This window comes from Argopecten irradians, chromosome 10 (genome assembly GCF_041381155.1).
Source record: "Argopecten irradians isolate NY chromosome 10, Ai_NY, whole genome shotgun sequence".
Taxonomy (NCBI): Eukaryota; Metazoa; Mollusca; class Bivalvia; order Pectinida; family Pectinidae; genus Argopecten; species Argopecten irradians.
Genome location: NC_091143.1, coordinates 33,637,508 through 33,709,596, shown reverse-complemented (window position 1 = coordinate 33,709,596; position 72,089 = coordinate 33,637,508). Strand labels below are relative to the sequence as shown.

At 33.5% G+C, this 72,089-nt stretch overlaps 1 protein-coding gene and 1 long non-coding RNA gene across 2 annotated transcripts; both read right to left on the bottom strand.

The window, feature by feature from the left end:
* Positions 1-19,903: 19,903 nt before the first annotated feature.
* Positions 19,904-32,944, bottom strand: LOC138332665 (uncharacterized). Its single transcript, XM_069280659.1, has 9 exons — positions 32,932-32,944; positions 32,266-32,556; positions 30,631-30,867; positions 30,195-30,328; positions 29,586-29,917; positions 24,554-25,499; positions 24,110-24,146; positions 23,614-23,931; positions 19,904-22,966 (listed from the first exon to the last, which is right to left on the bottom strand). Exons 1-9 carry the CDS (start codon positions 32,942-32,944, stop codon positions 22,614-22,616), a joined length of 2,661 nt encoding a protein of 886 aa, XP_069136760.1. The 3' UTR covers positions 19,904-22,613.
* A 15,897-nt stretch (positions 32,945-48,841) lies between these two features.
* On the bottom strand, positions 48,842-54,547 carry LOC138332807 (uncharacterized). Its single transcript, XR_011209878.1, has 3 exons — positions 54,356-54,547; positions 53,862-53,930; positions 48,842-49,716 (listed from the first exon to the last, which is right to left on the bottom strand). It is a non-coding gene; the product is annotated as an uncharacterized lncRNA (long non-coding RNA).
* Between the last annotated feature and the right edge of the window lie 17,542 nt (positions 54,548-72,089).

Sequence of the window (72,089 nt, the reverse complement as noted above, 5' to 3'; positions counted from 1 at the left end):
TTCCCGAAATCATTTAAAAACTACCATTTATATACGTATTGATACAATGTACTAAGAAAACAAAAGGACGCGAGATTGAAACCACACAACTTTCTGAATCAGATATTTCTAAGGCAGATGGAGGAAGAAGCACCTTACATTAGACAGGCGACAACAATTTTGTCTGAATGTTCTTTCACTTGGAAGCACGATAAAAAAACGAATAAAATTCGCCGCAGATGTGTTACGTGACATGACATGAATTCCTGAGCGATGCGACAGATTACCCGTAGAAAATACCGTAATCAGGCAGGTGGCCCTTGACCGCTTTGACGTTCGCCAGGTGAAGGCCGATCTCCAACACACCACCGTAGTATTCCATTAAGGCCTTCTAAAATATTTTTTTCCATCGTCGTAAATTCAAAACAAATTTAAAGTAAAGTCACATATAGTTAAACCTGGCTCATTGACTACCCCTGTATAAAGACCATCTGTTTAATAAGACCACTTGCTAAGGGTACCAAATAACATATTTCAAGAAAGTGTAACTTTTGTTTAAAGACCGTGAAACTATATATACAATTTTTTCATTTGCCCCTTTGGTGGTATTTATAGACAGGCGTGACTATATGTGATAAGACAATGATAATAAACCAATACCCTACATATACAACTTCATGGTATAAAAATCATATTGACCAATACCTGTTTAAACAGTTGGTGATAGTCAGGCAATAAAAACGAAGAACAACAAAAAAGAAAGTTGAGCATGAAAACTTATTATTCAGATATAGCAATACCGCAAAAATATTTATTGATTGACATTAATTTGCAATAAACAAATATCTTTTGAAAAATGAATAGGTTTCAAAGACTTGATGCTAGATATAAAAATAAAATGATAAGATGATAAAAAACTTACCAGTATCACCGTGGCATCGTGCTGTCATCGAGAAATACAAATTGTCCTTTGTACCCAGGTATGATATATGGGCTTACTAGTTCGGTATTCTTCAAAGCTGAAATCGGAAATACAAAAACATATGGCATATCAAATAATACAAGAAATAAACAATAACGTTATTAAAAAAAAAAACTTGTAATGATTACAACACGACCTTAAATAATCAAATCAAATGTGTTTCTTATGGGATAAAAACTACAAAGTCTATGTTTTCATGTTAAACGCTCGAGATATTTATTATGAAAAATCTAAGATGTGAAACATCACTATAAGAAGTATATTCATTTTGACAGAACTATTCTGTTGTGGAAATCAGTTTTAGGATTAATAGCTTCGCAATTCACTCCATAGTAAAGTATGGCTTCCTGTTATAACATTATTAACGATATCTGAATGAAACAAGGATGCAGTTATAAGTCTAAACTCACCTCCCACCCCTGTGTTATTTAATCCTGTCTACGTGACCTGTTGGTGATTTTCAATTGGTAATTACACTATATACCTTAATACAGTATTATGTAACTTAAAATATCCATTATTAGAGTGTCAGATTATAATTCAGAAAACATTCTATTAATATTATTAATAATGTAAAAGTTGATATTTAAAAAAATTATTATGTTGCGAAAATATAAGTGATCTACGTAAATTAGCAAACTTTATATTTGAGGCCATGACAATACGATCCCGCCTCCAATAATTTCAGTACAGTTATTTTAATGTTGTATACGTAACCTGTAAGTTATGTAGCCTTTATATAATACACATTTTGATTTCAATGTATACTTGCATTTGTAACTTGTCTATGATATTGTACTTATTGATATGTGATTGTATATATATGTATATGTGCTATTTTGCACAATTCCAATAAGTTGTAAACTTAAGGAAAATAAAGAATTGAATTGAATATTAGTAAATTCTGTGTCAAGCTACATATAAACATTGGATATGTATAAGTATTATCTGTGTTAAATTATATATAAAAATTCGATGACTAATATACTGTAAGTATTCTCTAAATGAAAACAACAGGTATTATTATACCTCATCCATGTATTAATGCTTCGTTATGTCACCCTCGCGTGAGTTTCATCCGGGTAGTCTCTAGATGTAACGTACTACTGTTGATGTTTCTAGAGAGGTTCCGGGTAAAACAGATATTGCTGCTTCAGGACGAATCGTTTGCTCTGGTTTACGTAACATTTATATCATATTAACACCTGATTAAAGGTAATTATAAACCAGCATTAATTGAATGGTATTTCTTAATCATTACGTGTTACTCTTCCCGCAAGCTCAAAAAGCACAGGAAAACATAGTAGAACTCCAAAACAATAGTTACAATACATACTGTATGGTTAAAGTGTTTTGTTACACCTCTCTCGTTTTTAAACCAAATTGTATGTGTATCCTAGCTGCTACCTAGCTTTTTTTGTGCGAAGACCGATGTGAACCTGGTATGGGCATTATGAAACAGAATATTATAATATTTTCAATAAGTTCATTTTGGATGGAACTGAAATATTCGTATAATAAAACAATTGATGCCCCCGTGATGGAGCGACATGACTATTTGCCCACACTCGAGTCGTCATGTCATCCTCGGGCTACGCCCTCGAGTGACATAACAACTCTCGGGTGGTAAAATCGTCATGTCGCTCCATCACGGGGGCATCATATGTATATTAGATTATATATAATATCACGATATTAAGACCTAGCGCATGATCATTAAGGATACTAAAATTAAGTAAACCTTCGACAGCAACTCTATAAATATAGCGCGAACGCTTTCTTCAGCAAAGTTGACTTTCTGACTTATGTTTATTGTTGATTTCTGGGTAATAAGAAATGTTCCTTCCGTGAGGGTAGGAAAGATAAATATCTACCCTTGGAGGAGGATTATAAAAGACTAAGACTTGGCAAGGCTCGGGTTAGACAGTCATGAGTTTTCTCCCAGGGTAGAACAGAGTGTTTTTCTGTTCTACCCTCATGTTAGGGAAATATCCTCTTCATCTCGAAATAGATATATGGTAGATTTACTCCCTTGGTAGGAAAATAACTTTGTTCTGCACTTGTAGTTTCCAAATAATAATAATACATACAAAAATGTCAGGTAAACATCTAATAAGACGACAGGTTACATCAGAATGTGATAATCATAAGGTCATAATTCAGCACGCGCTGACAAGTTCAATATCAAATGGATATTGACTTTCCCATTGGACTGCACATGTTTCACAACTTCTGAGTCACCACGCGAGTATGTTCCGCACGTGCAGGTTGTCGTGCCCTTTGTAAGACTGAGAAATATTACCCTCACCGGAAGTGCTGATATATCTGAACAAGGGGGTAGAAACATTAATACTAATAAAAACAACGATAACAAATTTACCGTGGACGGTTTTTTTTCCAATCAAGTTAATTTTCCATATTTTGTTGAAATATCATTATTTCATTTCTAGACACTCCAGTGTCATAGTTGATATCACGTTTATCGGGGTTATACACAGTCATACGTTGTCTCTTCATATGATACATGCATGTGGGAGGTTCTACTTCCTATGACGATTTGAGATCTGATCAAAATATATATTATTCAGTGTTTCTGATAAATTTTCTTAACTATTCAAATGATATCAAAAGAAAAGAATTGCACGTTCCTTTTCTTTCATTTTAAATACCTTCTCTCATAACTATTAATAGCATCAGACACAATCAACGGATGAAACAAATACTGTTTGGAGGGATTAAAGTTTATAACTTGATGCCGTGTTACTCGAGCTTAGTTATATAAGTGAAAATAATGAAGAATATAATATACAGGACGTTACCTTAGTGATCATACAGGCAGGCTTGCTCTCCGTCAATGATGAGTCGCCATTCGACTGTACTCCCTCTCCCAAATCACTCCCTGGGACTGCATGCGTAACAAATGATAAATAGGTGTATTAAATTCCATCACTTACATATCAGAAAATAACTCAATTACGATATTAATCATAATAAACCTCACTGACAGTTGCATAATTGTACATACTTGTACATATTAACGTTTATATCAACGTAAGATGTGATGGACACGTATGATTATAATAACAAATCTATTCTTTGGAGGATGATAATGCCCCCATGACCATAGGTCCTACAATGTACGCATTGGGAATATTACACCGAAATAAAACATTTTTTCTTAAAATATGGTTTTAATAATTTTACTATTATACCAGTACCATCCATTGTAGTGCTAACAATACAAATCCTACCAACGTACCCGTATGTGAATGTTTCAATTCTATTCCTGATCCATATAGTACGGAGAAACGTGATGAAAAATTAGAAGATGATAGCGGCGTGGTATCTATGTGCGAAAAATACACATTGTCTTGTTAGCATATAATTAAGCTCTCTTAAAATATTGTTAATTCATCAAAACATATGTCATATTACTGTTTATCAGCTACCACACAGTTGTGTTATACTACTACGTTTTATCTTTGTTGTGAGCGGGTGACATCACAGTGAACGGTACATCGGCCATTGTTTTATATGCGATCTCCTGTTATCAATCGACGGTCCGTCTATGGTATATCCACGGGGTATCTATAGGCACACTTTTTGACTTTTCCCATTGTGGTTTCATATATATATATAGGATCTTAAATGGGTGTTCATTTCATGTGAGATTTTATGAAACGAGTCTAAGATTTGTTTTTTTATTTTTGCGAGCCTTGGCGAGTTTCATAACATCTCGTATGAAATGAACACAAATTTAAGATACTTTTTATCACATTTCTATAAATACCTACACAACAAAGACTTTCACGTCAAAATGTATTCCGAAAATGCAGCAGAAACCGCCATTTTGTTCCGCCGTCCACGTAATACTGACGTCACGTCATTTCTTCTGAAGTCATTTCATTGTTTCTGTCTGACGTCACAATGAATTTCCAGCCAATGAAAATCGCTCCAGGTCATATTACACTAATGACATATCCAAAATACTACACGGGCAAAATCAGTAGATAAAAGGCGGACTATGTGATAGATTTAGATATGCTGTTTATGGAAAACGAAACGTTGCTTATTTGAAGATATCTAAAAGTGAATTAATTAACAAGGATGACAAGGTTTATTACGAATGAGGTATCAAAAAGACCACAAAAGAACAGCAAATACATATCAGGACTAAATAATAAAATATATATATAGTGGTTTCTACGCAGGAAATGAAAAAAATCGGATTTTAAGCTCAAAATGGTAATTTTTTAGTAAATTTTTCATATTTCGCTTTACGCAGCAAAAATGTTTCCTAACAGCAACTTATTACTTCAGTTTTTTTAACCTCTTATTAATCAGTAAAAACAACAGCAACAGAAAAACCAATGTTAACATTGTCTAACTTCCGGTTTACAAAACACCCAGGTGCATATACAGGGCATATGATTGGTATGCTTTTTCAGACCGCTGGCACTACAGTTTCCTGGTTATTATGATTTCCTTAAATAGAACATTGACTTTCAACGATTTATAAGTAGAAAACATGAGTTTAAATTTGACAGAATATCTAGGTGGGACAGTTTCTTAACTTCAAAATTTCCTAACATAATCCATTTTCATGTTTGATGTTCATGTTTACACTGAAGTGACTCGGAATGACTGGTATCTGGTACATGCAGTCCGAATCAGAGTAATCGAAATATCAGTATCCAATACCAGTGCTGTTCTAGCCTATCATCTTTCACGACCCATCCATGGCCATATCAGGAACAACAGGTTCGGGGATGTGGGAGCTCCTTCAGGTTCTACCATATCTTATATGCTGTATAATGGAAATTACACTAGATCCACATTCTTCGAATGGTAGAATTGGTCCTCCTTAGCGCATAGCTCCATAATTCATATGAAGCACCATTCATCAACCCTGTGGACCCTTGTACGGCCATATATGGCACAGATGATATCCTCGAGGTAATTAATGAGGTCATAAGTGTTAAATGTTTTTCATTTGCCTGACTTTTCTCACTGCCTTGAAGGTGCTGGTTATGTCACAGCTGGTGTATGCGTGAAGAGACCATTGAAAACTCTCTAGAAAAAAAGTTCTCTACAGTGCTTTCCAGACTTTGCAAAGAGTGGAACTTCACTGCAGACCTCATTTATGATCTCAAAGTATTCACCTGTGCCATCTATGGTCACTGAGGATTCACTAGAATGAGGAATCGTGCTTCATGCGAATTAAGGAAAACCAACTCAGTCCTTCGCAAGATATGGATCTGGTATCTTTTCCATCATGCCCGGGAAGTCTTGAACATCATATACGATATTGGAATCACTAGGTTGGAAACAGGAAGAGCTTCCACATCCCTGAACCCGATGTTCCTGATGTTAACACTGGCCATGGACGGTTCACAAGTTAGAACCACGATGGTTAACGGGCAATGTAATGTCACATTAGCTCATCGACATCGAAGACGACATGGTATTAACGGAAATACAGGCTTAGCTCAGTTTTAATTTGATACCATATTAGTTGAACTTGTGCTGGGATAATTCATTTTGATACGCTGCTAGTCTACAAAATTTCGAACATGAAAATGGAATATGTTAGGAAATTTTGAAGTTAGGAAACTGTGACTTGTCCCACTTTGATATTCTGTCAAAATTTAACTCATGTTTTCTACTTATAAATCGTTAAAAGTCAACGTTTTTTTAAGGAAATCATAATACACCAGGCAAATATGAGATATTTTTTTTCAAAAAGTACCATTTTTGAGCTTAAAATCTTATTTTGTTTTCCTTTCCTGCGTACAAATCACTACATATATCGATAAATATGGTTCTGATATGTATTTGATGCCCTCTTGTGGTCATTTTGTTACTTTATTTGTCTATTTCTGTTGAAAAATGTCATTGTTATGATATTTTTTTTTCATTTTTCAGTGAAATTCGAGATGGTGGCCATTTTGATGACGTCATAACCGGAATTTATACAATGTTAACATTGTTTTTTTATTTTTGTTGTTGTTTTTACTGATTGATAAGAGGTCAGATAATTGGTTAGAAATAATGGTTTGCTATTTGGAAACATTTTAGCTGCGTGAAGCCAAATATGAGACAATTGCTAAAAATTACCATTTTTGAGCTTAAAATCCTATTTTTTTCATTTCCTGCGTAGAAACCAATGTATACATTGGATTATTTGGTCCTGATATGTATTTGCTGTTTTATTGTGATCATTTTGATACCTCATTTGTCTACCTCAGTTGAAAAATGTCAAGGTTATGACTATTTTTCAAGTTTTAGTAAAATTCGAGATGGCGGCCATCTTGATGACATCATAACTGTGGGACCCTCCTAGCCCATGACCTAATATGCTCTAATATAATTGTACGACAATTGATTGATCGCCCCAAACATACCAACATAGTAAGTTGATGGGCAAATGTATCTACGGAAATCGTTTGAATACCGCCATCCACAAAATTGGATGTGAGCATCCGAGTAACCTTGTACAGCTGCTAGGTGCAGCACATATGCGGACACTGCGTCCTTTGTATAGTGTACCATCATGGCCAAAGAATCGAGCGCATAATTGAAGTAATTCCTAACAACAAAATGATAACAAAATAATATTGACCATTCCTTATAAAACCGAGCAATTCTTGATCGTTAGGGTGAACATGGGCATTTTGTTGGACTGAATACACATGGAAACAACGCGGCCACATATAGTAATTACATAGTAAATCCGTTTATTGCATACTATAATGTAGTATTGAGAACTGTAGAGTACTCACGAGAAATAATAGCAATAACTGAAATAGAGTCAATTCTACAGAACGAAAGAAGGCGAATTAATAGAAAGTCATCTGATCTCTACTTTGGTACTTACCCAACGGGAGTTTACTTTAATTGGGTTATGTCCTGATCATAACCATTGACTACTTTATGTATTGATTGAAACAAGTGATTCATTTGTTTTGGTGTTTATGCAATGTTACACACGGTGTCTCAGAAGTCAGGGGGTCTGGTATTTCTGCCAATCTAATTAACTGCAATACTCTACGTAATGATCAAATACTAGATTTAACAACTCCCCGTTCGGGGTCACCCCTATGGTTAGCCAATCAGCATTTCGCCTATGAAATCTTCGATTATCTCGGAAGTATTAACAGCTACTAGCCATGTATATATATTATTAGATCTTGAAGCGAGTATTATAGTGGAGTGGGATTCAAGTTTTATTTTAATTAGATTGACGCATTATGGAGATTGTCTGATGGATCCTTGTTTTCTGATTATGGATATAGAGTATAACATGATTTAAGATAGGGTTCCAAATATTGATATTAAACAATTACTATACAACATGTGTAAAACAGGACAGACATGGTTTGCAGAATTTAAATATGTAAACATAACAGGTCCGGCTTCAAGTTATTCACACTGAACATTTTTTTTTTCTCTTTCAAATTTTTTATTCTCCAAAAACATCATTAGAAACAATACACAAATTTAACAGTGAAGAAAACATATGAATTGATGGAATGTACAAACAGTCATTCATAAAAGATATTATAATTATATATTTCTTTATGAAAAAAAACAAATTGTTGAGTTATAAAGGAGAAAATATAAAATCTGAATGTACAACATTCACTCACACTTCCACACATGAGCTGCATCGAATTAAAGTGCTATGATAGTCATGAAATAAGTAATTTTAAGTGTTCCCACCTTTTATTGAAAACATTTAGAGTTAGATTTTTTTTATTGGTATACTCATCTAACCTGAAATAATATTCAAGATCTCTTTTAAAACTTATGACAGATGGGGGATCATTAGTATATTTGAGCTTATATATATGAAATTTGGCTAAAAGAACTAAAAAATTTACATTTGTAAATTTGTGACTTTGAAAACCCAATATTATTCCGATATTGGTAAGTCCTAAAGCAATTCCTGTCTTGGTCTCAACCCACAAGGAAAAGTCTTCCCAAAAGTTTGAGACAATACGGCATTCACAAAAAAGATGCATTAAAGTTTCAGAAATTCCTTTGCAGAAGGAACAAAGAGGAGAGTTTATTATTTTTATTGTATATAAATATTTATTTGTAGATATTATTCTATGTACAATTCGGTATTGAAACCACCGAAGTTTAGAATCAGAGGAAGATTTAAGTAAAATGGAGCATGCCTTCTTCCACCAGGAATGATCCGCCTGAAGATCAAGATCATATGACCATTTTTCTTGATAATTCTTTTTAACAGCTAACTTTTTAATAAAAATGTCATACACTGAAATACCATGTGTTTTATTTGTTAAAACCTTATGCATATGAGGGGGACAGTGTGGAAGAGTTATATCAGTTCTATGATTCTTAAGAAAAAACCATTTTGACAAAATAGCATTTCTTACACCATAGAAATTGGTGATCATTGGTTGAAAAGAGAATTTATCACAAAATTCCTCGTAATTTTGTATCAACTCTCCTTGCTCATTACACATGTCATAAACAAAATTTATTCCATTTTTTGACCATTGATCGAAAAAAACTGACTTGTTCTGAATTTTTATATTTGGATTGAACCACAAGGGCTCATAAAAAGGATTTTCTTCTCTATTTAGATTATAGAATGAAAGAAGGTCAGCCAATACTTCTTTCCAAAACAAATTACTTATATTATTTGATTTAATTTTTAGAAAATCAGAACCAAATATGAATAGTGATGTTTTACTTTTATCCAGAATTGTTTCAAAAATAATATTGCAAGTGTTATTGTTGGTTATCAATCTCTTTATCCAGGCTATTTTCATAGACTTGATAAATATATCAACATTTATCATCTTAAGACCACCTTCACTATAGTTTTGAACAATTTGGTTTCTAGAGACTCTGTCTCTTTTACCATTCCATATAAAATTGTACAAAAGCTGTTCTAAGGACTTTACAATTTCCTTGTTTGGTTTAGGAAGGCTGATAAATAAATGAGTTAGCTTTGATAGTATAATTGTTTTGACAACAGTAATTCTACCAATAGTACTAAGATGTCTTCTTGACCAACAATGAATAATTGCTTTGATTTCTTTCATTTTACTCTCAAAGTTAATTTTAGTAATATCACTTATGTTGAGACTGAATTTAACTCCCAGGAAAGTAAAAGGTTTATCAGTCCAATTAAGTGACCTCTCAATGCACAACCTCTCAACACTATGCCTCTTACTACCAAACCATATACATTTAGTTTTTTCGATATTGGGTTTTAGTCCAGAGTACTTGGCATATTGATCAAGAAGATCAAGCGTCTTCTTTAAACTCTTTTCTGAACCATCAAGGGTAAGACTTGTATCATCTGCATATTGAGATAATTTTAATTCCTTCGACCCGATTGAAAAGCCCTTGATCTCATTATTATTTCTAATCAGTATCCCCAAAATTTCAACACAGATTATGAAAAGATAGGGCGATATTGGATCTCCCTGTCTGCAGCCTCGGCCGATATGGAAAAATTCAGAAAAAAAGCCATGTTGAGTAACAGTCAGAGAGGCATTGTTTGTTAGTGTAAATATTGCTTTTTTGATAAAATCACCAAAATTAAAAAAAGTAAGGACCTTGTCAAGGAAGCTCCAAGATATAGAATCGAAGGCCTTTTCAAAGTCAACCAGCAGAAGAAGACCAGGAGTATTTTTCTCCTCTGCAAATTGCAACAAGTCATACAGCTGTCTGATATTTTCGCCGATAAAACGGCCTTTTAAAAAACCCTTTTGATTTTCGTGAATTATGTTGTCAAGAACAGATTTAATACGTTTCGCAAGCACATTAGATAATATTTTATAACAGACATTCAAAAGTGAAATTGGTCTCCAGTTTTTGATAAATTCTCTAGGTCTGTCACCTTTAGGAAGAATGGATATGACACCTTGTTTCTGAGTGTGAGACAATTCACCTCTTTGTATTCCTAATAATAAGGATTTTGTTATAAAAAAGCGAAGGTCTGGCCAGAAAAATTTGAAGAATTCAACAGTGTAGCCGTCAGGACCTGGACTTTTTCCATTTTTAAGACTTTTAACAGATTTTGCAATCTCATCAAGTGTAATTTCCTGATCCAATATATTTTTACAATTATTACTTAGTTTAGGGACATCGTAAGATTTTAGTAATTCACCTAGATCAACATCTTCAATAACATCATCTTTATTCTGATAAAGATTCTGATAAAAGACCTTTATTTCATTTAATATCTCTTTTTGATCATCAATGAGCGAACCGTCCGCTTTAACAATCTTAGTAACATTCTTGTTAATATAATTTCTTTTTTCTAAGTTACAAAAATACTTTGTTGGTTTTTCGCCTAACTCTACCCATTGGGCCCTAGATCGAGTTATTAAACCATTCATGTATTCACTTCTAAGTTCCTCTAACTCGGACTTCAAATCAGACAGAACTTCTTCAAATACATTATTGGACTCGGAGCAATCCATAGCTACCTCACTTGCAGCTTTTATAAGATTTTCAAGTTCGACATACCTGTCTTTTTTCCTTCTTTTTCTATCTGCACAGTAGGATATTGTCACAGATCGTATTTTTAAAAGTATCATTTCCAAAAATAACTGGTCATCAACTATTGGTTGAAACATATCAAAATCAATGGTATAGATAGTATCAAGATTATAAACAGGGACAGCATATTCCTTCATAGTTGTAATAATAGCATCTTTAACCTTTTCAACATATGATTTATCTTTAAGTAGTGAGTTATTGAACTTCCAAAAGCCTCTACCCTGCTTAAAATCTGATAAGGCAATCTCTAATGATATCATTGAATGATCAGTCTTGTACCCAGGTGAGATTTCCACTTTGTTTAATATGGACATCATTTCATTTGAAATAAGGAAAAAATCTAGTCTAGATTTTTTGGTAGGGTTTCTTTTGAACCAAGTATATGTTCTTTTGTTAGGATTTTTAACTCGCCAAGGGTCTACAAGACCCAGCTCATTCACAATATTCCGAAGTTCTTCACTGGCTTTTACATTATTTCTAGAAACATAGTTTAGACAATCAAGTTCGAAATCTTGAACCATGTTAAAATCACCACATAAGATAGTGAACTCCTCTTCTTTTTCACTAATTTTTCTTTTTAAATTTTTATAAAAGTCAGGGTTGTCCCTGTTTGGACCGTAAATATTTACTATGGTAATTTTAAACTTGCTTGGAATCTCTAAGTTAACAATAATATAATTACCATCATCATCTATACATACTGATAATAGTTTGAAATCAAAATTATTGTTAAAAAGTATACATACACCTCTAGAGTCGCGATTCCCATTACTAAAAACACAGTCATAACCCCATTGTGCTCTAATCACGTTAATATCATTGTTAACAAAATGAGTGTCCTGCAAACAGTAAATAGAGCATTTCTTTTGCCTGAGGTAATTAAAAACGTCTTTACGTTTGTTAGAATCTCTGAGACCTCTACAGTTTAGGCTTAAAATCTTTAAGTTTTCAGCCATAATGAAAGCAATATTATATGCAACATTTTTAGTAGGAAGCAGCAGCAATTTTCACACATCTCACACACTAATAAACAAACAAACATATAAATTGATAGTCCTATTCCGTTCATGGACAGATCATGAAAGAAACCCTGGAAAAAGCCCGTCAAAAATACAGGTAAGCATTAATATTTATAGGGGTAAATATATATGGTCATTTCAAAGTAGGTGATTATCTTCTAAGGGAAATATCAGACACTATATATTAAACTCCAAGTGGCAAAGGTAACTTGACCTGAAATTATGGTATATTAGTATCATATCAACATGATTTCAAAACAAAAAATATTGATCGACATAGCAAGAGTACAAGTCTGTCTAAACAATACATTGTACACCAATAGTCAGGGGAGACTACTGAGAATGTACGTAACCTGGGCGGAATGCAGACATGTTGCCTGGTATGCAATTTAAACAAATAAAAATAAACATGACTAGAAAAACTTATATTTCTAAATTGCTATCTGCAATAAAGATTTAAGATTCACAAACGCGTCAAACGATACACTTTTTCGACCAAAAGCTAAAAACTAAGGTATTTGCTCCCTCAAGCAGAATGCTTGATACATAAATAATATAAATCAAATTCAATGTGTGAAAAAGTCTGATATTTGTATCATAGAAATTGAAGTAAAAATTGTATTTGGCGAATGTCTAGCGAGATTTGAACACTTCCCATCTAGAGTTTTTGTCCTTTCGAAATTCAAGTCGAACACCCTTTGGAGATTCCCTTATCGCTGTTTGGAGACCATCATCCTTTCTCATCTTGTATGCGACTTTGGCAAGCTCAGAGCGCTCCTTCTTCAAGGTGGCGGGTAGATCAGTGCGTACTGACATTCTGGAGGATCTATCGATATTTTTCGCAGCAGCCAAAACCAAGTTCCTGATTTTTATCCGAGTGAATTTGACAATTAATGCATTGGGTCGTGATTTGTCAGCCTCGTTAGTATCATCATGGATGAGTTTTGGAATTCTATGCGCGTTAGCGACCGACAGTAAAATAGATTTAACTAGATCAGCGTCAAGTTTAAGAGACGATTTCATGAAATCACACAGGGTATCTTCAACCACTTCATTACTTGGCTCATTGACACCGTAGATTAACAAATTATATTTCCTGCTACGGAATTCCTGATAGATTAGTTCGTTTTCAAGAAGAGATATACGCTCTTCGAGCTCACTGATATGTGTTTTCTTCACGCTTACTGTTTTGAGTGATTCGATTTCTTGATTTACGAAACTCAGACCCGACTCAAGTTCTTTCACCTTTCCTTCGATTGTAGCGACTTTTTCAAAAACACAATCAATTCTACTGGTGAGTTTATTTGTAGATGAGACAATAAGTTCTTTCAAATCTTTGTTTGTTACCTCAGTGTTGTGTACATTTGTGCCTTTCTCCTTTTCTCGGCTACTGTTGCCTCTCGCACACGTGTTTTGCCTGGAGTCCGCCATTTTGTTTTCTGTCAGAGTACTATCCTCTCCAGGAGTGCTCTCGGGAGTAGTGTCTTCGCTTCTTAGAAAGTATTTTGCGATCTGATGATTCGGTCTTCCCTTAGAATTACCCTTTGACCCCTTTCCGTGTCCATGGGGCATCTCCCGGGTTTAAGTTTCTCAGCCCATGTGAAGGCACGCCATTTTGCCTCAAACCGGAAACCGGAAGTCCTATTCACACTATTTTAATCCGACAGAAAAAACGATTGATTACTGATATGACTTCAATGTTAATAATTAGTCATGTGTTTGTTTGAAAACAAATTAATATAAATATGTTTGATAACTTACCAATAGTGTGCATACATTTTGTACGCCATACGCAGACATCACACATCATGTGTGAAACAGATCACATATAAGATTTGTTCAATTTGTATCCATATCCCATGAACAAATGTACCTGTACATATGTGCATGTGTAGTGGAACGTTGTGTGGTTTTTCTCCGGGTACTCCGAGTTGCCTTGAACATCTAATCATATATAAACCTGGCGCGTCAAAATGTGTAAAATGTAAGATGTGCAGTAACTTGACAGATAAAAGTTGCAAACATTGAATAAAACCCCAACAAAGACAAGAGACTTTTAAATTCTACATGTAATGTCGAATGTAGAGATATAAGGCATATGTACAATGTAGTATGCACAAGACGTTTTTGTTTATACTTGGCATAAAGTTTATGAACGTTTTAAAACTAAAAGTGAATTGCATTTAACATGGTTTTTTTTAATCTCTTTCATTAAGAAACATGTACACTAGGTAATTTGAAAAAAAAAAATCTTCATCAATATTTAACCTATAGGGTAGTTTATAGATAAAGTAATTGAAAAGTATCAAAAATGTAATAATTTTCTGATTTTAGAACCTGGACTAGCCTTTCATACAATGATTTCACAAACTCACAAAGTAAGCCATGTAGCATAAGATCAAATTTTGAAACATATACAATGTATCTAAATATATATATATATATATAAAGCTACAAGTAGATCACTGCTATACAAACATACATTGTAGTTGCACATCAATTTTGATTAACGTAAATTTTGACCTCAAATGTCTCATTTAGCTATATTCTGAAAACAAATATCATCATTATTTGAAGATTAAGTTCTGGCTGGTGCTCAAAATCTCCTGTAATTATGGATGTATCTCCCCTACTGCCAAATTGTATATATGAACATGTTTGTAAATGCATTCACTTACCAGATTATTGTTTTTACAAAAGTTCTATGTAATTTGTTACATATATAAGATATAATACATGTACATGAAACCCTTTGAAATATGAAGTTTGATAATGACATGATTTCATCATAAAGCAATTTAATGTTTTACTGAAGTTTAACTGAACTTAAAAGATAGACTTAAAAGGCTGTAACATTGCACAAGACACATTCTTCAAATATCAGTACTGTAAATGCAGTTCTAAAGTTGGCCCTAGACAATATGATTAAATGAAATGATTTACTGGGATTCAATAAAGGGAGGTAATTTGGCATTTTTGCTTATTTTAGATGAATGCAGTAATCCCCATAGCAAAATGTGCCCCATATAAGATTTTGTGTCCTGCTGTCCTATTATAGTTGTCTTTCTGACAAATCCAGTTTTGGATTGAGATTGAAGTGAAGTGAGGTACTGACATAGAAAGAAATATACAAAAGAGCGGCCTTCACTAGGTGATATTTGTATTCAATGGGTAGCTCCTGTTTTGAACTTTGCATTAAATAAAAATTAATATTTTCAATCATTGGTTCATTTAATTGGTATATTTTTTAAAATTAAAATAACTGGTCAGATATTACAATTTTTGGCTCATCCGAAACTGGAAATACTTAGGCAGCTTGATTCACTTGAAAAAATGTCAATGGAACAAGTTCAGGCAAATTTATTGAGAAATATTGGTCGAATATATTTTTTTTATTTGAATGACAATATTTGGATTTCGAAGTCATGTGCTTTATTTTCATAAATTGTCCAAATATGCTGTGTTCTGCCACCTGTATGTAATGGAAAATAGATTTTGGAAGGATGTGGGATACGCTCAATTTAATGGTATGTATGCAAGATTAATGTAAAATTATTTATTTGAAATTCATTTTTTATCCGAAAAGTCATGCGATAATAACTTATTGGGTGTCATACAATCCATATGACATGAACTCTGGTTATTTTAACTAAAGACTGATTAATTAATCGATTGTCCGCTATACATGGACACTTATAGCAATAGTATTATTTTTATGATTTTTCTTCAAAAAACTATGTATTTGTAAAAGATTGAGTGTTCGATCAAGTATATATTATCTATTATAATCAATTTCTTATTAATATATACATTTTTTTCTATAGATGAAATATGCGTAGCAGAGACTATAACACGAGTTCTATGTTCCACTGTTCAGCTAACTACTGTACCATAGGCCTGTCCAGATTGAACCCCCAAATCAAGGCAGACACAAAAATGGAAGATTATACCTCTGGTCTATCATGAAAACTACACTGGCAGTATATGTGCGATAATGTAATACTACCAGGGACAGGATGGCGCTCCCTAGTCAACAAGAGAAGGAAACTCTCAATCAGCTGGCCAGAGGCCATGACCGGGTCAATCTTTCTGCCGATACACCACTCACGGATGATCTTTTATCGTGACTGATAGACGGCAGAAGAGGAAGACCTAATTGATCGGGCGATGCGAGTTGACATATCCGAAAAAAAGCCTTTCTGAGAGAGGACTCCTGAAAAAACTTCATTCGTGAAAGTAGAGAATCTCAGGACGTTAATGTAACGTATCGGGCCGAGGCTAGCGCAGGAGAATGGTTCTAGGTGGGAAAACCAGAGAACATCTACCAGAAACGACAAGAGCTCCGGAAACCAGAGTTGTCTCGGACACAGTGGCGCTATCGGAAGGAGGGATAATGATGCTTTCGAATTTCTGTAGAACCCTGTCCACCAAGTTGAATGACGGAAATGCATAAGCATGCAATGACGGGAATGCATAAGCATGCATTGACGGGAATACTTAAGCATGCATTTCCTACCAATTCAGAGATAGTGCGTCCACAGCCCAAGCCATTTGCTTTGTCATAGAGAGACAAAGGTTGGCAACTGGTTATTCAGGAAAGTAGCAAAAAGGTCTATCTGAGGCATTTTCCAAGCATGACAAATGCCCTCGAAGATAGAAGGATTTAGCTGCCGTTCTGTTGAAACCGGCTAGTTGCGCCTTGAGAGATCATTCAACCTTCCTTGAAGATGCTTGTCTAAAATAGTCACAATAGTGAATTTCCTGACAGATGGGAAGAATACGGAAATACGGATAGCGAGGGCACAAAGGACATGATATCGTATCTCCCTTTCTCTATATACGCGACATCTGTTGAGTTGTCCGTAGTCACACAAACAAACCCCCTTGGAATGTAGAATCCTCTGTTAAGCATGCAGACCAATCAGAAAAGCCATCATCTCCAGCACGCCGATGTGCTCTGTCAAGGTAAGCTCCCAACCCTTAAATGAACGCATCCATGAACATGGTCATGGTTGGAGCTGGCCTAGACAACTGGAGGATATTTTAAATTGCCTTTCAGGGTACACCACCGAGAAACCCCATGCGTTGAAATAACACAAACCACCGAAACAAACGAATATGGACATTGGACCAGCCGAAATGAAAGTCAGAGGCCTTTTCGAATTTTTCTAAAGGTGGAAGGACAATACCCTGAACCGTGTTGAAACGGTTACGGAAGAAGACAAAGTCCTGGAAGGGTACATTTCGGTGTTTTGAAGGAATGAAGCCGACTTTGAGCGAACGATTCAGGACCAGACGGGTGTTTCACTCCCAAGAATAGATGTGAACATGTCTTCCCCAGAGTGCAGAAATCCCGTAACAACTAGCAGCTTCTGATGGGACGCCAAGCTCCCAATCTCTTGCGAATAAAAACATTCTGGAATAGAAGCCGGGTGTATAGTCTACCATAAGTACATTCTCGACCGCGCCCTTTAAAAGCATGGTCCTTACTTCCTCCCGAATGGCAAGTGCTTTCTCCGGATTCCCCGATGGATGAAAGATGATAAACCTTGACGCAAAGGGCGGATCTCGTGTGTGATTTCCTTCCAATGACTTTGGGAGGAAGGCGAACAGACGATCTGCTACAACAAGTATAATTTTTATTATATGGTATAATCTGAAATGGATCTGGGACCTGGGTTTCTTCTCCGTTTAAAGAAATCGACGATATATTGAATTTTACTGTTATTACATGTTCTTGAAGGTACAGAAGACGATTCCTGTAAAAAAAAACACTAAAAAACTGACACATCAGAAAAGGCCCGCTCAATGTACATCACAATTAGAAAAAGTAATACCTTGAAAATGGAAAATACAATTGAAGCTATCACTCGAAAATGATTGATGACAGTACAGTACAAAAGATCCCAGAGAATTATTGGCGCCTATCAAAGTATTATATATTTCTGACAATGGAGAGAGAGATCTTTTCTCTCTGTTTTTTTTTTAACTGTAAATATCAAAATACAAGATGGCTGCCTCTTGGCCATCTTGTTGAATTTGTTTGAACAACTTTTATGGCCCATCGACAACTAATGTCCTTCAGAGCCATTGTTTTAATAGATCTATCCAAATATGCCATATGCACAACAACATCCTAAGGGAATTATACCTATAAAATTTGATACCGATCCCTTTGGTACTTTCTAAGATATAAAGGTAACAATTTTCAACTATCAAAATCCAAAATATATGCCTATTAGCTACATGTATCATGTTGACCAAGTGCGATTATATTCATCAGGATATTCAGTCTTTAACAGCAATCTCTACGCCAGCATCGGCTTAAACGGAACTCAAGTCTGGTTCCTAGACTGTTCATTAAAAAAATCCTTAATCGTAACTCGGAACTGGTTCCGAGTTCTGTTTTACTTAAACGGAACTCGGAAATAGGAGTTGATCGAAAACTAAATTAAAGTTGATTTACCAATATTAATCCATTAAAAAGCCAACAAGCAACATTTCTCATATGTCTTAGGCATATATAATGATTACATCTTAAATAATAGAAAATTTCCTTAAACGGAACTCGGAACTGGTTCCGAGAAATGGGAGTTGATCGAAAACTAAATGAAAGTGAATTTACCAATATTAATCCATTAAAAAGGCCAACAGGCAACATTTCTCATATGTCTTAGGCATATATAATGATTACATCTTGAATAATAGAAAATTTCCTTAAACGGAACTTTGAACTGGTTCCGAGAAATGGGAGTTGATCGAAAACTAAATGAAAGTGGATTTACCAATATTAATCCATTAAAAAGGCCAACAGGCAACATTTCTAATATGTGCAAAGCACATTGACAACTTTTATCTAAAATGATAGAGAATTACCTTAAACGGAACTCGTTCCGTCCGTTTTCGAGTTCCGAGTTCCGTTTTACTTAAATGGAGGACTTTAAAACTATTTACATAATCATTACTTTTCGCTTTCGTATTCCAGATCGTGCGTTCATAAGAACAAAGAGGATGCGACGTGGCGTGCTGGTATCAAAATCATATTTACATAATTCAACGTATCTTTTATAATCCATTTCAAAATCCATCCCCAGTCAAATTGCGGTTAAAATGGACCATTTTGTACTGAAGTATAATGCAAATAAATTTTAACATTGTTTTTATCATTCGGACAAGGTTATATGCAAACTCCTTAATTTAATTTAAATTCACTTATGGTTCCGATTTTGAAAATCTATGAGTATGTTTTGAATGCCTTCTTTAATAAAAATTCTGTCAAATTAAGGATTTCTTGCTAAGAAATAACAAAAGAAAAGAAAAGAAACGAAAGAGAAAAATTATAAATTTTATGATTATTTTATTTTATTATCTTCATTCCAAATTATCACAGCACATCGATTCATAAGGATCAACTAGATAAGGTTAGCTTAAGAAGTAATGCTTGTGTTGCTTTATTTAACACATCCATGTATTTAAACTTAAAATATAAATAATTCATGCTTTTTAATAGATAATGAATACATTTTTTTTAATCGCAGTCAATTGAACATGACGTAGCAATATAAATCGAAAAAAATCCGAACATATACTTACTAAATATACATATCAAGAAATAAAGCTACATAAGCTAAGATAAATATTCTCTGATTATTGCTGAAATTTTACATATTCTCTGGATATATCTGTGTCTTTACTAAAATTAAAATGATTTAAATGCAGTAACGAATATAGTCGTTGCATAGCAATATCATCTCAAACAATATAAGTAATTGAGTGACAATTCCTTATTATTCAATGATATCAAAATGACAATATCTTAAAATTATTTCTTAAAAATAGATGTGTTTCACCAAAGAAAAATGTGTGAATTTGGTCTTAAAATAGAAATTCAGATTATGTTTTTGAATTATGCATGAAGATAATTAGACTATTAATTTAGTTTTTTCCTAAGCGATAAGAATCGAAATACAAATTTAAAAACTCACTTCTATTTCTACATTGGCAAACTTAAGCAAATATATGCATACACAATATACGCAAACAGATATAAACAATGATAAAAGTTTCATATAAATCAACCGTCATATTGTAAGCAGTATGTTTTTTCAAGTAAGTAATTTTTTTTTCTTTTTTTTTAAATCTTAATTAAAATCAGAAAGATTAGAATGCCTTTCTTATTTGATGGCAAATTATACACAGTACTGAGAGCTATCCTTAATGTTTACAATAAAACTTGTTAAAATGACTAAAAGTGATGTAAAAATTGTATTCGAATACATATTCAAATTATATCACTTGAAATAAAGGTGCATGTCAACTAGTAAGCCAGAATAATTTACTGAGGATTGGAATATGTACATGTATGTTGTTTCCATTCATTGAAGAATTAATTAATGTAACAACCATTAAGCTAGATTTAAAAAAAAGAATTCACTCATTAATCAAAACCTCTTAGACATCTGAATGTACGCATTTAAAACAGTTATATGGACAATATAGCACTCTGCTTAATATAGTTAAATACATTGTACATATGATGAAATAAGTAAGATTTGATACAGATCGCATTTAAGACATAAAACCGTAAAGACATTTCCTGATCCTGTTATGTCAGAATGATATACATGTATATGTCTATGTAGGCTGTATCATATTACATTTCTATAAACTTTTTTTCAATGAAATTTAAACAAATAAAAGAACACCAGATGTTGTGATCTATGAGTTTAGGCCGCGAAATAAAATATTGCATCAGCCTAATATCAATAGATAAACAGAAAAAAAACCAATCCAGCAAAAAAAATATATGAAACAAATCATAAACATGATGTGCATGTACATCTGATTCATACAGCTTTTGTGAATGGTATATCTGATTTATTATGAAAAAGTTATCTACACCAACACTTACACGCGAAATAATTATAATTATTAAACATGTTTATGAAGGTGATACACTATACTATGAAGCAAGATCATAGTTCAATTGTTTGATTACTTACATCCTATTACATAAACAATGTATCCCTATTGATGAGATAATCCAAAAAACACCCTCCAACCTAAAACTCAGACTACACAACTAAAACTGTAGCTTCTCGGGAGTTACTCGTATGTCCATTATAGTAATATGATTGTTATATAGATTGCTCTCTACCCTTTAAAGTTACCAATCAACTACCAGGGAAAAACTAATCTGGTGTCATGGCGTAATAACATTCCATGTTAAATGCGATTCGATGAAAGTTTATCTACTAGGGTAGGAGAATCTTATACCATGTCAATGTTCCTATACCAGTGGAGGACCTAGCCGATATCAAGCTAAATCTGGTTTAATTGAGAGATGTATTATATAGGTATACTTTATTTCAAGGGTAACCTGATCTACCTGGGTAAATATCCCGCGTATCTATTTATCTAAACTATCTTTTATATCATTAATTTCAAAGGTCGTCGTGTTACTCAAATTGTAGCAAAACAATCATTAGCATGTTTCAAAACAATATTTACAATAGCTTATAAGCAAACTAAAGGTTCATACCATAACACCACGCAAAACAACAAAAAAATATGATTTCAGGTGCAGTTAATTGGGATGCTAAATTCTAAAGCAACAACAAAACAACTGACAACATGCATAATTAGTTTGCGAAGTTTTCCATCTACAATTCATAGAGTGCATCCTTTAACAAACTCTATGTCTCCTAAACATTCTTTCGAGTATACATTAAATTTATTTGCGATTTCCCTCCCTTGTTTCTGGTACAAACACGATCACAAAGTTGGCAGAAATGGAGAAAACATGTCAAAAGTGCATATTTTAGATGGCAACTAAATATTACATTGCAAATGAATCCTGAATGAACTTAATATTTACAAATACAGCAACGTAATTTTCTTACATGCAGTTTTTCCTCTTCGTCTATGTTATCGACCGTATACAACCGAATATCTTTGTATCGATAGATCCATATCTTAGCTACAGTAACAATGTTATTGATCCTCCCAATAATTTAAGGCTTCCCTAGCTAACAGTTCTTCATCATAACTTTTACTGGATCATGCCTTAAAAAGCCAAGCGTTCATCATAGAATACCACATTTGAACCAGCTTGCATGGTCTTCACTTGCTTCACTTGCATCACTTTCCTGTGACAAAATCTGCGCTGTAGTGTACCAGTCAATTCGACATACCTTCATCGCTGTCAATAGCTTACCAATAGTCGCATCAGTCTGGAACTCGTCTACCCAACATTGAAGGAGGGCACACATTCTCGACTGGAAAGTGATTGGATGGCCAATCTCGTGCTGTTCTATGATTGGAGGAGACAACCCGAGTTCGAGACAGAGATTGTAGAATGTGTTTCCAATATTTGGAACGATTCTCCTGATTTCTTTATCAGAGGGAGCTCGTGTCCAGATGTCGATCGGGACAATATCTGCAACGAGATTAAAATACTGATTATTCATAAACACATTTTCGTTGTATGCCTTACATGTGATTGTTTACGGTATTACTTCAACGTCTTAATAAAAAAGTTTTGTGGTTTTATGATCCTCAAATGGATATCGCGTATATTAAACCAATGTTTATCAATACTAACATTAACTTGAATCTCATTTAAATGCATATTGTTCATAAAGTAAAAATTTGCTTAAGCCGTTTCGTTTCCGAAAACATGTTATTCTGGTTTTGAATAGAAGACGTCTCTTTGATAACGATCGCATATAAATCGGAATCAAATAAATAATGATTAATAAACCAACAGAGGGCATTGTCAAAGGAATACTTGATGTCATATTGACATATGGGTCGATTCAAATGTTCATCGTTGAGCATGTTGGTAAAACATATCATCAGATATGCCTATTACGATTTCCTTCTCATTTAGCTTAATGTTGCATTTGGGGTAACATTAGCTTTGGATATATATGTATTTGCTAAGCTTACATGTGAAATAACACATGCATCTTTGATGGTCGTAAAGTTCAAAACACACCAGGATCATCAAGCGTTAGTTGATAAAAAAATCGTTCATTCTCTGAGGTCAAGGTAATCTGCTAGAAATTATGATTATTTCTCTACCTTGGTCAGCCAAGTCCTCGTCCATTTCCAAGACTTCATTGATACGATCTGTCGCCATGTCAACAGCTTCCATTGCCTCCTTGATATCCAAGAGTGTCTGATTTGGGTAGGTATTCGTCCATTTCAGAAACATTTTGGTGATAGCTGTGATTCCAGCAAGACTCCGTGCTTCACACTTGGCTTGTTCAACTTCTGGTAAAGGTAGGCCAAGTTCCACAAACAGAATATCACATCTAGAGGCCTCAATCAGACGCGAGAGACGACCAAGTTCTTGTGGCATCGGCCGCCGGTTAAATATGGTAGAATCTATTCCTATTCCTAAAAAGTTTTGGAATATTGCAACAACGTTCTAAGTAAAAAGGATGAAAGTGACTATTTGTATATCATATTATTAGAAGCTAAGTTGTGGTCATTATCACAATTCACAAAACAAACCAAAGGAAAGTGATCAACATCTGGATGAATGCCCGTCATCATTTTATAATAAAATACTTACTTGATGTATTATCATCCTCGTGTGAATTTCCAGAGCCCTTTAAATAATAAAACATCAAAATAAATAACTATTAGTTTCTAACTGTATAAGTACCACTAAAATTTCCTTCGGGTCTAATTAATAAATTCACTAAGATAATAGAAGTATGTGTGGACGGCTTAGGTATTCCATGCTGTTTTGTTTAACCATTGCCACTCTTTATGATCAATTTCTGATTATATTATTTTTACGTGAAAAGTAAAAATTAAAAACATTTATTTGAGTATTTATAAATAAATGCATATTTAATATATTTACTTTGTGGACGGGTTAGATATTCCTTGCTGTTTTGTTTTTGTCTTTGCCATGCTTATGATCAGTTTATGAAAACAATATGCTTTCAAGTAAAAGTAAAAATTAAAACATTTATCTAAATATGTGTTTATAAATGCATAGTCCTTTTACCTCTTTGATGCCCCAGTAGATTGCATCATTCTTTGCCAAACGATGTTTTCCGTGACATTCTCCATCTTTGCATGGTACACCCCTCTCTGAATTGATGACGCCATACAGATGTACAGGAGTATCGTAAGATCCTAGGTAAGAGCTGCAATGCAGATGGTGCGTGAATTGGAAGTGCTGTTGACTGCTCATTTTCAAAGTTTCGTTGATGATATGTTCCACTGATAGTCGCACGTGTCGTCCGGAATCCGAGGGAAGTCTTGATTCCGTGGTACTGAAGACGGTCAAGGCTATCGTGGATCGCTCTACATGCATGGACAAAATCATTTCGCAAAGGTCATTGACTTTTAAACAGCCAAAACCATTGTACAGACAATTCAAACTGTCAGTTGTATTCTCGCAAGTTCTTTCTTGTTCATATCTTATTGGCAGTGATCCCGGCTTGTACTTTCTCAGAACGCTTGCAAAGATTCGTTGGAACAGCTCATCAGGCATATAACAACCGAACACCATGCATAATGTTTTGGAGACTGGGTATTGTTTTTGCTTGAGACTGATCATTCTATCTTTGATGTCATTGATGTCCTGTAGCTCCATAAGTTTGCTCGGAATGGTGTATGAATATGTGCAGTGTGGTTGTCCTGTCAACGATCCCGATAGCTCCAACTTCACTATCAGACCAAACTTTTCCATCAGGGCAAAAAGAACTGACCTAAAAGGAAGGAAAGCTTGGTTCTTCTTTAAACCCAGGAGACCATCAATTATTGCCTGAGTCAGTTCTCCCTTTGTTATGTACAATGCCAAGTCGCGGGTCAACAGAATGTCATCCTTTGGTAGGAAGCATTCTTCCGTGACGAAGTTGCTAAAAAAATCTGCCAACCACTGGGGATCAACGACAACGTGTTTGAATTCTCGGAAATAAATCACAGATCTTGTGCAGTGGAGATATCTGAAAATTGCATTATCTGATTTATTAAGTGAATGTCCTGTTATATTACTGCTGCAGTCTTAAAATGTTAAATATTGCTCATTTATTGGCATACATATGGCAGTTGTACATGTACACTCAAATCAAATGTTATGTTTCAACGCAGCATAAATTAAAGGTCTATCTTACAGAAAGTATCATAAAATCATGACTTTGAACCTTTTCCAAGAAATCTGCATAAATTGTCTCAAATACAGCTGTTTTCTCAAACTAGTCTTCATTTCATGTTCAGTAATTCTGAATGCAAATACAATAGAAACATTTTTGATGAATACAAAAAATCTTCGTTAAATGTACACAAACTGTGATATTCAGTATTATGAGAAGTATTGATGATAACTTTCCGGAGTTATCTGTATATTGCCTTTGCGGAAAGGTATTAATTCAACGCCATGTGTCTTCGAGTGTAACGTCATAATTTTCAGGAAAAGAAACGACGTGAATTTCGCCCACAAAATACATGGGTCACTATTGATGCCTACTAGTAAGGAGGGTTATATATAACTGTAATATACAAAGGCAGACTTCAGGCATGCGCACATTTCCTGGTTGGGACACATGAAATAATACCTAAGACAATGGCGGTGTGAATGAGCGATATATATAGGCCATGGGCTAGGAGGGTCCCACATGCACCCCCCCCCCCCCCCAAACCTCCGAACCAATATTTTTCTGAACCCTTATGACCCACTGATCATAAATCCAAATGTTAACATTGCATAAGTTGGGATGAACTTCCGGTTATGACGTCATCAAGATGGCCGCCATCTCGAATTTCACTAAAAATTGAAAAATAGTCATAACATTAACATTTTTCAACCGAAGTAGACAAATGAGGTATCAAAATGACCACAATAGAACAACAAATACATATCAGGACCAAACAATCCAATATATGTAGTGATTTCTACGCAGGAAATGAAAAAATCGGATTTAAAGCTCAAAAATGGTGATTTTTCAGCAAATTTTTCATATTTTGTTTGACGCAGCAAAAATGTTTCCCAACAGCAATATATTATTTCTAATAAGTTTTTTGACCACTTGTCAATCAGTTTAAGCAACAAAAACAACCAAAACCAAAGTTAACATCGTATAGGTTCCGGTTATGACGTCATCAAGCTGGCCATCATCTCGAATTTCACTGAAAAATGAAAAATAGTCATAACATTAGCATTTTTTTTAACTGAAGTAGACAAATGAGGTATCAAAATGACCACAATAGAACAACAAATACATGTCGTGACCAAATAAGCCAATATATGTAGTGATTTGAACGCAGAAAATGAAAAAAATAATATTTTAAGCTCAAAAATGGTAATTTTTTCAGCATTTTTTCATATTTGGCTTGACGCAGCAAAATTGTTTCCCAACAACAAATTGTTATTCACAATCAGTTATTTGACCTCTTATCAATCTGTTAAAACAACAACAACAAAAATATATAGAAATGCAAAAAAAGAATTATTGTTATACCCTCAATTTTGTAGATTAGCAGCGTCTCAAAAATAACACAACACCTACTGATAGCGTAACAAATGTAACCTAAGCTAAGCCTGTGTTTCCGTTAATATCATTAACAGTTCCCAAAGCGTTTGTGTCTTTGAAAATGAGCACATTCATTGTTTATTTCCTATGCATAGCATAAGCAAAATGTCATATGGTTACTACAATGTCACTAATATGTCTTTCACTGGTTCTCAATGATAACCATTATCATTGTGCGTGCTTTCTCGCCTCACTGACCTGACCTATCCACTGAAGAGACTCGGCATATCTGGTAGCTGGTACATGCAGTCCGAATCAGAGTACTCGAGATATCATTATTCAATTCGTCGAAAGCCAGATCGACGTCTTCGATGTCGATGAGCTTCGATGTGACACTGCATTACCAGTGTTGTTCTAGCCTTTTATGACCCATCCATGGCCAGAGTTCATATCAGGAACAACAGGTTCAGGGATGTGGGATCTCTTTCAGATTCTAACATATCGTACGTATATGCTGTTTCAGACTTCTCCGGCATAATGGAAATTACACCAGATGCACATTCTTCCAATGGTGGAATTGGTTATCTTAAGCACATAACTCCATAATTCGTATGAAGTACCATTCATCAATCTTGTGGACTCTCGTGCAACCATAAATGGCACTGGTGATATCATCGAGGTCATTAATGAGGGCATAAATGTTAAATGTTTTTCATTGGTCTGACTTTTCCCACTCCCTTGAAGGTGCTGGTTGTGTCACATCTGGTGTATGCGCAAAGAGACCATTGAAGACTCTCCAGTAAAAAGTTCTCTAAAGTGCTTTCCAGACTTGGCAAAGAGTGAAACTTCACTGCAGACCTCATTTATGACCTCAAAGAATCCACCTGTGCCACCTATGGTCACTGAGGTTCACAAGAATGAGGAATTGTGCTTCATACGAATTAAGGAGAACCAACTCAACCCTCCGCAGAATGTTGATCTGGTGTCTTTTCCATCATGCCGGGGAAGTCTGGAACATCATATACGATATGTGAATCTAGGTGAAACTAGGTTGGAAACAGGAAGAGCTCCCACATCCCTGAAGCCGATGTTTCTGATCTTAACTCTGACCATGGACAGTTGACAAGTTAGAACCACGATGGTAACCCGGTAATGTAATGTCACATCAGGTCACCGAGGTCGAAGACGACACTCTGGCGAGAAAGCACGCACAACGAAAATGATTAGCATTAAGAACTAGTGAAAGAAATATGTGACACTGTAGTAACCATCTTATATCTTGCGTTATACACAGGAAATAAACAATGGATGTGCTCATTCTAAAAGACACAATATGTTTCGAAAAGTGTCATGGTATTTACTGAACTTTAATTTGATACCCTATAGCTATTAGTTAGCGTTTTGCTATAATAATTCAGTTTGAGAGGCTACTAGTCTACAAAATTTCGAGCATGAATGGATTATTTTGAAGTCCCACTTAGATATTCAGCCAACTTTAAATTCAAATTTGTTAAGATATAAATCGTCAATAGCCAATGTTATATTCAGGAAATTCCAAGACACCAGGAAACTGTAGTGTTAGCGGTTTGGAAAAAATAACAATCATATGCCGCATCCGGTGATGTTTTGTAAACCAAATGATGGTATAACAAATCTCTGTTGCATTTCTATATATTTTTGTTGTTGTTGTTTTAACAGATTGATAAGAGGTCAAATAACTGATTGTGAATAACAATTTGTTGTTGGGAAACAATTTTGCTGCGTCAAGCCAAATATGAAAAAATGCTGAAAAATTACTATTTTTGAGCTTAATTGTTTTTTCATTTCCTGCGTTCAAATCACTACATATATTGGCTTATTTGGTCACGACATGTATTTGTTGTTCTATTGTGGTCATTTTGATACCTCATTTGTCTACTTCAGTTGAAAAATGCTAATGTTATGACTATTTTTCATTTTTCAGTGAAATTCGAGATGGTGGCCATCTTGATGACGTCATAACCGGAACTTATACGATGTTAACATTGGTTTTGGTTGTTTTTGTTGCTTAAACTGATTGACAAGTGGTCAAAAACTTATTAGAAATAATAGATTGCTGTTGGGAAACATTTTTGCTGCGTCAAACAAAATATGAAAAATTTGCTGAAAAATCACCATTTTTGAGCTTTAAATCCGATTTTTTAATTTCCTGCGTAGAAATCACTACATATATTGGATTTTTTGGTCCTGATATGTATTTGTTGTTCTATTGTGGTCATTTTGATACCTCATTTGTCTACTTCGGTTGAAAAATGTTAATGTTATGACTATTTTTCAATTTTTAGTGAAATTCGAGATGGCGGCCATCTTGATGACGTCATAACCGGAAGTTCATCCCAACTTATGCAATGTTAACATTTGGATTTGTGATCAGTGGGTCATAAGGGTTCAGAAAAAATATTAGTTCGGAGGTTTGGGGGTGGGGTGGGGGGTGGGGTGGGGGTGCATGTGGGACCCTCCTAGCCCATGGCCTAATATCCTTTGTGATGGAGACCTTTCTTTGAAAAGTTTGTGGTTACTTACTCCAGAGCAAGCATGATTTCATCTTCATCTGCCAAGGGAGCAATCGATGACTTATTCATTTTTATCACCTCTGCCAATGTGAGTATCTTCGTTCCTTTTTCTCTTTTCTTGAATATGTCCAGCTCTAACTTTAACCATGTTGTGGGCAGTGGTCTGTCCCACTGATCTTGGTGCTCTGCTGACTGTATAATTAAGTCTCGGAGTTTTTTAAGATCGGCTTCCTTGTTACCGAGACTGTTGTCGACTGTGCAGAATCTGACAAAATGGAGATCCGAAAGTTCCGGGAACTTCGAGATGCTCTGTGTTATAGCCACTATCTGTTTGTCATAGTCCTAGATAAATTATCAATACATTATTAATAAACTATCATTTTATAGATACCGACATCAATGTTTTTATCTGTGTTTTCACAGATAAACATAATGGGATTTGTTATCGTCGGATGTTCACTTATCTCTTCAATTTCTTCACCAATGTATCATTTTATGACGATATTATACATAAAGCAAAGATAAATATTAAATATTAAATTATCGTATGAATGGAGAAATTCATTGTAATTTTTTTAACTGGAACGGGATATAATTATAGTCCTTTCTTAAAACATACATGTGTTGTCCTCTTTAACTCATCAAGAAACGTGCCGACAAAAATGATCGGCGGAGCATGGGTCCTCAATTTTGGAGCATTCAATTCAACAGAGGAAAATGTCCCAATTAGGCGAATCCATTTCTTTAGTCGATCTGTAAAATATTCATCGAATCAAATATCTAATCAAATATCGTTATAATTCTAATCGCTATAAATGCATCTAGATTTAAAAATCATTATTAAATGAGATATATGTTCAAGCTATCGACACATATCATAATATAATCCGCTAATTTCCGAAAAAGTAAGCTTCTTAGACTTAACTGAATCTGCCAAATATTTCAGGATATTTCATATTTCATATATAGGAATAGTTATGGATGTAAACAAGCTGTAGGAAACGTTTATACGCAAGAAATCTAAAGCTATTAATTAAGGAAAATAAACAGTTCACCAGTCTCCAATGCGTCTCTCAGGAAATCGGTGAGTCTGAAGACCAGAAGATAAACGCCATGTGACGAAAAGAATACACTATGTGACGCCTGGAAAGCTGAGTGTCCTCCCATATCCCACAGGGATAAATAAGCCCTATCAGGGCTTGTTGATTTTGATGCGGACAATACTGCTTCTATCTCAGCATCATCTTGTGGCGTATTGTCATATGATCTGGTCGTTGAGCGTTCATATACAACTGTAACATACATTATATAAAACATCCTTATAATATTTCTGACTTGTTACTCCATCGTACAATTAAAGAGTGTTGTTATGACGATAATCGTTGTTTAAACCCTTTGGGATCAGTGAGGAAAATATAAACTACCGTATGATAATACATGTAGGCTTTTGTAGGCTTTCCTCTCTCCACGAGAGGTATGGATGGTACAGTTTTAATCTTCCAACTAATAAAAAGTTTTAAAACGGAAGGGTAGAATCTCCGTCACTTCCTTTACTTTGATAATATTCATGAAGACATGTTATATAAAAAGACACAAGCGATAACAGCAGTAGATAAAAACTTCTCGAGCATTCCATAAATGATCCCAGAGTTGTTTATGAAATAACGGTCTGCTGTTCAAAATAGCATCGACCTCCAATCGAGATGTTTTCCAATTAGTCCGTATACTGAGAAAGGAACAAGAAAACCACATACCAATCTAGCTGTGGATTTTTAGATTAATATTTGTATTAAAGAAATAACCACTAAACACATTGACCTGTATGGACTAATTGTGATAAACTGTAATCCGTGAATGTTCCCGTCATTACTTTCTTATAAATTCTTATAAATCATTAACCATGCATCACAAGTCAATAAGGGATAAAATGAAAGAAGTAGTCTAAGAGTATAATACGGATTTCGGCCAAAACACAAAAAGCTGTTATTATTTCAGTAATACGTTATCATGATTTTAGAATTCATTGTATTTTATTACGCATATATTTCATTATATCAAATTAATTTGTATATACGAACAAAATTATACCATATAAACATCTTGTAAGTGTAATGTGACATCATCCGAATGCGTCTGTCAATTTGAACAAATTATAGCAATGTATATTACGTATAACTTGTAAGAAAATACATACTAATGAACAACAAAATGGAACCCACTAACCCACATGTGTAGACGAATTCACATCCTAAAATTAATGTGATGTAATGAAATGTATTACGAAAATGAAATGTACTAGATTGTTTCTGTAAAACCAATTTCCATGATGTAATATATTTGTGATTTTTAGTTATAAGAAGAACATATTTCAGTTTGAGCTGCATTATTGTATATTTGACAATATGACCTTTGACGCCTAACTTTGACCTCACCGCATGGTAAAAAAAAAAATGACACCATCAATTTTCCGAAAGAGGGTGACCTACTGAACATTTTGGTATATGGTGTTAAACTTCACCAAGAAGTGCCCACGGAACCCCCAAAAACCCGACATAAGCCATCGGACTAATAGGTTTTATGCAGCAAAACGAGCCCGCTACGAAAACTTTTCAAAATTACAAACTTGTATCAATAACATGATCAAAAGAGGTGTTATTCTCATATGCAACTACATAACAGATCGACATTACCTGTTTGCTGCTGAGATCTCATTGTTGCTCCCAATCGGTTTTGCATCACGTTAGTTGGTAACTGGTTATCATCATGGTCCCATATTTTATCTTGCAGATCGATAGTGAACCATGAGGGATCGATGCTGGCTCCCACAGTCGGTTGTCTTGTTTTGATGTCCACATATTCATTCTTTAGGCGACGGCATAGTGTAGTTTTACCTGCGCCGTCACGGCCGGTAAGAACGACACGTATGTGTCGATAACGTTCTGTGTGTCCTTTAAACAGTCCCAAATATTGATGGAAGTTTTCTGCAAAAGGAATTTGTGTAAAGCAAGCGATAAATCAAAATCTAAGCACACTGGTAACTTATACCGTTATTTCAGACCACGGCAATCAATTGACATTCCATTGTGTTTCCATGCTAACCATTTTTGAAGCATGTAATGTGTCAGATCGCAGTTATCCATATGTTTAACCAAAGAATCAAAATTGAGCATTAGTGATACAAAACTGTATATGTATAATGACCTGGTTACAATGGCAAACAACATATTGGCAATGCATCTATATCTGGCACGGTCCCTGATATTGATTAGAAGTCCCATTGATGTAGTAGGTTGTTCCATAATATTCCCTTACTCCGCTAATGATAAAATAATAAAAGTTTTGTAGTCTTTCCTCACCAAGCCTAACCATACGACCACGTCATATATATCGTAAGACACACGAGTAATAACACTATTGTGACGCCACAGGTAATAATGTCGTCATAAAAAATATGATGTCACAGGATTGTCCCGGTAGACGAAAATGTCTTAAACGAGCCTGATTTCGTCATCCTTGTACATGTATATAAATGAAATAGAACGTTTTGTCTAGATTTTCAAATGAAAAACTACATGTAGTATGCGATAAAGGCTCGTTGAATATTAAATCATTGAACTCGTTTATTATATTTCATATTACTCAGCCATGTAACACCTATGTATTTATTAAAGGATTCCGAGTTGGTTTAATCATAACATATATGGTAAAAACATCTATTTTACTCAGTTTCTCTCAGCTAGATGCTAGGGAAAGAAATGTATTTTCTCTTCATCTTCATGTATTAGCAAATTTCTGCATTTGAAATGAACACTGTATCCTTCTAATCGGCTAATTCTATTTTTTTTTTTTTGTTCTTTAAAAAAAATAAAGAAAAAAATACGTTAGTAGCTTTTTAATTCATTTCAGAATATGTTATTGTTTGATGTTAAAGATAATTGAAATTTGGCAACAGGCAGCATGCCTATACACGTCCTATCCCTATAAGTAGCTTTATTTAATTATGGTAAACATATTTACTTACGTTCTGTTGACAGAGACAGTCCCGACAGTTAGATATGAAAAACAAAGTATTATACAAAGTAATATAAAGTGATACTCAGAATAAAGTGTGAAAAAAAGGCACACGTATAAATGTGCTAGTTGTTGAATAAATTTATGTATAAATATATACCTTCCGGTCTTATGATTGGTCGATATTTTAACTTTTGAACCGAACTACTTTTTGCATTGTGACGTCACAAATTGTTAACGGCATCATCTATTGAATGCCTTATGTTGCTGTACTCCAATCATAGCTTGCAAAACAAACCGGTAATGAAACGGGATGTATGACGGCGTAGGAATCTTTGATTTTTTCCCATTCGTAGCATAAATTGTCGACTCAAAACTCATATTTGTCAAATAGTTGAAATCATATACATGTACACAGATATAAATTGCAATCGTTTTTAACATCTTTATTTCTTACAGATCAATACTGATAAGCAATCACCAAACCACTTCTGTTACAGGCGGTAAACAAAAAATCATTATCATTATGAATACCATATTTCAAGTCGCGGATTTAATTTGAAACAAATGATATAGGTGACTATTTTATTATCATAAATTATGAGAACAATAAGCTTTGTCTAATTTTTGACTTCATGGTTGTGCAACAAATTAACAACAACGAATTGTATCTTTAAATGTATTTTATACATCGATCTTAATATAATTAACGAGGAGGAAGATGTAAAATTATATCAATATGGTATGATATTGTTTATATTTAATTACACCCTAATGACAGAGATGGTCGCATCAGAGGTGGATCGGAAACTAAAGCAAAAACACACCATCGTCATATACAAAGTCAGGACCAAATGCATGCATTGAAATGATGTTCACTTATATAAATTGCGATCGTCATAATTATTACAAAGGTTTTCCCATCCATTACTTAAATTACAACCAGCATGACAACACAAAATTGCTGTATACTATAATAATGAACTGATTAAAACGATATTCCGTTCTTTCCTTTTTAATCATTTTTCTAATGAACACAGCTGGTTAAGTCATAACATATATGGTGGTTATAATATCTATTCTATTCAGTTTCATTCAGCTAGATTCTATGGAATGAAATGTATTTTCTCCTTAAGCATCTTCATGAATCAGCAAATTTCTGCATTTTAAAAGAACGCTGTATCAATCTAAACGGGTAATTCATTTTTTTTCTTTTTCTTTAAAATCTTTTATCGTTTAACGCTAGAAAAATGTATCACATTAGCCCCGTTTGAGTACTGATAAATGATTATACCGAGTTAAACCCGTTTAAGATATTGATGGAAACACGTTGTATAGTTTGAGTTTCGGATGTAAAGATTTGAATGAAAATGGACAAATACCGATCCTAGTATAATCAAGGAAAAGAAAAAAAATCCTGTTGGTAGTTTTTTTATTTTCATTTCAGAACATTTAATTGTTTGATGTTAAAGACAATTGGAATTTGGCAACAGGTAATATGCCTATACACGTTCTATCCTTAAAAGTAGCTTTTTTAATTATGATAAACATATTTACTTACGTTCTGTTGACAGAGACAGTCCCGACAGGTGGATATGAAAAACAAAGTATTATACAAAGGATAATAAAGTGATACCCAGAAAAAAGTACATGTTTGAGAGAAAAAAGAAAGAAAAAGAAAAAAAAAAAGATACACACACAATACACACTTGACACCTTCAAAATTGTTGCAAATAAATACAGATGATGTGATCATCATGACAAAAAGGAATGTTCCTTGTATAAATGTGCTGGTTGTTGAATATATATAAATATATATACCTTCCGGTCTTATGATTGGTCGACATTTTAACTTTTGAACCGAATTACTTTTTGCTTTATGACGTCATGAATTGCTAATGTCATCGTCTATTGAATGCCTTATGTTGCTGTACTTGATCATTGCTTGCAGAACAAATCGCTATTGAAACCGGATGTATGACGGCTAAGGAATCTTTGATATTTTCCCATTCTTAGCATAAATTGTCGACTCAAAATTCATAATTGTCACATAGTTGAAATCATATACACAGATATAAATTGCAATCGTCTTTTAACATCTTTATTTCTTACAGATCAATACTGATAATCTATCACCAAGCCACTTCTGTTACATGCGGTAAACAAAAATTCAATATCATTATGCATACCTTATTTCAAGTCGCAGACTTGAAACAAATGATAGAAGTGACTTTTTTATTCTCATAAATTATGTAGTACAATAGGTTTATCTAACTTCTGACTTCATGGTTATGCAACAAATTTCTGCATTGGAAAAGAACATTGTATCCATCTAAACGGCTAATTCGATTTTTCTTTTTCCTTTAAAATCTTTTATCGTTTAACAACTGAAAATGTATCACATGGGCCCCGTTTGAGGACTGATAAATGATTATGTCGAGTTAAAACCCGTTTAAGATATTGATAGAAACACGTTGTATAATTTGAGTTTCGGATGTAAAGATTCGAATGAAAATGGACAAATACCGATCCTAGTATAATGAAGGGGAAACAATCATGTTAGTAGCTTTTTAATTTTCATTTCAGAATATTTTATTGTTTAATGTTAAAGACAATCGGAATTTTGCAACAGACAACATGCCTATACACGTCCTAACCTTAAAAGCAGCTTTATTAATATTATGGTAAACATATTTACTTACGTTCTGTTGACAGAGACAGTCCCCACAGGTGGATATGGAAAACAAAGTATTATACAAAGTATTATAAAGTGATACTCAGAATAAAGTACATGTTTGAGAAAAAAAAAAAAAAAAAACTCCCACAATATACACTTGATACCTTCAAAATTGATGCAAATAAATACAGATAATGTGATCATCATGACATTATGAATGGTCGATATTTTAACTTTTGAACCGAACTACTTTTTTTCATTGTGACGTCACAAATTGTTAACGTCATCATCTATTGAATGCCTTATGTTGTTGTACTCCAATCATTGCTTGCAGAACAAACCGCTATTGAAACCGGATGTATGACGGCTGAGGAATCTTTTATATTTTCCCATTCGTAGCATAAATTGTCGACCCAAAATCTATAATTGTCACATAGTTAAAATCATATACACATATAAATTGCGAGCGTCACATAAGATGTTTAGTTTTTACAGATCAATACTGATCAGCTATCACCAAACTACGTCTGTTACATGCGGTAAACCTGAATATATTATTTCAAGTCGCGGATTTGAAACAAATGTGGCTATTTTATTCCCACAAATTATGCATAAAAATAGCTTTATCTAACTTTTTACTTCATGGTTATGCAACAAATTAACAACAATGAATTGCATCTTTAAATGTATTTTATACATTGATTTTAAAATAATCAATGAGGAGGAAGATGTAAAATTGAATCAATATGGTATAATATTGTTTATATTTACTTACGAACTGTTGACAGAAATGGTCGCATCAGGTGGATCGGAAAATAAGGCAAAAACACACCATCGTCATATACACACTCAGGACCAAATACATGCATTGAAATGATGTTCACTTATATAAATTGCGATCGTCATAATTATTGCAACGGTTTTCCCATCCATTATTTAGATTACAACCAGCATGACAAAACATAATTGCTATATACTATAATAATGAACTAATTAAAACGATATTTTGTTCTTTCCTATTTGATTATCTATTTCAATGAACACAGTTGGGTTAATCATAACATATATAGTAAAAAACATATATTCCATTCAGTTTCTTTCAGCTAGATGCTAGGCAAAGAAATGTATTTTCTTTTCATCTTCATGTATCGGCAAATTTCTGCATTTGAAAAGAACAATGTATCAATCTAAACGGCTACTTTTTTATATTTTTCTTTAAAATCTTTAATTGTTTAACACGAAAAAAATGCATCACATGGGCCCCGTTTGAAGACTGATAAATGATTATATCGAGTTAAACCCGTTGATGATATTGATAAAAACACGTTGTATAAATTGAGTTTCGGATGTAAAGATTAGAATGAAAATGGACAAATACCGATCCCGGTATAATCAAGGAAAAGGAAAAAAAATGTTAGTAGCTTTTTATTTATCCTTTCAGAATATTTTATTGTTTAATGTTAAAGATCGGAATTTGGCAACAGGCAACATGCCTATACACGTCCTATCCTTAAATGTAGCTTTATCTAATTATGATAAAAATTATGATTTACTTACATTCTTTTGACAGAGACAGTTCCAACATGATGGTATGAAAAACAAAGCATCATACAAAGTAATATAAAGTGATACTCAGAATAAAGTACATGTTTGAGAGAGAAAAAAAAGACACACACACAATATACACTTGACACCTTCAAAATTGTTGCAAATAAATACAGATAATGTGATCATCATGATAAAAAGAAATGTTCCTGGTATAAATGTGCTGGTTGTTGAATAAATAAATATATAAATATATACCTTCCGGTCTTATGATTGGTCGACATTTTAACTTTTGAACCGAACTACTTTTTTCATTATGACGTCACAAATTGTTAACGTCATCATCTATTGAATGCTTTATGTTGCTGTACTCCAATCATTGCTTACAGAACAAACCGCTATTGAAACCGGATGTATGACGGCTTAGAAATCTTTGATATTTTCCCATTTGTAGCATAAATTGTCGACTCAAAATCTATAATTGTCACATAGTTAAAATTATATACACATATAAATTGCGATTGTCAGAAAATATGTTTAGTTTTGCAAATCAATACTGATCAGCTATCACCAAACTACGTCTGTTACATGCGGTAAACCTGAATATCGTATTTCAAGTTGGGATTTGAAATAAATGTGGCTATTTCATTCTTATAAATTATGTAGAAAAATAGCTTTATCTAACTTTTTACTGCGTGGTTATGCAACAAATTAACAACAAGGAATTGCATCTTTAAATGTGTTTTATACATTGATCTCAATATAATCAATGAGGAGGAAGATGTAAAATTGAATCAATATGGTATGATATTGTTTATATTTACTTACGAACTGTTGACATAGATGGTCGCATCAGGTGGATCGGAAAATAAAGCAAAAACACACCATCGTCATATACACACTCAGGACCAAATACATGCATTGAAATGATGTTCACTTATATAAATTGCAATCGTTATAATTATTACAAAGGTTTTCCCTTCCATTATTTAAATTACAACCAGCATGGCAACATAAAATTGCTGTATACTATAATAATGAACTGATTAAAACGATATTTTGTTCTTTCCTATTTGAATATTTTTTTTAATGAACATAGTTGGTTTAATCATAACATATATGGTAAAAACATCTATTCTATTCAGTTTCTATCAGATATATGCTACGAAAAGGAATGCATTTTCTCCTTAAGCATCTTCATGTATCAGCAAATTTCTGCATTTGAAAAGAATAATAGAATCTTACATGGGTCTGTGAAGTGGACAGGGATATCTCAACCCGAGAGAAAGATTTTTGCCGGTCAGCCCGAGGCTTGCCGAGGGTTGACGGCCAAAATCTTTCACGAGGGTTGAGATATCCCTGTCCAGTTCACAGACCCATGTTTGATTCTTTTTCTCTCATACATAGCAGAAAAATGATGAAATTCCACTTGGTTTCCAGCTTTTTCATCGCGCCATTTATCGCAGAAACGACGTTATGCGTCAAAATTGATGCCGTCATCTACAATGTGCGCCGCATGTATTGATGACGTCACGTTATTGTCAAGCGCGTGTGAGATGTCTTACACCCACCTGTGAAAGATAGAGTTATCCTTTCCCTAGCAACCACGGGATATCCCTGTGAAGTATGGGAGAACACCGTATCCTTCTAAACGGCTTATTCTATTTGTTTCTTTTCTTTAAAATCTTTTATAGTTTAACAACATAAAATGTATTACGTGGGCCCCGTTTGAGTACTGATAAATGATTATACTGAGTTAAACCCGTTGATAATATTGATAGAAACACGTTGTAAAGTTTGAGTTTCGGATGTAAAGATTCAATTGAAAATGGACAAATACCGATCCTACTTCAATCAAGAAAAGAAAACAAATCATATTAGTAGCTTTTTAATTTTCATTTCAGAATATTTTTGTGTCTGATGTTAAAGACAATTGGGATTTGGCAACAGGTAACATACCTATACACGTCCTATCCTTAAAAGTAGTTTTTTTAATTATGATAAACATATTTACTTACGTTCTGTTGACAGAGACAGTCCTGACAGGTGGATATGAAAAACAAAGTATTATACAAAGTAATATAAAGTGATACTTAGATCAAAGTGAATGTTTGAGAGAAAAAAAAACAAAGAAAAAAAATACACACAATATATATTTGACACCCTCAACATAAATAAACATAATGTGATCATCATGACAATCGGAATGTTCCTAAATGAACGAGTTAAACAAGTCAACAATACGTCGTGATATTCCACTTTCAGACCATTGTATAAATGTGCTGGTTGTCCGGTCTTATGATTGGTCTATATTTTAACTTTTGAACCGAACTACGTTTTTTTCATTATGACGTCACAAATTGTTAACGTCATCATCTATTGAATGCTTTATGTTGCTGTACTCCAATCATTGCTTGCAGAACAAACCGGTATTGAAACCGGATGTATGACGGCTTCGGAATCTTTGATATTTTCCCATTCGTAGCATATATTGTCGACTCATAGTTCATAATTGTCACATAGTTAAAATCATATACACATATATAAATTGCGATCGTCACATAACAGGTTTAGTTTTTACAGATCAATACTGATCAGCTATCACCAGACCACATCTGTTGCATGCGGTAAACCTGAATACCTTATTTCAAATCGCGGATTTGAAACAAATGTGGCTATTTTATTCTCACAAATTATGTGGGAAAATAGCTTTATCTAACCTTTAACTTCCTGATTATGCAAGAAATTAACAACAATGAATTGAATCGTTAAATGTATTGTCTACATTGATCTTAATATAATCCATGAGGAGGAAGATGTAAAATTGAATCAATATGGTATGATATTGTTTATATTTAATTACGCCCTGTTGACAGAGATGGTCGCATCAGGTGGATCGGGAAATAAAGCAAAAACACATTAACGTCATATACACACTCAGGACCAAATACATGCATTGAAATCATATTCACTGATATAAATTGCGATCGTCATAATTATTACAAAGGTTTTCCCATCCATTACTTAAATTACAACCAGCATGACAAACATAATTGCTGTATACTATAATAATAAACTGATTAAAACGACATTTTTTTCTTTCCTATTCGATTATTTTTTTCAATGAAAACAGTTGGTTCAATCATAACATATATGGTAAAAACATCTATTCTATTCCGTTTATTTCATCTACATGCTAGGGAAAGAAATCTATTTTCTCCTTAAGCATCTTCATGTATCAGCAAGTTTCGGCATTTAAAAAAAAACACTGTATCCTTCTAAACGGCTAATGCTATTTATTTTGTTTTTTCTTTAAAACCTTTTATCGTTTAACACAAGAAAAACTGTATCTCATTGGCCCCGTTTGAGGACTGATCAATGATTATATCGAGTTCAATCAGCTGAAGATATTGATAGAAACACGTTGTATAGTTTGAGTTTCAGATGTAAAAATTCAAATGAAAATGGACAAATCCCGATCCTAGTATAATCAAGGAAAAGAAACAAAATCACGTTTGAAGCTTTTTAATTTTCATTTCAGAATATTTTATTGTCTGATGTTAAAGACAATCGGTATTTGGCAACAGGCAACATGCCTATACACGTCCTATCCTTAAAAGTAGCTTTATTAATTATGATAAACATATTTACTTACGTTCTGTTGACAGAGAGAGTCCCGACAGGTGGATATGGAAAACAAATTATTATTCAAAGTAATATAAAGTGATAATCAGAATAAAGTACATGTTTGGGGAAAAAAAGACACCCACACAATATACACTTGACACCTTCAAAATTGTTGCAAATAAATATAGATGCTGTGATTATCATTACAAAAAAGAATGTTCCTTGTATAAATGTGCTGGTTGTTGAATAAATATATATATAAATATATACCTTCCGCTCTTATGATTGATCGATATTTTAACTTTTGAACCGAACTACTTTTTTATGGTGACGTCACAACTTTGTTAACGTCATCATCTATTGAATGCTTATGTTGCTGTACTCCAATCATTGCTTGAAGAACAAACCGCTATTGAGACCGGATGTATGACGGCTTAGGAATCTTTGATATTTTCCCATTCCTAGCATAAATTCTCGACACAAAATTCATAATTGTCACATAGTTGAAATCATATACACAGGTATAAATTGCAATTGTCTTTTAACATGTTTATTTCTTACAAATCAATACTGATAAGCTATCACCAAGCCACTTCTGTAACATGCGGTAAACAAAAAACCAATATCATTATGAATACCTTATTTCAAGTCGCGGATTTGAAACAAATGATAAAAGTGACTATTTTATTCTCATAAATTATATAGCACAATTTTTAATAAAAGATGAATCACATGGGCCCCGTTTTAGGACTGATAAATGATCATATCTAGTTAAACCCGTTTAAGATATTGATAGAAACACGTTGTCTAATTTGAGTTTCGGATGTAAAGATTCGAATGAAAATGGACAAATACCGATCCTTGTATAATCAAAGAAAATAAACTAAATCATGTTTGAAGCTTTTTAATTTTCATTTCGGAATATTTTATTGTCTGATGTTAAAGACAATCGGAATTTGGCAACAGGCAACATGCTTATACACGTCTTATCCTTAAATGTAGCTTTTTAAATATGATAAACATATTTACTTACTTTCTGTTGACAGAGACAGTCCCGACAGGTGGGTATGAAAAACAAAGTATTATACAAAGTAATATAAAGTGATAATCAGAATAAAGTACATGTTTGAGAAAAAAAGACACCCACACAATATAGACTTGACACCTTCAAAACTGTTGCAAATAGATACAGATAATGTGATTATCATTACAAAAAAAGAATGTTCCTGGTATAAATGTGCTGGTTGTTGAATAAATATATATATATATATATATACCTTCCGGTCTTATCATTGGTCGATATTTTAACTTTTGAACCGAACTACTTTTTCATTGTGACGTCACAAATTGTTAACGTCATCATCTATTGAATGCCTTATGTTGCTGTACTCCAATCATTGCTTGCAGAACAACCGCTATTGACACCGAATGTAAGACGGCTTAGGAATCTTTGATATTTTCCCATTCCTAGCATAAATTCTCGACACAAAATTCATAATTGTCACATAATTGAAATCATATACACAGATATAAATTGCAATTGTCTTTTAACATATTTATTTCTTACAAATCAATACCGATAAGCTATCACCAAGCCACTTCTGTAACATGCGGTAAACAAAAAACCAATATCATTATGAATACCTTATTTCAAGTCGCGGATTTGAAACAAAGGATAAAAGTGACTATTTTATTCTCACAAATTATATAGAACAATATTTAATAAAAATAAATCACATGGGCCCCGTTTGAGGACTGATAAAAGATTATATCGAATTAAACCCTTTTATGATATTGATAGAAACACGTTGTATAGTTTGAGTTTCGGATGTAAAGATTGGAATGAAAATAGACAAATATCGATCCTAGTAATTTAAAGGAAAAGAAAAAAAAAAAACATGTTAGTAGCTTTTTTTTTCATTTCAAAGTATTTTATTGTCTGATGTTAAAGACAATCGGACTTTGGCAATAGGCAACATGCCTATACACGTCCTCTCCTTAACAATTGTTTTTTAATTATGATAAACATATTTACTTACGTACTGTTGACAGAGACCGTCACGACAGGTGGATATGAAAATGAAAGTATTATACAAAGTAATATAAAGTGATACTCAGAAAAAATACGTGTTTGAGAAAAAAACACCACAATATACATTTGACATCTTCAAAAATGTTGCAAATAAATAAAGATAATATGATCAGTATGACAATCGAAATATTCCTAATTTAACAAGTTAAACATGTCAACAATACGTCGTGATATTCCACTTTCAGGTCATTTGATGAAAATGCTGGGTGTTGAATATATATATATTTATATACCTTATTGTCTTATAATTGGTCGATATCTTAACTTTTAAACCGAACTACTTTTTTCATTGTGACGTCACAAATTGTTAACGTCATCATCTATTGAATGCTTTATGTTGCTGTACTCCAATCATTGCTTGCAGAACAAACCGCTATTGAGACCGGATGTAAGACGGCTAAGGAATCTTTGATATTTTCGCATTCGAAGCATAAATTGTCAACTCAAAATTCATAATTGTCACAAAGTAGAAATCATATACACAGATAAAAATTGCAATCGTCTTTTAACATATTTATTTCTTACAGATCAATACTGATAATCTATCACCAAGCCACTTCTGTAACATGCGGAAAACAAAAAAATCAATATCATTATGAATACCTTATTTCAAGTCGCGGATTGGAATCAAATGATGAAAGTGACTATTATATTCTCATGAATTATGTAGAACAATAGCTTTATCTAACTTTTGACATCATGGTTATGCAACAAATTAACAACAATGAATTGTATCTTTAAATGTATTTTATACATTGGTCTTAATATAATCAATGAAAAGGAAGATGTAAAATTATATCAATATGGTATGATATTGTTTATATTTAATTACGCCCTGTTGACAGAGATGGTCGCATCAGGTGGATCGGGAAATAAAGCAAAAACACCTTAACGTCACATACACACTCAGGGCCAAATACATGCATTGAAATCATATTCACTGATATAAATTGCGATCGTCATAATTATTACAAAGGTTTTCCCATCCATTACTTAGATTACAACCAGCATGACAAACATAATTGCTGTATACTATAATAATGAACTGATTAAAACGATATTTTCTTATTTCCTATTTGATTATTTTTTTAATGGACACATTTGGTTTAATCATAACATATATGGTAAAAACATTTATTCTATTCCGTTTCTTTGCTAGGGAAAGAAATGTATTTTCTCCTTAAGCATATTCATGTATCAGCAAATTTTCGGCATTTAAAAAATAACACTGTATCCTTCTAAACGGCTAATTCTATTTTTTTTTACTTATTCTTTAAAAATTTTTATCGTTTAACACGAGAAAAAATGTATCACATGGGTCCCGTTTGGGGACTGATCAATGATTATACCGAGTTAAACCAGTTTATGATATTGATAGAAACAAGTTGTTTAGTTTGAGTTTCGGATGTAAAGATTCGAATGAAAATGGAAAAATACCGTTCCTGGTATAATCAAGGAAAAGAAACTAAATCATGTTAGTAGCTTTTTAAATCCTTAAAATAGTTTTTTAATGATGATAGAATATTTACTTAGGTTCAGTTGACAGTGACAGTCCCGACAGATGGATATGGAAAACAAAGTATTATACAAAGTGATATAAAGTGATACTCAGAATAAAATACATGTTGAGAAAAAAAAAACGAAAAACAAGCAAAACAAAACAAGAAAATAAATAAAAATACACACAATATATATTTGACACCCTCAACATAAATAAACATAATGTGATCATCATGACAATCGGAATGTTCCTAAATGAACAAGTTAAACAAGTCAACAATACGTCGTGATATTCCACTTTCAGACCATTGTATAAATGTGCTGGTTGTCCGGTCTTGTGATTGGTCGATATTTTAATTTTTGGACCGAACTACGTCTTTCTCATTTTGACATCACAAACTGTTAACGTCATCAGGTATTGAATGCGTCATTTTGCTTAATTTTAATCATTGCTTGCAGAACAAGCCGCTATTGAAACTGGATGTGTGACGGCTTCGGAATCTTTGATGTTTTACCATTCGTAGGATACATTTTCGACTAAAAATTCATAATTGTCACATCATTGAAATCATTTACACAGATATATTTACATATGCCCCTTTTTAGTCAACGGGAGGGGAGTTGCGTTCAAACTAGCATAAAGGCAACGACGCAGGAATACAAACCCAAAGTAGGATTGGACTACTTCTAGTTCATGCTTCGGTAAGCTTTTGCGTCATTCAATAATCTTAATAAACTTTAATCACTTCATTTACATTTTACCTTTTCACAGATGACAGAGTTGCTTTGAATTAATAATAATCTAAAAAACGATGTCGGTCTTCTATTGGTCTCAAGACTGATCATTAGGCAGCACAGACAATATTATACTCGCCAGTACTCGGTTGAGAGCAGGCCTACTATACGAAGTGTAAACAAAGTTTCCTAGTTGTCGGATTTCAAAATAACAATAAATAGCTGTAACTAGATCCAATCAAATATATACTTGACATCAAAACAAAGCATGTATTCAAGCATTGTAACGATAATAAACAACAAAATGAATCGCTGGTCGGGACTACAACCGGAGGGCTTTCCTCGGGAATGTTCGGGGAATTCCATAGGTACATGTACGTCAGTCACACACCATGCAAACACTTGTCTCTCATCCGTACAATAAAATGAAAGGCATGACTATGAAGATTTTAGTCTATATCGCGTTCGTTGACCGATGCATACATGATAAATATTCAACAGCTCAACGGTCATACCATCAACAGGCTATATCGCAGTTATTTTCCACTGTTGAAAATCAAATATGGCGGCTCGCTCCACTACCGTGACAGCGACACATAACGGTAGTGGTTCCACCTCAGTTATCTCAATTTTTATTCGAAATGGACATTACTGATATATGATCAAATTAAAAAAAAACATATTTTAAAAATAATTGAACGGTGTCATTGTCATATATCAAATCAAACTGCAGCTACAACATTCAACAATCGGAACTATATCGACGGCCATCCTGACTACCGTAGTTACCCAGCTTAGCAACCAACATCGTTTTAAATTTGATCATGAACAAGTAAAAATAGACTAATTTATGTAAATATATAGAATAAACAGTGTTGTGATTGCGTTAAAGGTGGTATAAACGCAATGGGATACAGGGATATTCTACATGTAGCGCTAACGCGCTATATCGACTATGTCTCTATCCCATTGCGTTCATACCACTTTTAACGCAATTAAAACACTGTTCAATCTCTATATAAATTGCGATCATCATAATTATTGCAACGGTTTAACCTTCCATTACTTAAATTACAACCAACATGGCAAATACTTAAACATATTTATTTCTTAAAGATTAATACTGATCAGTTAATACCAAGTCACGTCTGTTACATGCGATAAAGAAAAAATCGATATCATTATAAATACCTAATTCCAAGTCACGGATTTGAAGCAAATGTTTAAAGTGACTATTTTTATCACAAATTAAGTAGAACAATGGCTTTATGTTTATGCAGCAAAATTAAACAAATAATTGCATCTTTAAATGTATTGTATACATTGATCTTAATAAATCAATGAGGAGGAAGATGTGAAATTATATTAATATGGTATATTATTCTTTATATTTAATTACGCCCCGTTGACAGAGATGGTCACATCATGTGAAATGGAAAATAAAGCAAAAACACACCATCTTCATATACAAACTCACGACCAAATACATGCATTGAAATCATATTCACAGATATAAATTGCGATTGTCATAATTATTACAACGGTTTTTCCCCATCCATTACTTAAATAACTAGCATGGCAAAATATTTGCTAGTTACTATAATGAACTGATATCAAAAATATCTTCTGTTCTTTCATGTGTTATAGGTTGAACGAAAATATACGTTAAGTATACGATCTATAAATAACGCGATTCCAAATAAGATGAAACTATTTCACCTTTCCCATTTAAGCCATTAAGAAGCGATTTTGAGTCATTTCCTCCTTTTTTTCGTAATTGGGATACTTTGTGGAAAGGATATTGCTATATGTTTGCCTTTTCCTTGCCTTCACATGTAGCATATTCCCTACAATGTCTTATTATTCTACTTCAATGTAGGGAATTCCCTACATCGTAGAATTTCAAAAAACGCCCGAAAGGTTCATAAACCATGCGTTTCAATGTAGCGAATTCCCTACATCATCTGGAATATTGAGATGCAAATATCCATGGCCTTACAATGTAGCGAATTCCCTACATCGTACAATTTCTAAAAACGCCTGAAAGGTTCATATACCTTGCGTTTCAATGTAGCGAATTCCCTACATCATCTGGAATATTGAGATGCAAAGATTCATGACTTTTCAATGTAGCGAATTCCCTACATCGTACAATTCTGTGAAAATCTCAAAAGATTCATATACATGGGTTTTCAATATAGGGAATTCCCTACATCGTTTGAAAAATTCAGAAGCAAAGATTACTGGCCTGTCAATGTAGCGAATTCCCTACATCGTACAATTTCTAAAAACGCCTGAAAGGTTCATATGCCGTGCGTTTCAATGTAGCGAATTCCCTACATCATCTGGAATATTGAGATGCAAAGATTCATGACTTTTCAATGTAGCGAATTCCCTACATCGTACAATTCTGTGAAAATCTCAAAAGATTCATATACATGGGTTTTCAATATAGGGAATTCCCTACATCGTTTGAAAAATTCAGAAGCAAAGATTACTGGCCTGTCAATGTAGCGAATTCCCTACATCGTACAATTTCTAAAAACGCCTGAAAGGTTCATATGCCGTGCGTTTCAATGTAGCGAATTCCCTACATCACCTGGATTATTGAGATGCAAAGATCCATGACCTTTCAATGTAGCGAATTCCCTACATCGTACAATATCCTAAAAGCGTCCGAAAGAGCCATATACATGGATTTTCAATATAGGGAATTCCCTAAATCGTCTGAAATATTTAACCTGGCTTCTCAACGTAGTAAGTATCTTACATAGTCTAAAAAATCCTGGTATATACTATACGTGAAATGAATCAAAACGCAAAAATTATTACATAATTATTACATTAATGTATTACCTCTGTTGATATTGTTGTCAACAGAAATTGATTGCAATTTAGAATGTTGCTTAAAGTAAAGACCATCAACATCATTGAAACTGGAATGTTAATTATTATGGTAATGTTTATAACGCCATTTTTACCGTAAAGGGTAACGCCGTGTTTATTAACTTCACATAACGGGGGACGATTTATAATAAACATGAAGACGCCAGATACAGAAGAAAGATATTGCGGTAAGTCTTGCTTTTTTGTTTCTTTATTTATAACCTATTTCAGCCAATAGTGAAATTGAAAATTGTTGTTATTGCATTTTCATAATCATCCTCTTTCATACATTTATACATTGAAAGTATGTGTTCTACCTATTTGTAAAGTGGATGGTGTTCTTATTGCATTAAGATCACCTTAAAGAATTTGTCATACATAATATATGAAAGATGAAGGTCATTACATTGAAGCGTTTATCATGTGGAGATATATACCTGAAGATTCATTCACATTTGTTTGACAATAAAACAATATTAATTCAATGTTGTCATTACAAAATATTTTCATCTTGTGATGTCACTATAAATAAAAGATACCAGGTACTTAGGTTTGTCATCAGTAAACTTGACAATTATACTGGGTAACGCTGTTAATACAACTCTGAAACTCGACAACAAAGCTTATTACAAAGTTCTTTTTCCGGTTGGAACTTTCTTTATAGTGTTATTTGTTTACCAAATGTTAGAAAATATTTGTGTTGCGAAGGTAACACAATTAGACAGTTGTGCGTCATTTTATTCCCAACTCTCCAAACGTAATATAAGAAAAAATTCCCTTGTGTTGTGAAACAAATGAGCGCAACCGTTTACTCACTCGTGTGTCACGGAGAACTGGTCCATTTAATGATGCAAATCATTCTGTATATTATTTGGATTTAACACAATAGAAATTCATTGAAATTCATATCAAAAGTGTGTGAAAATGATGATATCATTTATCGACTAGAGAGAAGTCTTCATTTTCCTTCTTCAGATGTCATAATGACATATTGCCTATACATTGTCATATCTTTAGCTCAGCGGTTTCCCTGCATCATACATGTATATAGATAGGAGGATCTTCTGCCTGTAAAAGAATAAGAAATTTTGAATTAGAATGTTATAGATTTTTAATTGAGTTAGATATATGTCATTCGAATTTTGAAATGACAGTAATAAAACAAAAAGGAAATATATTGCAATTCAAATTTACTCATGAATTATAACTTGTAACTCATTATGTTTGAAAATAAGATGAAACAACTTATTTGAAAATTTGCAATCATCAATACATGTCTTACACTGGGATGTGGCTGTTAATACTGGGTTGGAGTGGATACTCAACAATATATTTGAAACAATTTTACAGTCCAAATTCATAGTGATGTTTATATGTAGTAATCACCGTCTACTATGTAACTGTTGTGCGTGACAATTATATTTTCGGCGTAGTTTGCATCTGGTAATTGCGTGTGATCGTGGACTACTACTGCAAAAATCGGTTATATATATATTGAACATTTTCAAGTCACAACGTAACTAATCGCTAATAATATGAATACTTATATCTTGGTGGCTCCACCTGTGAAATACGATGACCATTGCTTAATTTCGGGAAAGTATTGGATAGTTGACAGTTAAAATATATGTAATTCACCTCACTCTTTAGGAAACTAGGATTAATTGTGCAATATTTTGTCCTGGTCATTAAAATGAAGTTCATTAATTATTTAAGTAACATATAAATGTTTTATTTGATGTCACAGAGGTCCATATATCATTTTTATATGGTTTGGACCTATATTAATATGTCCGTAGTCCAATCATCAAATTATGTTTTCTTTAAATTCATCAGCTTTTCATAGATTCAATTACAAGGAGACTTTTAAATGTTACTATTGCAATATGTGGACTATCCGCTATAAGATGAAACATTTACATGTAGCCATGTTCCAGAGAATGTTTTACAAAGCTATCAAGATATAGTGGTGCCTGCGATAGTTATTTGAAGACGATTGACTTAAAAGGACAATTCAGTATAAGATTGCAATAAAATATGCACATATATCAGAAACAAACCAGTTCCATTGTCAGTTAGAACATTATATCTATGCCATATCTTATTTTGTAGTTATATATGTAACAGCTTCAATGAATTGTCCCTTTCCCTTTCAAAAAACAAATTAAATTGTTTTAGCTTAATTTATGCTAACAAATTTTCGATTTACGTCCCGTCGAAGACAACATTGTTTGTGCTACACCACATGGATTATAATCAATCAGGCAAGTTTCCAGGGTTTTTAATGGTTGTCGTTAAAGAATGCTTAAACATTTGGGGGATGAGTCTAATCTGTCAAATCTGGAAATCACTCCCCAGATAAGGGATGTCAAACCCCTATTATATTACAATGACTGTCTAGTGATTAATTAGGGTGTGGTCAATTTGTAGCCCTCCCATCAAAAATTGCCCTCTGTGGTCTTGTAGTTATTTTAAAGATTTTTACCTTTCAATCAATAGAAAGTAAAAGAACAATACGTGATTTTCCAGAAATTGTGTTAAAGTGCAAAATTAATTGGACTCCATATACAATTATTTTTGTACCGCCAGTATTACAAATGTGGCAGACATCGCTCTTTTAAACTTGTCATTTGTGTGAATTTTCCTATGATCCTGATCTTATGAACAATTTTTTCATAATTTTGGATTTTTCAATATTTCCCACCTGATATAGTACCGAGAACTATTATTATTAAAACCAAAACACATCTTTTATCGCAATTATTTATAAGTTAGGCTAATGTTCACTAACTTGACTCGACTATGATATAAGATAGATTAGTTGTGACCTATAAGTTTACTCCTAAAGTGTGGTCAGTAACGTTAGTGAGTGGTTATTACACCATACCATCAGATAACAATATGGCTAGCCAGTGTTAATGAGGGATCTAATGACGAGACTAATTCTCCTACTGATCCTGGTGTATCAAATTACAAACTCAATGCGGATTTGACCAGTCTCTAGAATCAGACATGTAGTAGAGAAGCCAAATTTCAGTGTTTTTTTTTAATATTCTATCAAGAAACTGTTGGTCAGTCTAGGGGACTACACACTGGACCAGTCCCTGATAACGATTTAACACATAAATGTAAATCAGATAGCTGCCGATAAGCTCCGCCCCCTTAGATACTGTCGCTACGCACCCAAAGCTTCTTCAAATATGACAAACGCTCCCAATAAAGATACCAGTAACTGATAGAAAGTGTCATCTTTCTTTCTGCCAGACAGAATTACAATCTGATTTAGAGATTGTTTTCTTTAAATCTTGGTTACAATAGGTCTTTGGTTTTGCTAACAATGAAGAGTTCGACGTATTTTCATTAAAGGTGGCCTCAGATATTGTACAGGTCACGGACATTTGTTAAATTTTACAAGATGGTGCATGTGTCATATTGGGGGCAGTTTATACATACTGGACATCGTCGTCAATTCATTCTCTATATTTACCTGTACAGTCTGGAATATCCTTATGTGGCTTTTACATAATAATTCTATTTCTGTTTTTCTCTTTTTCTATTCTTTCATTTTTTATACAATTTTTGAGATGATAATATGCTGGCATTTTACAAAAGTTTTCATTTCTTCATGTAAAGGTTCGCTGCTCATCTGACTTTAAATATTAAAGTCGATTTATTAGAATATCATCAAAAACTAACGATATGAAATCCATCTATCTTTGAAAATTAAAAATTTAAAAGGTATTTCAACTTTTGATGAAAGCAAGGACGTAGATGAAGTTTTTTAACATATAAATACGTTTTTATTTCTTCAATTTGTTTTTGCTATCACTTGATATTGCATTTAAATTTATAGATTATGTATACCCCGGCCTGTTCATACCGTCGCTGATGTAAACATGGGCTAAATAAAGAAAATAACACCAGCGATAATTGATCAATCTTATAATATTTATGATTGTTAATATGTTGGCATATCATCGATAACCGCTGTTACAAGTTTTTGTATTTTTTTTTATTGTATATTAAATTGTGTCTTTGCATGTGACATTTTAATAAAATAATAGCTATCTTGATATTTGGAAGAAAAACAACTCATCTAGATTAGGTATTTCTTATGGCACACACGAAAACGTAACTTTCAACGAAAGCATGTAGATTTATACGTGTACGTGTTTGGCAATGCTTTCTTGTGGGACATGAAGGCGGTGCCCAGTCGCCGACTGAACGAGCTAGCTGTGTCTGTCTATGACAGTGTTTAGGTTTATGACCCCCTAATCTCAGAGGTATTATTGCCGCTTAATTAATGTACGGCCACTCGAAGGTTTCGCCGGTCTGGGGGTCCTTTATAATGTATCCATGGGCATCATAAACTTATCCTTAGTCATTAATTTAATGTTATGTGTATATCAGATTATAGCGTTTTCCCCCGCTAGTCGTTAACGTGAACTGCCACTAATTATAACGTTACATATCTGTTTATTTGTGATGTTATATACATGTATGAGGTGATCGAGATATCATTACATCTGTATTACATCATTATTGTAGGCCTGTTAACAACAACACAACATTAATACAATCTAGTATTTAAATTCTGGTGAGAAAATTGGATCAATAACATAAAGTTTAAAGATATTTTTGTTAGGAATATTTTTGATTTTAGGAAGAGTTTTTTAAAGTCCCAATATCCGTGTCTGTCTTATTTTTTCATGATTTCGAAGAATGTTGAAAAAAATGCTGTTGTAAATCATGCAAATACAGGACTAAATCGAAGTCAGGATGAGCGATAATGATTCGGAAACTTTTAATAAAAATCAAATATTGAACATCGCTAGGTGGGTCCCATTGATCAAACAAGTCGAAGTTAGCCGACATTATAACGTCGTTGCCGATAACGTCATAAGACTACCGTAACTATATGTAACGTCTGTCCGAACTCTTCCGAAGACGGGTCATGAACTTTCCGTTTGGCAATAATCGTAACATCCATGGTATCCAGTTTAACATGAAGGCATGTTTACAAGTATCGATTTTCAACAATTGTTGTACCAAAGTTATAGAGAAATCATTTTAAATATATCTCTTATAACTTAATTTTAACTAAACTACATCTACAAATACTAACAATATCGGAGTCGAATCTAACTTGACTTGTTATTTATAGATTCGTATAGTGTGGCTTTAAATATAATACTTTTAAATGATACACTTACCAATCTATTCTTGTCAGTTGTTCATGATTACTGCCACATTTGTGATACCTGGTATCCTTGTTCGGTTACCTTCGAAACAAAGAATCTATTGAGTCATACAACACACCACTTACGTCAATTGGTTTTAGAGAAAGTCTTGTTGAATAATACATACAATCAACTATTTCCTACAGTGTATATTAAATTTGAAAGAAAAATACATTTTGATTTAATAATTATTTTACGGGAGTACTATACGGGATGATTATGGTGTGTAATATTGACTGCTTAGTAATTTATTTCAATATATAACAACACACGATCAAGATTAAAAGGTGATTAGTAAATGATGTTTTTGAAAACTAGCCAAAGTCTTTGAAATAAATAAAATGATTTCGTGGATTTGATGATTTTGCTATATTTTACCAGGAGGAAGTGGAACAATATAAAAAGTAATCTTTGTAAAGATGATTAAATTGCAGCTATTTAGTAATTTTACCATTGGATACACGTACCTGATATGTAGTATTGTTTTTAGTTGAACATTCCTATTTTCCCTCCAAATTTAAAAACGGCCAGCCCTTCTTTATACACCATACTGAATCCAATCTAAAGCCACGCGGTCCAGAATTGGGGTTTACCATACCATGTGTTTACTGTACATGTATTGGTCATCGAAACCCGATCTCTTGTCTTGACTCGACGCGTTGATGTGGAAAGTTACATGTATACACCACAAATTGAATGTGTTCTCGTTCTATCTTTCTGAAACGGCATTTAATTTGGGAATAAAATGGGAATGTAAAACTAAATTGTTATAAGTTTGTACTGTAGAGTCGCAATAGTTATTAGCTAACCGTTAATACCATGCTTATTATCACCTTCAAAATAATTTGATTAAAATTAATATTGTTTTTAATATAATTTGATATATTTCATAAGGCGTGTCTTATTATGTTTCCCGCGCCGTCCTAATATCACTGCGCGTTAGTTTAACATCACTGCGTCAGACAGCAAAACAGCGAAATGAATCTGCACTGCTAAGTAACATAGATTACGCAGGAAATCTTGCTTTTATTTGATGTTGTAACCTCAAATTTAGGCCATCGATATATATTTTCTTATGTTAGTATTGTTTTAAAGAAATCTTATTTTTTATTTCGGAAAGATAGTGGGCCTTTAACATAGTATTAAAAAAAAACGAAAAATATCACATAGCTTTGCCCATTTTATTAGTGGTTGTCATCCATTATATCTAGGCTTAGCTATATAGGTGATTAGCACGCCGTTACGTCAAAAACATGTAAATATGTTATTGTATAGTACATATATTTTACTTTCGAGCGTTGCATGGCAAAGAATTAATGACTACGATGTGTACTAAAAGTGTTACCCTCGGGTATTGTAATTAAATTTTAAAGCTGAAACAGAGAAAATAAAAAGACAGGATTTACATACCAAACAAATATTTCTTTATGGCGAAATGATTTTGACGTTGACCAAACCTGAGTTGATTCATGTAAAATGCATCCAGGAGAAATTCGCGTTCTGTACCACGGACTTTCAATCTACTATTTGTATATCAAAGTGTATATTGTTTGAACTAATGACTTGCGGATTTAATAATTTGATGAAAAAGGTTCTGTTGTTTTCAACAACAACACAAACCTCCCACGCTCTTTGCGTTAAATTCAAATATGTGACCGAGTTAAGTCTTTAAATATCGATTGCTCATCAGAAAAGTCTTGGTTCTCTAAGGACGAAAACATGCATGGTATTCAAATCATTGTGAAGTAGGTTACTTTTAATTTCACCTGTACTTCAAAGTACATGTGTGTATATATAGCACTGAACGTTATAAAGTTACGACTTTTTGTGAAACTCGTTTTAGACGTAACTTATATCTACATGTATATTTATGACCTTTAGTAAAACACAGTCAGGATTTGGAATCTGAATTTCTCGTACGATGGAGGGTGAGTACAAATCCATTTTCTGATCTCAGGACGGATATTTGTCTGTTCCTGACTATATCGGCATCCGATCGTGAACGATGGCCCACGGATGTGTGTGTAATCGACAAAAACAAATTAGTGTCATCTCAAATCACAATTTCCAGTACGTGCAATATACATAATAACTTATTTATATATTACATGCGTATTGGCGTGTAATGATCATCATACGTGTCCAGAATCAAACTTTAATGAAAGTAAAACAAAAATCAAAACATACTCCAAAGAAAAATAATGAGTTTGGAGTCCCTATTCCAACGAGTTTTGATCAATTAATGAAATGGCTACTAGAGTTGCCGATGTTGCGATCATCTTTGATCACTGAAATGCCTTTGTAACAGTATACCAAAACTTCTAGTTATATTTCATGTAATTTTCACAAACCGTTATAAAATATACAATGTGTGAATATGGATGCTATAGGCTATACACGATGCTTCAGATCCACCAAAAGCACCGCATACCATTCTGATAGAGGGAAGAAATATCATGCATTTTAAAAACGGCAACAGATCAACGTCATGTTTAAAAGAATTCGGGTAATATCGGATACCCGAGTTTTATCACGTGCCTAACATCAGCGATTACGTACATGTATCACGTACGAACATCGCGATACCCGTACAGATTGGAATAGATCGGAACTGTTCTGAGATTTTCAAGCTAGTTCAAACTTTAAACACGACTTAAAGTAATAGGCTAGGAAGAATCATCTTGTTGTCTGACATTCTTATACATATTTACAGTCAAATAACCTCAATACTGAATTATCCAATAACTTTGTGAATATGAACTTAACATAAGTCGGTAAATATGGAAAACTTAAAACTACGAGAGGCGAAGAAAAACACTTACACTAACACTAATGTTTTTCTTATGAGAAAAAGAGACAAAGATCTTAACGAAACTACTGTTTATTTACACCGTCACAAGATTGACAATGATATTTAGATCTTTCACGCCCACGTTGGTTCTCTACGTGGCCCTATACGTACGGCTCCAGCTTGCGTCCAGTAGGCCTTTATCGTTCCTATCTCGGAATCCCAAAGACATTTCCACGTGGTGTTTTCTCCTTGACGTAAAAAAAGTTTTTTTTTTTTTTTTTTTTTTTTTTTTTTTTTTGAAAAATATGAAAAATATACTTGGCGTTCAACGGATGGCGGTTGTTTGTACAATATTGTACCGTATAACACATAGAACGGTTTATTGAATTGAATTTTAATTCAGAGGGTTTACTTTCATTTTCCTCTACGATAAAAATGGACCTGAATTCTTTTGGCATCATTTAGCAATTCCACGAAAGTGTTTTAATTGCCAATCTTTTTAATGTGTAAACTACATGTATATCGATATTTGTATACCTGTCCAAAGACTGAGATTTTGTATTTAAAGCCAAACAAGTAATTATTTAAATTCTACACGTACAGTAAATATGTTTCTACACATATATATATCCTTATTGTTAATCAAATTTACATTTGTTCAAGCCATGAGTTTAAAACACTACAGCTTGAAATCAAATAGGAATGTTCCTGCAAAATTTGTTGATTTTTTCCAAAGGCTTTTCAAGTTATTCTCGATGAATTGAGTATGTAGTGCACAATTTGGAGTCGCGTCATTGTACTGCTAGTTTTCAGCATACGATTAAGAGACGTGTATCAAACCTTATGAACAAGGTTTGGACACATACTGTATCGCTTTGGCACTGAGTATAATTGATTTAAATACGGTGTTGATGTAAGCTTACACGAACATTAAAAAAATAAGCGTTTTTTTTCGGAAAGCCTAAAAAACATGATGACGTCGAAATTATTACATGTTGCGTCAACACTCTCAAACACTGTGTTGTTTGCTACTAATACATAATGATGTGGGCAACACCCTTATATCAAATAGATCAAATAATCCGAAGGCTTGTTACTCGAAGCATTAGTAAATATAAATTATATAGTTGTTTTAATTCACTCAATTGCGATAATTGGGAATATAAAAAAGTATAAACATTTTTCTGCTCTAGGGCCACAAGGGATCTCCTTGCCAAATACCATAAAATATTGTTAGAAAACAAAAAGTCAGTACATGTATTCCTTTTTAAGAAAGGTTAAAGAGATAAAAAGTCCGTATCAGGTAGTAATAGTTGAATGAAGTCGGAGCGTGGACGGATTTTGCAAACTGACATTTAACTATACAATTTAACTCCTGAAAGAGACACGCCATTTTGTAAGCTTATAAGATGTCTATGACAAACCAAGTTGCGTCGATCGAGTAAATAAGCAAATTATCTTAAATATTTTATAGAGTGCACTTGAATATAATATAACTGTGTATAAGATGCAAGATATTTAACATGCTTAAAACTTATAAAATATCTCATGTAATATATACATTTTGTATCTGCTAAAACATTCAATGTCTTATACACGGAAACATACAATATACATGTATGTTATTTTTCATTGTAAGATATCTTATATATTGTATAAGATATGTCATAAACTGTACATGTATAAGATATTTTCAATAATAAAGGAGATACATTGTATTTCATAAACTTTTTAATAAGATATCGCATTTTTTATACACATTTTACACGTTTTTTGTTTTTCCAATATCGTCCCATAAAAATATAATCGCCGTATTTTGGAAGGAAAATAAAGATGCAATATGAATCTAGTCCCTATCATGGATATCAGAAATTCCGTTCAAACACAAGGGAAATATTACAGAAATCAATTAATCCGAATCGAAGAAACGGACACAATATACAAATGTATATATACATTTCAATGCATATGGTTTTAGGTCACATTATAAGGATTTGTTACATACATTACTTTCGTGTTTCTATATTGATTGTTTATATGACAATTCTTATTTCAACAGCTAGTCCTTATTTGACGCCGCTCGACGTCACGTTAGTGTAACATTATCACCAGTATCTTGCCTATATGTATATCCAGATCCAATGTTTTCCAACAGTGCATAAATTCAAAATGATCCAGTATATGATTAAAATATTCAGTCGGGTATCAGAAGGTTTTTTTTAATTGTTGGTGTTGGCAGAGTTCCAATGATTTACCACCCTTTCTTTAATACTAATTTCCTTAAGTTGAATTTACATATTCCCTTCTCAACTGTTTGGTTGTGGCTTCTTATTCTCTTGTTCGCGTTTTTATGTATAGCTCAACCGGCCCTTAGGGCGCGGCGTGCGTCTGTCCATCCGCCCGTCAATATTTCCTTTAAATCGCTACTAATCATAGAGTTCTACACGGATTGTAACCAGATTTGGTAAAAAAAACATCCTTGGAAGGAGGGGACTAGAGGTTTTATAAAGTTTGGCCCAGACACTTTGGAGCAGAAAGAGTGGGTCCCAACAGAGAAATTATAGGGAAGTCCTTCAGAAAATACACTTATACTTGCTCCATATTCAAGGTGGACCCTAACAAGGGCTTTGTACAAGTAACAGAATTATTTTTCGTCTAGATATGTATATGTGTTCTCCTCATTATTCCCGTTATCCGGTTGGCTTTACTAACTGATTCATTTATGTGATCTGTGGATTTCAGTTGACTAGCTGTAATTATACCGAGGCATCTCAGCTCCACGTTTTCGCATATAATATAGACAAAGCGGTGGCGTATCATCGGTTGGTGTATTATGTCTTATTGTGAGGACTTTAATATAAAATCTCAGCAACTAGTTGTGGAATCGTTTAAGATCTTCCTGTATATTTGCATTCCTGCTAATTCACAAATTTAAGTGTCGTCAGCGAAAAGGTTTGTCGTTGATCTTATTATTTTCGGAAGATCGTTTATAAATTACAAGTAGTGATGGTCCGGGAACGCTCCCCTGAAGAACTCCACTGCTTACAGCTATCCATTCCATTTTGAAACTTCACTATTAAAGTCACTGACAATCTTTGTTTTCTATCTGTAAGAAGTTTGCAGTTCTTTATCCATTTTATGATTTATTGTGATAATACATACTACTATAATTTTGCAATTAAACGGACGGTTAAGGACATTTAAATAATTCCATCTATGACAAGTATTTTATTCTACTAATTTCTGAGAGCCAAGAAGAATATTTTTGATTTTGTTTTATCATTATTAATCATTCTGACCCTTTTTGATCAAAAGTCAATAAGTGATCATAAAACTGTGCATAATAGCTGACCTTAAGTTTTCCTATTGACTTGTAATTAAGTTGTTGTGTAGGTTGTAAGTTTTGACAAAGTAAAAGTCTATACGAAAAAAACTGTATGTTTCAAAGAAAAAAAGGTCATCAACATACTTCTGTCACCAAATTATATCTATGTATTTCTCTTTACTGAGCAGGTGCCACAAACATTCAGGAAATAATTATTTAAATAATTGCAAATCATGTTCCAAGACCGGGGTTCGATCTTGGGACCATTAGATACATAGTTACTGGATGTCTACCAGTTGAACTATCAGCTGGATACACCTGTACCAATCATTGATACAGTCTAGTCCGCTACAGATACACAAAACATCTTAATAACAGAAATAAGATGGATGTGAAAGCCACGCCTATATAACTTAATTAAAAGTATACTAAGGAACAAACTGGAATAAATTATGAAGACTGACTTGTTTGGATGTAGCGCTGCTGCAGTTCAACGATATTACAGTACCTCGTCATTCAAATAGTACTATAATAAGTCTACTATAGATAAGGATATACATCCAAACCGAAATTTACGAAAAAGTAATTCGTAGCCATCCATTTGGAAGAAGGGATCTAAACATGTAACATTACTACAACAAATGGACAAGAATTGATACATTTCGCCGTCTTTATGAATTTGTACATGTATAACAAAATATTGACAAAAAAGCATAATGGGCGCTGCATATACACCAAAATGATATTTATAGATATGCATGTCTATAACTTGTTAAAAACCATAATTATCTGTAAGTTATCGCAATCTCTGACCTGCAGGTAGGGCGTTAGAACTGTACCTATTGCCCTATCATTGCATGATCGTGAAAGGCGACTAAATTTAGGACCTTATCTTATCTCGTCTTCCTAAACACTGTTTTCTTCCTAATGTCTCCTTTGACAGAACATCACTTTTGGGCTTCTGTTGAGCACTCGCCCCTGTGAGGTAGGCCTGGGTTCTGTCTCATACATATACACTTTAATCCATGTCATCAGGCATGGTCGTGTTTTCGTATCTCAAAGAAATCGACGTTTTTAACAAAAATGTGAACGATTTCCCATGTTATCAACGTATCAACTCAATATTTTATCGTTTCATGAATATTGTGCAGGAGTTTTCTCGTGTATTTTAGCAACTATTTGATCCCAAACAACCTTTTAAAGGGACAATTCAATGAGGCTAATTCTGATACATAACCACCAAGCAAAATATTACATAAATGTGTTGTTCTATATTCCTTATGAAATATATAACAAGAAATATTGACAAATTCCACGACATTGTTAAGTATTTTGATTGCTACCGTTCTGGCCCTGCAGGTAGGGCGTTAGAATTGTACCTGCTGCCCCTATTGCATGATCGTAAAAGGCCACTAAATTTAGGATCTTATCTTTTCTCTTCTTCCTAACTGACTTTATCTTTCCTAATGCCTCCATAGACACCGGCCTAGAGTTGAGCATTCGCCCCTGTGAGGAAGGCTCTAGGTTCTGTCCCCTTGCAGAGACACACCAAAGTCTTTAAAAGTGGTAGTTTCTGATCCTGCTTAGCGCTCAGCATACAGGAAGTGGGACGACTGGTTTGCCCGTTGTCAGTATAATGTGACCGGGCGGGGTATGTTTCTTGGTGTCTTCGGCGGCATGCTTCAGTGATATAGCACTATACACAACATGAATACTATAAAATTGGCAACAGTTCCACCACGCACTTCGCAAAACGCAACACACCACATACATGGGACGACGTTAATTATGCAAACAAACAAACAAAATCGACACCGTGCAAAAAGCGAATATAACATGTACGCTGAACCTGTACCCGAGCCAAAGTCATGTACGTTAATCAAATGCAATACATAACCACTGAGGAGTTGGTAAAATTATATTTAGACAGGAACATGCACCAAATAATATAAACACACTACTGTAAGAACGATTTTGGTAGTTTTAGACAAAAATGTCTTTACTACACTGACACGAGCCATGGTTCGGCATACAAGACGCCCGACCACAATAAGTTATGGAAGACAGCAAGTGAGTTTGAACATTTCATATACATTTCACTTCAGTGGGCTTCTCTGGCATATCACAGTAAAACCAACTAATCTGACTTCCATTAGAACTGGTTTGTTTCCGATATTCGATGCAAATTTTAATGTACTCTTGGATTGCATTGTCCATTTATTAAATTCTAAATCTACAATCTGTGTTTTAGTTCAAATTACGTGCCTATGTCTTATCCTAATCTTTTAGATACAGGAATTATTTATCTTCTATTTAGATCTTTAAAACTACTACTCTACATGTCTAGCAATTTCGCTCTTAATGACCTTAGTTGACGATGGGCCGTAAAACTCAAACAAACAAATAAACTGTCCCCTGGCCGAGTGGTAGTTTCTGCTTAGTGCTCAGGATACAGAAAGTAGAACGACAGTTTCTCCCGTTGTCAGTATAATGTGACCGGGAGGGTTGCCTAGTGTCCTTGGCAGGATGCTCCATAATATCAGCGATATAGCATTATAAAAAGTGCAATAATTCCACTATACAAGACTACACAACACGAATATACCACAGTCTCTCAAAACACACATCGCACACTTCACAAACGCTACACTCGCAAATATAACATAACCCTTGCTGTTAATATGACGTTAATTGATCAAACAAACCAACAAAATATCGGAATCTATGAAATACAGTTAACAGCTAACGACAATATTAAGTGGAATACTGCATTTTATGGTAAACACATGGAACTTGGTCGGAACATAGTTGATGGTGTCAACAAAAACTATTTCCGATAAAACTTTAAGATGGCTGCCGTTGAATAATAAACATTAACCGAAAACATTTCAGTACCAGTTATGTCATATAAGCATCAACAATTATCTGTATCGATGTTTTCAAAGCAATTAGTCTGCATCACTAATTGGCATTATCATCGAATTATCCAGGTATCATTATAATGGTAAATCATATGATGAAATATAATTATTATTACAGGCATTTGTTCATTAATACGATATCTAATAAATATCACAACTCAGGGCATGCTGGGGATTTTCTCCAACGCTCTAGCATCACCATTGACCATAACATTCACACTTTTATAATCGACATAAAGACACATTTAAAATCTATATGTGAAGTGTTTTACATATATTTGATCATCCTACTCATATTACCAATGTTTTCCAAAGTTGTAGATTATATAGGGTACAGGACACAGGGTGCTGATGTGGGCCGACCGATGTCGTGACATGATTACAGTGTCAAATCGTCAAATACATGTATATGATTTGAATACCTGAGTTGCAATTTACACATATGATTAATATCAACATAAAATACAAGTGTAAACCTTTGGATCGACAACACATAACGTACAACAACATACAAATGTATATATGTCATATTAGTAAAATACCTTTATAATAATAAAATAAATATATAATTATATATTACTAGAAACAGGGATTGTGAACTCGAGCCTCTTTGTAAGAATGATGATAAATTATGAATAAATGAACTAATATCTATGTTCAACACTTATGAGAACAATTTGAACTCTCTTTCCATTTAACTTTGTTTGAATATTTGTGACAATATGTTGGAACTTTGTACTTTAATCTTAATTGTTAAACATTTCAATAATTACATGTATGCGATATATGAAGCCCAGTTAAATTGTGTGTACTTGCGCATCGCCGAGATGTTACTGACCACGACCGACCACATATACATCACCCCAACCTCGCGGTGCCCCACACATTTCAAATATGTTATGGTAGTGCCATCAAAAGGATTAGAATTGTGTAGCTAATGGGATGAGAAGTGATAGCGGTCTTTCACATCCGCACTGAACATCTGCAAGGCGACCTGGGAATTTGTTCTTATGTCCTTGCAGATTTATGGTAGTGCGCTCGAGGGTGCTGACTAGGCACTGCTTTCTTTTCTCCTTCCCTCCCCCTATCTCTAAGGTCATGCCAATAATCTAAGTTCTCGTTAAAGGCAGCTGGTTGCTGAACAATACAAACAAGATCCTAATTTATAACAATATACACGGACGCGTTGCAAGATACGTTTTATAGCCGAAACTCCGACTGAAGTTTTAGCGGCACTGAAACTATTTATATCACATGCGTTAGCGTTTTGTAAGGTTAAAGCAATGTTTTACTGTGTACTAATTAAATTTGCTTGATAATTGACAAAAACATCATTTTTAGCCAGCATCACCAGATTATGGGTTACGGTAATGGGTTATCATGTTCGGCCGTCCGTATGTAATAAAATTCGTGCTATCTCCATTTCTCAGAAATCGTAAAAGTGGAGTTTTGTCAAAACCAATTGCATGCCGTCGCTGCATATGCAATATGCATATGGAGAGAAGTTGAAAAACTTATTGCAATAAAATTATTTAAATCATTAAAATATGGGTTTGATGAGAAAACAAGATGGTCAGTATGGATTTGACATTTGCTTCTTGTCATCGCTATTTATAAAGCTGCCACACAACAGCACATTTTTGTACAATAGAACAGCACATACAAAAATATGATTACATCAATTTTTTTAATGCTGCGGGTCGCATTGTTGATTTTAAACCTCGATCGTAACTATTTCTCTGAAGATATTTGTTCAGCGGCGTAACTAATCTATGTACAAGTTAATACCATTATTATATATATGTATGTTGCGATAATATAAATGATCTACGTAAATTAGCAAAGTTAATATTTGAGGCGATGGAAAACGATCCTCTCTTAATCTCGGATCATATTCTATTATTGTATAATATGAGTTGTAAGGTGTGTAGCTTCTGTATAGTTAACAAATACTATTTGTGGACAACTTATAAATCATATGTGATTGCGAATGTGACAATTTGCAACCATGTAATAGGGACTTCTATTGTGAGTGTATGTATTTTACACGACCGCTGATGAAATATTATAATGTTGTATGTGTTTTTCGAATATTAATTTTTGAATGTTGAGTGAAATATTTGTAATTATTGTATCCAATAAGTTTGAATTTGATTACGTTGTGCAAGAAAACAGCATACGGTGAGCGGTCGGACATGTATTTTGTAGTAAGGAATACAATTGCAAATGTAGATAAGCTTTATTAGAAAACTGCATATGGGTACTGTATAAATAAATTTGTCGAAAAGATTCATGACAACGTATGAATGTTTTCTGGCGGTTAACATGAGATGATTAAATAGCACTTAAAGGCAATTGTATAACAATTGACCAACCATTTTGTAGAGCCTACGAAAATGTGCTTATTAATCTTCCTGTGTGATTGGCCAACAAGTAAACACCACTGGACGCATGCATCGGTGTATCTACATATGTGTGTACGAGGTTTACATGTACCGCGTTCACATACGTACATGTATACGACGGTGGGTGTTAAAGAAGGATAGTGATAGTAACGAACGTAATCAGATTACGTTCGTTAAAAGTGAAGAAAAAACAAGACAAGTAATGAATTCGGATTTAAATGAGAGGAATCTAATCCTTTGTGGGAAACAAAAAAGGAGGATTAAGACAATGAAAAGAAACAGTGATGTGGATTCTTTCAAGGTAACACAGTGTTCTAGATGAATTATTTTTAGATTTTATAATAATACATTTTAAATATACCATTTGAACATTGTTATGTTTTTAAGTTAGATGTGTTTTTAACATTTATGTAACAGAAAATAGGTGTATAAAATGATAACTGGTAAACAGTATAACCCCTCGGACGTTTTTGTTTATTTAAAATCCTATCACATGTTTTAATTTGGCTATTTCGATATGTGATTGTGTGTAATGCCAGTATTACGAATAGATGTGCCTATACAAATGTATAGCAGTAGAATGAAAACCAGTAACTCAATATTGATGTCGATACTTCACGATTGATATTTGTTATGTATTTCCACTCCGCAACGATACCGATTAAACTGTATCAGAGATCAGAAAATATGGCACGTACTTCACAGAACGTTTCCGTCCAAATCCTTAAAAGTACAAGCCACAGTATTGCGACTGATAGAAACAAAACAAAAAATAAGTGCATGTACATCCCCGCTATACAATCGATTATTCCGACAAACGTACACTCGTCCATTGTATATTTCGACTTTAAAAACGGATTCGTATTGTTTCACAGGTCAAAGATATTTATGTTTGTATTTTTACAATTATTAATCGCTTTCAATTTTTGTACATTTAGCTAGGCGAAGTGCTGCATAGATTAATATATCTGAATAGATTATAGATTTCAACGTATCGTGTTTCTGTTATACACGAGGAAAGCTGTTAATAACACTATATACATAAGCATATAATATGAACTACCTCACCAGACCCCCTTTGTCGACCACATGCGAGATGAGCTATTGGCTCAATGAGGTATCAAGTTTAAATAAATTTACTATTAATATTATTGATATGGCTTCGCTGGTACCGAGATCTATCATTATCACTGCAGGCCACAGCTCATATACGAACAAATATATCAATAAGTACTTGTTAAAGATACATATGTCGTTCTTTACAATGTACGTGTTGTTTTAAGAGAATGTTTTTGTATCGTAAAGAAGTCATAATTCATTGTGTTAGACGTACATCTGTAACCAACAACTGACTCATTTTGCACATCTTAGATTATATCCAAAAATATCTGACATAAAAGCTATTCAAAATAAATAATATTTTGAAAATGGACAAAATTCGGGATCTATTCAGTTCTGTATTTGCTGCCGTGCGCTTAGGGTAACTGTTAATCTGCGTAAGAATTAGAAAACGGTATTATAAATTTTGGGAGCTCTGAAATTAATTTGTAATTTCAAGCTGATAGTTGTAATAATCTGAATGTTTCTACGTAATGGTGACCTTGTTTTTCTCGTTTTAGACGAAAATGGAGTATAAACAGAGTAAAATACATAAATACCATTTGTTTATATCTAAATAGTATTGTTACATATTTGAACTCCCCCTTTAGAAATTATAATAAAACAATAGTTCTCAGATTGACGTATCACTTATCACAATAAAATGAAACAAACATTGCAAGCAGCTGTGTTCCACTAAGTTTATGTGTACAGAGGTACAGAGCTAAATACCAAAAATGTCTTAAACATAAATCTGGGAGACAAAAATCTAAATTTTTCAGAAATGATGTCTTTGATTGTCATTAAATTTTGCCAGTACAACAATTAGAATAGTGATGATTTTGAGCCATACAATTGAAATGGAACAATATTTTATTATTCGGTTCCAATACGGAGAAAATAAAATAATGACCTACTCAAACATATGATAACACAAAGTTTCATTATAGTGGCAATTTTCAACAAACTATTGTACATATATATATAGACGGTGTCCCAAAAACATATACCCCGAGTTTGACACTTCATAATAGGTGTTTCAATAGAAGGAGGATTTGATGTTTATATCAAACATATAAGAACGGTAATAACCTGCTTTGCATAGCGATATGTAACAACCTGGCAAAATATCTTTATCTCGGTCGCATAGTAGACTTCAATAATTTCAGCCTGAATCTTCATGTTGATGGAAGGTCATTGGATCGTGACAATATCGATGACGCCATAATTTCCATTATGACGTTATCACACATGCAACATAATAATGATTTAATCAGTACATATGTACCAAATTAAGTTAAATAAGGATAATCATGCTCTCAAAAACATTTTGAATTAAAAATAAAGGTTTCGTATTGCAAAAGTTTGTTATTGTCTGTTTAAGACGGGACATGTCTTTTGGGACACACCGTATATATATGTGTATTTCATTAGAACGAGCAATACAGCTGTATAAGATATAATTATCATAAACCGGCCAGGATGGTTGCGGTCAGATAACCCGGTTGAACTAATGTTTCACATCATTGGAAAGATCTATCATGAGAAGCAAATATATTTGCAAATGACCTAGGCAAAGTTTCCTTTGGGTTTTTTATTTAGTAAATATTAAAAACGCATTTAGTCCAGTTCTGTATGAAATATAGGATAATCTATCTTTTTATCTTTCAGAGATCATTATTGTGGAATACAACTCGATAACAACAAACTTGGTCACCAAAGAAAACAAAAGCTGAGGGAAGAGTAATGAAAAACCTTGAAGAGAATGTTTGGAAAAGAGACTCATATAATTTTGATTAGAAATACAATATTTGTATCGTGCCATTGAACTTTTCGGAAGACAGTAAAACTCTTATTGTGAAACACAAAACAAAAAAACAATTCTCATTCCGTTTCTACTACTAGAAAAAAAACAACAGCTGATCATGATGTTTTGTTTAAACAAAATCAAATTTCAACTTCGAGTAAAGGGGGTTTCCAACAAAACAAAACATTGCGATTTTATGCTTACTTTTCTGAACACATATACTTTGCTAATCTCCATATATTCTATATATCTAAACATGATTTTGTTGACAAAAAATAATTTCCAATTAAATATGTGTAGATACCTTAACATTATAAAACAATGTTAGTAGATGAAAGCATTTGATAAAGCCGTTACCTTTTAATAAGACTACGCATACAGATACAAGCAATGTAATAAGACTTATTGTGAAATGAGTTTTGCTTCCTTCGTGTGCAGGTATGCAATATAGCTCTTTGTGTTCAAATATGATAACTAGTTACCAATATACAACAACAAAGTTAGGTATATATTTTGTTTCTAAAACCCCTGTCAATGTGCCCCATTGGGAGTGTGTGCCTGGCCAAGTGAATTTCAGTTAAACATTACCGATACCATTGGTATTATACCTGTAAATGTTTTCTACCAAATTGTCATGCCGGTAAAATCAGCCAGAAAATATCAATACATATGTGTATATTAAAGTACCGTTCCGTTCCGAAATATTTATGTCGGGTTCCTAATTAGACAGATTCAGGTGGAAACATATACATCTATTAGTTAGTGTTCGTATCCGTTCTCACAATTATGGTTCGGACGAATGTGGTTGAATAATATAGACTAGCAGTAAAGTAAGCGGTCGGTAAAGTAACGCAACCACTTTGCTTTTATCCGCCACTAGAATAAAAACTGAATGTCTCCTAACTGAATAAAAATATTAAATGTACAGTAGACACTGTGTTTGCGTTATGTATATTTTTTATATATCGCATACGTTAACATTTATATAATATAGAATAGTCCCTACCTTGAGAGAGACAGATCACTACTTTCGAGGAATAAATATACATGTGTATGATTAATTCGGACATTTTTCGAAACTTGTACGATGTAGGGAATTCGCCGTATTGAGAGGCCAGGGATATTTGCATCTCCATTTTTCAAACGATGTAGGGAATTCCCAACATTGAAAATCTATGTATATGAACCTTTCAGGCGTTTAGTACGATGTAGCCAATTCGCTACATTGAAAGACAATGTTTTTTTTGCATCTCAATATTTCAGACGACGTAGGGAATTCGCTACATTGAAACGCACGGTATATGAACTTAACGGCCATTTTCAAAAAAATCCACGATGTAGGGAATTCCCTACATTGAGAATGTAGGGAATTCCCTACATTGAGAGGCCAAGCATATATATACCTCATTATTTCAGACGACGTAGGGAATTCGCTACATTGATAGGCCAGGGATCTTTGCATCCAAATTTTTGAAACGATGTAGGGGATTCGCTACATTGAAACGCAAGGTACATGTATCTGAACCTTTCGGACGTTTTCATAAAATTTTACGATGTAGGGAATTCCCTCCATTGAAGATCCATATATATGAACCTTTCGGGCGTTTTCTTAAAATTGTACGATGTATGGAATTCACTGCACTGAAAGGCCAGGGATATTTGGTTCTCAATGTTTTAAAGGATGTAGGGGATTCGCTACATTTGAACGCAAGGTTTCTGAACCTTTCGGACGTTTTCAAAAAAATTGTACGATGTAGGAAATCCCCTACATTGAAGATCCATATATATGAATCTTTCGAACGTTTTCAGAAAAATGTGTGATGTAGGGAATTCGCTACATTGAAACCCCATGTAACTTTGCATCTCAATATATCAGACGATGTAGGGAATACGCTACATTGAAAGGCCAGACAATGTAGAAAAATAAGACATTGTAGGGAATATGCTACATGTGAAGACAAGGAAAAGGCAAACATATAGCAATATCCTTTCCTCAAAGTATCCCAATTTCGAAAAAAAGTAGGAAATGACTCAAAATCGCTTCTTAATGGCTTAAATGGGAAAGGTGAAATAGTTTCATCTTATTTGGAATCGCGTTAAATCTTTAAACAAGGTGACCATATTGAATATCGGTACAAATAAAACGTCACCGTTTGATATACATGTATATCGTTGTGTTAAACTTATTTAGTTCTTACAAATCAATACCGATCAGCTACATGTATCCTCTAGTCACAAGTACATGAGATAAATTAATAATTTATATCACTATATAACGGAAATTGGGGACTATATATAGTTGATAATATTATGCATTCTTTATTTCAAAGTCGCGGATTTTTAGATGACCCCGTAGGTTGCGGTAAATATAACAATGTGTCTGTTTCCATGTTCACACATTTTGTGTGTACACTGTCAAGAATAGCTCTCCTGCCACTATTAATGAACTAATGATATACATGCATTCGCCATTATATTGAATTGGTGATATATATTTCCTGCAGACCGTATTCAAACCGGCACCAGTTGAAAGTACTTGTAAAACTAATTGATTCACTCTTACAATGAAATACAAATTTTTCACGTGAAATACGTCATCTCAAAAGTAATTGTCTCCAATAAAGGTGCTCCAAATTAGATGACGGTTTATGTGTCATGCGGAAATCCAGCTCTCGGACATGGCTAAAGCGCACAAATTGTGCATTCTTTCCGATTATGCATGTCAATGATGCTATTTGAAATCGTCAACAATACCATGGATTTTGCCATTTATTTGTATATCGTCTATAGATTTAGAACAATGATATTTTTGTCTAACATTTTGCATCATGGTAATGTTGGAAAATTAACTTCATTATGTTGTATATGCAGATATATTTCAGATATTGATCGATATAAATGAATGCAGTAGCATTAATCTTAACATTATCAATTTATAATATAAAATTACATTAATGTGGTTTAACATCGATACATGCTGATATTTACTTACCGGCTGTTGACAAAGATGGCCGCACCAGGTAGATATTGAAAATGAAGCAAAAAAATACATTTTTGTCATATACAAAATCAGGAGCAAATAATTTCATTGAAATCATTTTCAAAGATGTACAAAGGGATTTTCATAATTGTTACGACGATATTTCCCATCAATTACTGCAATTACAACCAGCATTGCGAAAAAATGTTATTTACTATAATGTTGAACCGATAACAAAAAACCCAACATCTTTTGTTCTTCCTGTATAATTATTTTTAAGTAAAACCATTGATACACAACATTTATATTATTACTATTGGGAATACGTGTTAAGTATATGTTTGATCAGCAATCTGCTGTCCACGTCTGTCATATAAACAAATAAGAGATACGATTATGTGTACTTTATTTCTAAGTCGCGGATTTGAAACAAATGTTAAAATTGACTAAAATGTAGTTTTGCATTTTAGATGACATTAGGTTGAAATAAGAAATGTATCTGTTTCGATGTTTACAAATTTCTCAGAGAGGCAATATAGGCTACAAAATCATCGAACACTGTGGAGAAGGGAATACAATTATTTGTTATTTTGCCAATGTGTGTCATATTAGTACGCTCAACAGCATACGAAAGCCAGCAGATCTGCATCCAACAAATCACTAAAAATATTGTGGTAGAAACTGGTCACACGACTCGTAACTACATGTGTTGGGTATGGAATGTATTTTTTCTCTCGTTAGTTATTTTTTCAAAGTTACTTAAAATATAATTAACGAGAGAGAAATAAATTCCATATCCAATAGTTACTCGTTACATAACTTCTATATATCCAAGATCTCTAACAAAATCTACCTAATATTTAATTCTGCGATA

Coding starts and splice junctions, on each gene's coding strand:
- LOC138332665 (XM_069280659.1), bottom strand. Junction 29,918..30,194: donor AGTTAAAGAGGACAACACAT/GTATGTTTTAAG, acceptor TAATTTATCTAG/GACTATGACAAACAGATAGT. Junction 22,967..23,613: donor CGAGGACTTGGCTGACCAAG/GTAGAGAAATAA, acceptor ATCTCGTTGCAG/ATATTGTCCCGATCGACATC.